The sequence below is a fragment of the Leopardus geoffroyi genome, chromosome B3 (assembly GCF_018350155.1).
Source record: "Leopardus geoffroyi isolate Oge1 chromosome B3, O.geoffroyi_Oge1_pat1.0, whole genome shotgun sequence".
Classification (NCBI taxonomy): domain Eukaryota; kingdom Metazoa; phylum Chordata; class Mammalia; order Carnivora; family Felidae; genus Leopardus; species Leopardus geoffroyi.
In genome coordinates this window covers 107,306,044-107,378,132 of record NC_059337.1, presented here as the reverse complement: position 1 = coordinate 107,378,132, position 72,089 = coordinate 107,306,044, and the positions used below count along the sequence as shown (strand labels likewise).

The following is a 72,089-nucleotide window of genomic DNA, read 5'->3' as shown; positions in this document are numbered from 1 at the left end:
TAGCTATCATTGCAGAGGATTAATGGCCATGATTCACAAGTCAAGCTTATGACTCTGACTGTAGCCCAGCGAACATCACACATTGAACATCAAACTTCTCTGAGTTCAGCCCATTGGCTGGTTTGATTGGTTCCTTTTTCCAGGCATCTATATACCAGTGGGAATTTCCCTTACTCTCTCTACAGGTTGCAGGTGTCATCACAAAAATAGGAGCAGGAGCATTTGGCAGATCTACATACTTTACAGGAGTTGGTAACACCTGCATTTATAGACAGTGTGCTGGAAAACAGGGTACTCTTCTGCAGCAAATAGGCATGCCACTTAGTCACAGTAGGAGTTTGAGGTATGGCAGAGGTGGGTCAGTTGACCATATTCTCCATCCACTGCTTGATAGGAAGGGAAGTTCTTACTATGTTATGCTGTTCCTTTGTGAGAGACTCTACCAGGAGGAGTACTGTGTATACTGCCAGGAGCTATTGTTCTTTGGGGGGGTATATTGGGTTTCTGCCCACTTCCAGAGCTGGGACCAAAATCCTAAAGGTATTCTCTTCTATTTTCTCTGCCACAGTGTCCAACCTATACCTTCTGGAGTCATAGACACATCTCCCTCAAATGGTACATCTGTGTGGGAGGTGCCCAGAACTTTAATCTGCTTCACTAGTATTTTTGCCTTTTTAAAGCTGGCTTGTTGTTCTGATACCCAGTCCTACATGTTCCCTTTTTTCACCAGATGGTATAAGACACAGAGATTCTGTACCAAGTGGGGAATAAAAGTCCTTCAAACCCCAAAATCCCTATAAAAGCTTGCACCTCTTTCATATTCTTAGGGGTTGGATAGGTTTGCACCTCATCAATCACAGCTTCTGGGATAACATGCATCTTACCTGACCAAACAACTCACAGAAACTTTACAGCAGTGTCTGGTCCTGGAATTTTCTGTGCGTTCACTGCCCATCCTCTCCCTCACAGATGTTCCAGCAAAGTCTGAAGAGTATCCTATAGCAGAAGCAAGGCTTTAATACATGTTAACATTGTATTCTCAATATAATGAGCCCACTTTAGTGATATGAGGAAGAAGAAAAAGGCTGGGTCTCAGGCTATCATCTCATAACATAATGTGGGGCTGTGCAGGTAGCTCTGGGAAGGTACTTGAAAGGTCTATTATTACCCTTCCCACATGAAAGTAAATTGATCTTAGTTATCAGAAACCTGTACTTGTCAGAGTCTCCTGTAAATCTCTTTGATGATGAAACACTTTTGCGTGGACACTTCTATTAATAATATGTATTTATATGGAATAACTTAAAGTTTAGCATCACTTCTTTTTATTTATTTATTTAATTTATTTTTTAAATTTACATCCAAATTAGTTAGCATATAGTGCAACAATGATTTCAGGAGTAGATTCCTTAATGCCCCTTACCCATTTAGCCCATCCCCCCTCCCACAACCCCTCCAGTAACCCTCTGTTTATTCTCCATATTTAAGAGTCTCTTATGTTTTGTCCCCCTCTCTGTTTTTATATTATTTTTGCTTCCCTTCCCTTGTGTTCATCTGTTCTGTGTCTTAAAGTCCTCATATGAGTGAAGTCATATGATAGTTGTCTTTCTCTGACTAATTTCGCTTAGCATAATACCTTCTAGTTCTATCCACGTAGTTGCAATAGCATCACTTCTTTTTTTTTTTTTTACAATGCTTTCCATGTAATTTAACATAACAAATAATCCTGATTAGTCTAATATCTCTTTTTTATAAGGAGAGAGAACACATCTTTTGAGATATTCTAGGGCCCCTTTGCAAAATCCCAAAGTTAGCTCAAGGTCAATAAAACTTTATTTAAAATTTGATTTGGGGGAAGTTTGTCAAAACTATGAAAAAGTTTAAAATTCTTTTTCTTTAAGCTTATTTATTTATTTTGAGAGAAACAGAGACAGCACAAGTGGGGGAGGGGCAGAGAGAGAGGGAAAAAGAGAATCCCAAGCAGGCTCCATATTGCTAGTGCAGAGCCCCATGGGGGCTTGAACTCACAAATCTGTGAGATCATGACCTGAGCCAAAACCAAGAGTCGGACACTCAACCAACTGAGCCACCAGGTGCCCCATCAAAAAGTTAAAAATTCTTGATTAAATAGGATCATAGGTCACTGTGATATAATACTTAGTTATCCATTTAACCAAAGTGACAACTAAAGACTTTAAAGGCAAATACTTAGGAATAAACTTAACCAAGGAGGTGAAAGACCTACACTATGAAAACTATAGAGAAACAAATAAAAGACAACGCAAACAAATTGAAATTTATTCCATGCTCGTGAATTAGAAGAATTAATATTGGTAAAATTTTCATGCTACCCAAAACAATCTACAGGTACAATACGTTCCCTATCAAAATACCAACAGAATTTTTCACAAAACTAGAAAAAATAGTTCTAAAATTTGTATGGAATTACAAAAGACCATAGATAGTCAAAGCAATCTTGAGAAAGAAGAACAAAGCTGGAGGTATCACAACCCCAGATTTCAAGATATACTACAAAGCCATAGTAATCAAAACAGTGTGGTACTGGCACAAAAATAGACACATAGATCAATGGAACAGGATAAAGAAATAATCTGTGACAAAGGAGACAAAAGTATACAATGGATAAAAAGTCTCTTCAATAAATGGTGTTGGGAAAACTGGACAACTACATGCAAAAGAATGGAATTGGGACACTTTCATACACACACAAAAAAATAAACTCAAAATGAATTAAAGATGTAAATGCAAGCCATGAAACCATAAAAGTCATAAAAGAAAACATAGGTAGTAATTTCTTTGACATGTCCATGGCACCATTTTTTTCTAGATATGTCTCATTTGGCAAGGGAAGCAAAAGCAAAAATAAACTGTTGGGACTACATAAAAATAAAAAGCTCATGTACAATGAAGGAAGGCATCAACAAAATGAAAAGGCAACCTACTGAATGGGAAAAGATATTTGTAAATGGCATATCTGGTAAGGGGTTATTATCTAAAATATATGGAGAGCTTATACAACTGAAGATTAAAAAAAGGCCAAAACCCACCTGATTAAAAAATGGGTAGAGCAACTGAATAGACATTTTTCTAAAGAAGACATACAGATGGCGGGGGGCACCTGGGTGGCTCAGACAGTTAAGCATCTGACTCTTGATTTTGGCTCAAGTCATGAGATAAAGCCCCACACTGGATTTTCTCTCTCCCTCTCCCTCTCCCTCTGCCCCTCCTCCAATTGCTCATGCTCTTTATCTGTCTCTCTCTCTTAATACATACATACATACATACATACATACATACATACATACATACGAAAGCCATACAGATGGTCAACAGATGTGAAAGGATGCTCAGCATCCCTAATCACCAGGGAAATGCAAACCAGAACCATAATGAGGTATCACCTTATACCTGTCAGAATGGTTAGTATCAAAAAGACAAAACATAACAAATGTTGGTAAGGATGTGGAGAAAAATGAACCCTTGTGCACTCACTGTTGGTGGGAATGTAAATTGGTGTAACAACTGTGGAAAACAATGTAGAGACACCTCAAAAAATTAAAAATAGAAATGCCATATGATTCAGTAATTCCACTACTGGGTATTTACCCAAATTAAATGAAAACACTAATTTAAAAGATATATACACCCTATTTATAACAGCATTATTTACAATAGCCAAGATATGGAAGAAACTCAAGTGTCCATCAATAGATGAATGGATAAAGAAGATATATATATATATATATATATATATATATATATATATATATATATTTCTAATGTATGGAAGAAGTGAAGATTGCTTTCTCTCTCTCTCTCTCTCTCCACACACACACACACACACACACACACATATACATACACACACACAATGGAATATTACTCAGCCGTAAAAAAGAAGATCTTGCTATTTGTAACAACATGGATAGACCTGTAGGGTGCTTATGTAAGTGGAATAACTCAGGCAAAGAAAGGCAAATATCATATGATTTCATTTACATGTAGAATCTAAAAAAACAAACAGAAGAAACAGACTGATAAATACAGAGAACAAACTAGTTGCCAGAGGGGAGTAGGGTGGGAGATGGGCAAAATGGGCAAAAGGGAGTGGGAGATACAGGCTTCTAGTTATGGAATGAATAAATCCCAGGGACAGAGCATAGAGAATATCGTGAATGGTATGTTGATAGCATTGTATGATGACAGGTGGTAGAGAGAATAATATATAGACTTAGATCACTGTGTTGTAGAGCTGAAGCTAATATTGTGTGTCAGCTATACTTCAATAAATAAAAGAGACTTCAATGACAAATGCAGAAAGTTATATAGGTGGAAAAATAACTTAGCTCTTTTAGTAGAGAAGACTAAGTTTTCTTAGGTATTCAAAGACCTAATAAAGACGACATGAAGTATAGGAAATTATTTTGATAAAACACAGAATCTTTGTTTTCTAAGCAGATTACTTAAAGGATAAAAACATTTCACAATTCCATCAAGAATAGATCAATAGTCCAAGAAAACATTGTCCTTTTAGCATATGAAAGAAGATTAAGTTTCAGTTTTATGTAAGTACAAAATTAATGTTAAAGCTTATTTTTCTTTAAGCCAATTAAATACAGCTCTTTTACAGGCTAATTTTGGCAATACCCTCTGGAGGCAGAAAATCATCACATATACATAACATATATCCACAGACATACATAAACATACAGACAAATTCAAACAGAGACCCTATAGCTTTCATTCCAAAACTTTATCCATGAGTTGGTACAACAATATAAAACTCAGTAGTTTATAGAACAGTTGAACCCAAATATGTCTCTGACTGACAGAGTAAGTTAAGGTTACCCACTCACATGGCTAAAGCTTTTTATTAATATTTGTGGAGAAAGTTTGTATCTGCCCTTTACCAGTAATCTTTTGGTGGACTAGATTCAGGGCAAGGGTGCTTCTACAGCACTCTGTATTTTCAAGAACTTCTTTCCCCCTTTTTTCTTCCTCACTCTCAGTCAATTGTGGGCAGCATTTTAGTTATCTGTTGGGCTGTTTATATTTCAAATATGATAAATTTACAATCTCAAGGGACAAAGAAGGAAAGCAAGTTTTCTCCTAGGGGTTTTGGGGCATATTTTTCTATTTTCAAAATTCTAGGGTAATTACTATTAAATTTTTTTATTAGGGGTCAGACAGCATAGGGCGCTCTGTCTGTATCATTGTCAATAACCACAACATCCTCCCCTTTGCTTTCCTCACTTTCCCAGTAATTCTACCTTTTGGCGCCCTAATCAGGCTCTGTCAAGAGCACTTGGATCTTAATCTGTGGCAGTTTGTGCTCTCCTTGCTTTGCAAAATGGCATGCTAAAGTCTCCAATTTATTATCCTGCTCTCCCACCTGGTCCAGCTCCAAAGCTAGCCGAGCAAAGACAACTGCACGTCCTTCTCTAACTTCAGTTTTTCTTCCAACTTTCTAACTTGAGTTTACAGTCTTTCCGTAGGCATCAGTGGCCAGCTGAACTACCCACAACAGAAACCAGTTCACTGTGGCAGCTGTTTATTTTCCTTGTTTCCTGCAGTTTGCTGTGCAGAATTTCTCAAATGCATGAAATCAGCTTGTGTTTTTGAGGTGTCTATGTACTTATGTGGGGATCCACAAGCATCTGACATATGGGCCACCCCTCCCCACTTAGAAGTCAATGGCCTACTTGGAATTTCCCCTGCAGATGCCTCTTTCCCAAGGCCCATTTCTTTGGTTTTTTGGCTGGCTCACCAACTGTTAGTTCAAGAGGGCAAGGAGAGACCAAACAAAGAGGCAGATCACTTCAGGCTGGTTGGTGGCAGGCTTAATAAACAAGGGAACTTACAAGACTCATCTAGGTGGCACAAGATGAGTAGATCTCTGCACCCACATGTCAAACCTTAAAAGTTTATAGAGGTCTTAACTGGTTTCAGTCAGGTTAAGTCCAGGTTGTCTCAAAAACACCTTACTCTCTCGGGGCGCCTGGGTGGCGCAGTCGGTTAAGCGTCCGACTTCAGCCAGGTCACGATCTCGCGGTCCGTGAGTTCGAGCCCCGCATCGGGCTCTGGGCTGATGGCTCAAAGCCTGGAGCCTGTTTCCAATTCTGTGTCTCCCTCTCTCTCTGCCCCTCCCCCGTTCATGCTCTGTCTCTCTCTGTCCCAAAAATAAAATAAAAAAACGTTGAAAAAAAAACAAAAAAAAAAACCACCTTACTCTCTCAAGGCTATGTCCTTGAAAATGACTCCCATTGTGGGAATGGTAGGCATCCCAAGGATGGGGTGGGGTTGAGGAGCCTTTGAGTGCCTGGGTCTAGCTCACAGGTCAACCAATGGTCATGTCCTCTTAATGACCTCCTCCAGCAAATTGCATTATATAAATAGATTAATTTGGGATAAAGCACATCCTTACGACGTTGAATATTCCCATTCAGGTACATGGAATGGCTGTCATTTTTTCAAATATTCTTTTATGTCATTCAATAAGATTTTATAGATTCCTCATATAGGAAAAGCAGATCATGAGAACTGAAAAAGTATCATGGTTTGAGGTTATTATTGCAAAGGTTTTAAGTCCTATACAATCCCATAGGTTTTGAAGGCATCATTGTATTCCAGCACTGTACAATAATTAACGTTTACTATTGTTTAAAATGAGTGAGGAAGTTTTTCCATTGAGTCTCACTGAGTTGGTAGATATAGATAATTAGAAGGGGGAAGAGGAGCAGAAAATGAGGTTATGGCTTGAAAAATTATCGAGAGCAAGGCCATGGTAATTGACCTGTCCTGTCGCCTCCTACTCCTGTGAATGAACTCAGACCAAAGCCTGAGAAATAGTCTGTAATGAAATTGACTGATTAGCCTGGGAAGGTATAGGTCTCTCAAAGCAGAGTGTTTGTGCTTACTCTGAACTTAGAAATTATGCTGGTGCATTTGACAATTAGTAAGGGGCCTGAGAGATTTAATGATAAAATGAGGAAGACATATGATGCTTTTCTATATGGGGACAGAGGTATGGAGGTGTGGGGGGAAAAGTGCAATTAGAAACTCCAGGGAAAACAAAATATGTATAAGAAATCATCGATCAAATATGAAACAAACTAAAACATGGCGTGATTATAATTAATTGATGGAGACTAAACAAAGAAAATTTGATTAACTTTGATGCTTGGAAATTTGATGCAATCAATTTTCTTTTTTTTTTTTTAATTTTTTTTAACGTTTTATTTATTTTTGAGACAGGGAGAGACAGAGCATGAACAAGGGAGGGTCAGAGAGAGGGAGACACAGAATCTGAAACAGGCTCCAGGCTCTGAGCTGTCAGCGCAGAGCCCGATGCGGGGCTCAAACCCATGGACTGCGAGATCATGACCTGAGCCGAAGTCAGCCACTTAACCGACTGAGCCACCCAGGCGCCCCAATGCAATCAATTTTCAAATGACATGTTTGGTGACATGAAATTTTATCATCTCCACTTTTCTGCATTTAAAAGAACAAAAAGGGAATCTCTTGACTTATACAACTGAAAGTCCAGAAGTAGTTGACGTCTCTCTATCTTGCTTCTGCTTTTGTCTGTGTTGCCTTCATTATAGGGCAGGTTTTTTCCATATGGTGAGAAAGATGATTATCAGCAGCTCGAGCCTTAGACGATTTTTGGAGTCCATCAGCTTTGACATACATTTTCCTTCTACCAATATGCATATATATAAAGAAAGACTGTCCCAGAGATGGAGTGCTGTGATTGGCCAGGCCATTCTTGACCTGGTCACATGTCCATCCCTGAGATGACTAGGAGCTAGTGGGAGCTAGATACATAGTGTTATTGGTTTCTATTAAGAAAGAGGAGCCCTGTTGTCTAAGAAGGACTCCTGAATATCCTGAGACTGTTTCTCTAAAACTGATGTAATCTGTTTTGTGATCTTGTACCCTACTGGAAACCAGAAGTGGGGTGGGTGCAGGGTTGGTATGCAGGGGACAACTTTAAACTTCTAAGAAATATCTTAGTTGTGGCTAGTTTAAAAGTTTCTTTTAGATAACTCAGTCTTTTTCTTTTAAAAAAAATGTTTACTTATTTTTGAGAGAAAGAGAGAGCATGCAGCCAAGCAGGGGAGGGGCAAAGAGAGGGAGATGGTGACTTCTGAAACAGGGTCTCTGCTGACAGCAGACAGCATGATGCAGGTTCCAACTCACGAACAGTGAGATGGTGACTTGAGCCAAAGTCAGATGCTTAACTGATTCAGCCACCCAAGTGTCTGATAACTCAGTCTTTTTCAGATAAATACTAAATCTTTTAGATTTCCTCTGTCTCTCTAAAATGGCATTTTTTAATCTGTGGGGGATGGGGCAAATGTGATTTTATGGTGAGATAAATGGGAGCTTTGGGATACATTTGGTGTCCTTTGGACCTTTTGTGGTCTTTGCTGTGGATTGGTCCCCCTATAACCTTTTGGAGTGTTGCACAGGCACGCATTGCTGGAATTTAGGCTTCCAGACATCATTTACCTTCAGGACCAGGAATGAAACACCATACACTTTGTTTTCTGCCCATACCTGTATAAGTAGTGTCTTCATTAAAGTCTTATCACTTAAGTCATCTGAGATGATCTTTTAAAGTTTGTTTATTTATTTTGGGGAGGGGAGGAAGGGCAGAGAGAGAGGGTGGGGGAGGAAGGGCAGAGAGAGAGGGAGAGGAAAAATCCCAAGCAAGCTCCATGCTGTCAGTACAGAATCTGATGGGGACTTGATCCCATGAACCATGAGATCATGACCTGAACTGAAATCAAGATTCAGACACTTAACTGACTGAGTCATGCAGGCGCCCCAATCTGGGGTTATTTTTTAAATGTTTGTTTGTTTAATAATTTATTTTTGAGAGAGAGAGGGTGAGTGCATGTTTATGCCTGTGTGTGGATGTATGCCAGTGCCAGGGAGGGACAGAGAAAGAGGAAGAGAGAATCCCAAGCAGGTTCCATCTTGTCAGCACAGAGCCCCATGTGGGGCTCAATCTCATGAACCACGAGATTATGAACTGAGCCAAAATCAAGAGTCGGTCACTGACTGAGCCATCCAGGTGCCCCTGGGGTGATTTTATTTCCTATGGGGATGGTGACTGATATAGAGTTGCTGACTGACTGAATTAAAAGTTACTGAGGTCACTACTTCAACAAAAGTTACTGAGGCCACTGTCATACCAATCACATATGTATATCTCTATTATAGTATTCATAGCCATTAGTATCGGTCTCCACTGTCAGTTGTGAGGCTTTTAAGAGCAATAACTTTTTCAGCTTTATAATCCCAGTATTTAACATACTGCATAATTAAGTACTATATAAAATGCCATAGACTTTAGAGAAATAGCCATAGACTTCAGAGAAAAGGATATTTATAATAGTCAGGTCAGGCTTTATGAGGAGGTTGGGACCTGAACTCTGAAGAATGGATAGATCTAGATTGAGTCAAGAAGAAGATATTTTCCAGCTGACAGAACAATGAACACAAATCCATGGAGGCTTAAACAATTATAGTATCTTCATGGATCAGTGAGGGAATTGGGCTGCTAAAAATAGAGAGATTTTGTTGGGAAATAAAGTTGAGGTCAAATTATAGACAGTCCTAAAATAGTGCAGACATTCCAATTTAAAGCAGAGTAAAATTTAATCATTAATTTCTTTCAAATTAGGCAGGTACCATAATGACACAGATGTAAGAAAAGTCAGTATTGTTGTAGGATAGAATAGAAAGAATATAGGATAGATCAAAGGAACAGGTTGTCCCCAGTCTGTTACAGTAATCCAGATGTGAAATATTATAACCATTTTTGACCACTTCCCATTCTTTCATTTATTAATTAAGTATCTGTTCAGTGTCTATCTTTTGTCCGGCACTGGCTAGCTATTGGGCATACAATGGTGAGTAAAAAAAGGAATAAAATTAAAGCATTATGTGACAAACGATAAAATAGGGAAAGTAAATTAATATTTAAGATCCCGCTTAATAGGACTTTAGAAGTAGGTATACTTGAAGGAAACAGGATTGCACCAAAAACAGAATCAAAGATACGTGAACAATAAAACAATGAATGGGTCAAATTGACATTAAATGATGCCTATAAGATCTACAAGAACAAAAAAGGCTATTTGTGTGTTTGTTTGCATTTGCCTAATATGGTTTGCACACACTTAGAAGGAAACCTACTAGCATTAGGATTATCGTCAAGAAAATAGAGCAGAGTTGTCAAATAACTACTCATATTTTTTTGACTTGGTAATTCAAGGAAGTGATGAAAGTACAAACCTAATGTGGCCAGGGGATCAAATGAGGAAACAAAGGAAAGGGGTTTGTTTTAATTGATATTAATATGTATATTTAATATAAAAATGTAAATTTCATCATGCATATTTGAAAACCATCTTTTAAACTTGTTTTTTTTCATTAATCTAATTGCCATTCATGTAAATAAATTTGTGTTAGCAGATTCACATTGCTTCACTTCCTCTTCTATGAGTGTTTTCCCTGTAAAGATTGTTCTTAGAATGAGGTGGCATTTATTACTTTATAATTGTGTGTCAATTGAATTGGAATTATTCATTGTGACTGTCAAGGTGTTTGTGTGTGTTGGGGGTTGTGGGTCAGATAAGGTTGGGCCTGTTCTCATGAAGCCTACAGTATAAAGGATGAGATAGATATTTACACAATAATTGCACAAATAATGTAGAATTATAACCATGTTAAAGACTATGAAGGATAAATACATGAACTCTGAGGGTTTATAAAGAACATTATTGAGGCTATGATACTTGAGTTGAGATTTGAAGGATTAAGAGTTTATTAAATGGAGGATAGAGCATTCCAGGCTGAGCAGCCAGCAAGTGCAATGTCTGGAAAGAAACATGTTAAGAACTGAAAGAAGGCCTGTAAGCCTGGTTTGCAGGGAAGAGACTAGGGGTGGTATAATATGAAGCAGAGATAAATAGGGACAAGACCATAAAGGATCTTATAAACCATGATAAGAATTTTGTCCTTAGAACAGTAAGTAGTCATTGCCATGGAAGTGTTTTAAGGTGTGTGTGTGTGTGTGTGTGTGTGTGTGTGTGTGTGTGTGTGAGAGAGAGAGAGAGAGAGAGAGAGAGAGAGAGAGAAAGAGAGAGACAGAGACAGAGAGAGAGAGAGAGAGAGAGAGAGAGACCGACAGACACAGAGAAAGAGAGAGTAATATATTTGCATTTAAGAATCACTCCATCAAAGGATAGATGAAGAATGGGCTAGAGGGCCAGGGTAGATATGCAGCAAAACTAGTCCAGAAGCTATTATAATAATCCAGGTGAGAGATTGATGGTAACCTGGACTAAAATGGTGGCAATTGAGATGGAGAGAAATGTATGGATTCGAAAGATATTTAAGAGGTAAAATTGGTAGGGCTTGTGATAGATTAGATATGGGGGATGATATGAGAGGAAGACTGTCAAGGATGATGCCTAGATTCATGGCATGTACAAATTGATGCTGATCACATTTATGAAGAGATAATGAAAAAGGCCAGGCATTTGTGGAGGGAAAAACATGAGTTGTTTGGATTTATAATGTAGGCAATTAAGATACTTGCAACTGGAACTCAGAGGATAGGTATCACACAAAGTTTGTTTTTTTTTTTTTTTTTTTTTTACTTCCCAGAATTTAAATCCACTTTTGTTTGGAGAATTTTTACCTTCAGTCTGAGGGAAACAAGAGATGGAACATGTGGCCTAGGCTTCTCCAAGTCAAATGTACCCACCCCAAATTTTGAATTGGGAGTTAAGTGACACAAAGAAGTGTGCCCTAGGAAGAATTCCCTCTGGCAGTGGTGGCAGTTGAAATAAGATCAAGTTTGTAGGGTAGTTGTGGTAGTAGAGGTAATAGAAGCATCTTGTGCTGGTGGTAGTGGTGTGAACTGCTGTCCTTAGTGTTTGTTAGTGGTTGTGTTTTCTTTGCCTGCAGTTACATGGGACGGTTTTGGACATTGATCCTTGCTAGGTTGCCTCTGAGTCTAAATCTCCTATTCTGGGGATTTTGTGATAGGCACTATAATTTGACCAAATTCTGTTTTTACTTAAATCAGCCAGGATCACCTTCAGTTGTTTGCCACTAAGGATGTGGATTGATACTAGAGGTCTGGGCTAGAAATATACATTTGTGATTCATCTCTATAGTGGTTGTGGTGGAAGCTGTGTACAGGGATGAATTACTAAAATATAGAGTACAGAATGAGCAGGACTAGGATTGAACCCAAGGAATTTATAACATTTAATGATTAAGTAGAAGAGGATGAGTCTGGAAGAAGAGACCAATTATTAGAAATAGTAGAAAAATCAGGCAAATACTGTATCTTAGAAGCCAAGGTGTTGGAGTTCTTAAAAAAATAATCTCTACACTCAACATGGGGCTCAAATTTATGACTCCGAGATTAAGAGATGCATGCTGTACTGACTGAGCCAATGATGCACCCCAAGATGTTGAAGTTATTGATTTTCACTCTACATGTGAGGAAACTAATGTTGGGTTAGAAACCTGCCAGTAGTATGATTGAACCAGAAGTTGAGTCCATATCTGCCTGCCTACAAAAATCATTTATACAGGAGTGCTGATGTGTAGGGGGCACTTGTACCCCAATGTTTATAGCAGCACTTTCAACAATAGCCAAATTATGGAAAGAGCCTAAATGTCCATCAACTGATGAATAGATAAAGAAATTGTGATTTATATACACAATGGAATACTACTTGGCAATGAGAAAGAATGAAATATGGTCTTTTGTAGCAATGTGGATGGAACTGGAGAGTGTTATGCTAAGTGAAATAAGTCATACAGAGAAAGACAGATACCATATGTTTTCACTCTTATGTGGATCATGAGAAACTTAACAGAAGACCATGGGGGAGGGGAAGGAAAAAAAAAGTTAGAGAGGGAGAGAGCCAAACCATAAGAGACTCTTAAAAACTGAGAATAAACTGAGGGTTGATGGGGGGTAGGAGGGAAGGGAGGGTGGGTGATGGGCATTGAGGAGGGCACCTGTTGGGATGAGCACTGGGAGTTGTATGGAAACCAATTTGACAATAAATTTCATATTAAAAAATCATTTATAGAGTTGATTGGATATATATGAGGGATACATCAAAGACTGTGAATATAAGAGATGAAGGGAGTAATGAGTTGGTATAACATACCAACTTTCCATGTCTTGATTTTGGGGAGACTTACTGTGCTACTGAGACAGGGATATTAGAGGGAAAGGAAGAGATGACTCTGGATTTGGATCAGACTGAACCAAGACTGATGGAAAAGCATGTAAATATAAATATTTATATAACTCTCAGATAATAGGATAGGACTGGAAATATAGGTTTGGGAGTTTTAAGCATAGAAATGATAACTAAAGACATTAGCATGAATGATCCAAAGAAAAGAATATAGAGAAGGGTAGAGTTAAAGAAAAGGAGAGGTAGAGAACTATAAGAGAGTAGTGTCTTGGAATTTGGGGTTGCAGAGAATTTTAATAGGACTAAATATAAAACAGAGTTCAAAAAATAGATGGAGGGGAAAGACTGAGAAAAGACCATTAGATTTGGAATAAAAACATTTTATTGATTATCTGAGAAGCAGTTAAATGTGATGGGGATAGCTGTTGAGTTTAAAAACTCAATAGGGAAAGGAGTGGAAAGCAATAGTAAATAGGAGACATGCTTTCTATTGGATAGATTTAGCAGTAAAAGGAAGGAAAGGAATACAGTACAATTAGAATGGGGACCAAGTTTAAATACAGAATTTCCTCAGATTCTGATTTGCATGTTTGGAGCAAAGGGGAAGACACTAATAATAGGTGGGGAGAGATTTTTACAGGAGTACTTTCCCAGAAAATGATTTGTTAGGATAAATGTTTACCTGAGTCAACTGTCTGTAATTTTTCAAATGGTGTTCAGTATTTCATTGGGGGGATATAGAAGGAAGAATAAAATTTGTTATTTAAAAGTCTCCAGTAACTGGAACTTCTTCATCTTTATTGCTGTCCAGAAGGGATTTTTTGGAATGGGATCTGTGGTAGTGATTTTAGTAGAACTCAGTTGTATTTTCGTGAGAGTAATTAGGATATATATAGATGTGAATTTAAATGCAAATAAATTGATTTTCAGGTGTCAGTAAGGTGGTGTTTCTAGGTTTCCACAAATTTTCATAAGAAAATCTACTGTTAAGTTGAATTCAATCAACTTTTCTGACCTATCAAATTTTCTTGACCATCATAGCAAGCAAGACTAAATAACTGTAGCCTTCCTATTTATGCTCTTATGACTTCCTAAAAAGGTAGCAAATAAATATATCATAAGCAAGTATAAGAATAAAGCTGCTAAATCTCTTACATCATCAGACTTACATTAGTTTTGATGGGTTAATATCATTAATACTAATGAGTAACATTACATCACAGAATAATAAAATCAGTTATGCGCATATAATCTGAGGCACTTAAGCGAAAAAAAGCTCTGAAAATTTCTGTTTCATTTTAATAATCTGTGAATTTAGGCTTTGGTAAATTGAGACAATTATTTAGAACATTGGGTATTAAAAATATCTTTACCAGAAATATACCAATAATTAAAGCAGTTTGGGGGCTTATTCGCTTAAATTAGTTTTACTCCACTCTTTTTCACTTTGGATATGCTGACAAAGTCTAGGAGCATAAATTACCTAAACACAGCATTTGGACAAAAAAACGTTAATGTTCATTTTATTTGAAACTAAAGAAATGAGTCACTCAAAATGTTTGTTGAATGAAAATGCATTCGAACTCTTATACTTGCTTTTAAAGAAGTTTTGAAAATGCTGAATGCAAAAATATATTTTGATGATTGATTCTAGCGGTTTTTACTTTCACGTTACGATAATATCGATGTTCCTGCTGTTCTGCAAAATACTTTTTTAAACTGCTAGGTTACAAGAGGAATGGATAGTCTTCCTGACGTGTTCCCTGTTGTTTCAAGGGCTTCTCTGTAACTCCAGCACCACTCCCGGGGGTTTAGGGTGTTGGGTTCTCTCCTCGCCCCAGGGGAAGGGGTGATGGCCGCAGCACTGGTCTCGCGGGGAGTTTAATCTCGCTCTTCAGCGCGATCTGCGGCTCCCGTTCTCGGCTTCGCGGGGTCTCGCGGGGCTGGGTGGGGCCGAGGCGGGACTGCCGTCGGCTTTTCAGTGTCCGGGTACGCGTCGAGTACCCCGCGCTGCGGACCCAGAATAAAGTGTTGGACCCGGAGAAGGAAGGGCGTGGATGTTCGGGTCCCGGAGGGAACCTTGAGGTGGGCGGGAAAGGGAACTGTCTGTATGTGGCGGTTATTCCTTGGGCGAGCGGCTCTGAGGGATTTGGGGGGCTGGCGGGCCCTGTCCCCAGAGTTCGACCAGAGGTTGCGTGGGGGTTTGATGGCGCGTGGGTTGGGGGTTTGGGGGCGGCCCCGGGTGAGGGGAGGCTGGATGGCTGTGAGGGTGTTGGTCCCGAGCCAACCTCCCGCTTCAAAACGCGCGGGAAGAGTGGCTCCTTGAATCTGCGAGTTAGGAGTGAAGCGACGCCCTGCCTCAGGCGTATTTTGTAATGCGAATTGGCAGTCCTGTGAAAACCTCCGCTTTTTGGAGTCCTGGTGGTAAATTCCTAAGTGTAAAATTGCACTCTTCCTGGGTTTTACCTTGCTGTTGGTAAAGGACTTTGTTTAGGACTCTTGCTACGCGTAGTAGTACACACGCCAAGAAAGGACATATTCAGATACTAGTTATTTTCAAAGGCGTATCGTTTTGGGAAGTCTTGGTGTCTGTGGACTCCAGAAGATTCAATGACTTATTGCAATCCCACATATAAACAATTATGAAGGCTCTCCCCGCCCCCCAGGTATTTCAGTCGTGCAGCGACATTCAGCAAGTATTAAGTGCCCAGTACTGGACTGAAGGTGTTCCTCCCCTTCCCAGTACTTGCCCCCCACCCCATATTTTTCTGTAATAATGTCTGATTAGAAAGTTTGCTACCGAATGAATATATGCTGTTTTGCATATGACTTCAGAAAATCCTTCTTATAAATATTTTTGTGTTTTTTAGTGTAGCATCCAAGATGAATGACAGCCTATTTGTCAGTTTGGACAGGCTTTTGCTAGAATTTGGTAGGTATAAAATGAAAATAAAGAAATGGGTAACTATTTGTATTATTATTTAACATTTAACAACGAAGTGAAGTCACAAATTTATTTATTTTAGTTTTCCAGTATGAGCAAGATATAAGTACTAAAGAAGATATGATTCAACGGATTAACAGTAAGTCATTTGGCATGATAAAGGTATTTTAGTTTTTAAATTTTTTATGGCATATAAGATAATAATGCAGTTGCCAACTTACAGTTGGCATTATAACTTTTGTGCCAGTTCTATCTAGTGACTAATGCTATTTGCCTGAACTACAGATTCTCAATAATAAATTTCTGTATTCAGCATTTAATTATTCTGTGTTGAAGAATTTTGCTTTAAGCAGAAATAACCCCTTTGGCCCAGGTCATGATCTTGCACTTCATGAGTTTGAGCCCTGCTTGGGCCTCTGTGCTGACAGCTCAGAGCCTGGAGAATTCTGTGTCTCTCTCTCTCTCTGCCCCTTCCCCACTCAACACTCTTTCTCTCTCAAAAATAAAAATTAAGAGGGGCGCCTGGGTGGCGCAGTCGGTTAAGCGTCCGACTTCAGCCAGGTCACGATCTCACAGTCAGTGAGTTCGAGCCCCGCGTCTGGCTCTGGGCTGATGGCTCAGAGCCTGGAGCCTGTTTCCGATTCTGTGTCTCCCTCTCTCTCTGCCCCTCCCCCGTTCATGCTCTGTCTCTCTCTGTCCCAAAAATAAATAAACGTTGAAAAAAAATTAAAAAAAAATTAAAAAAAATTAAAAAAAATAAATAAAAATTAAGAAATAACCCCTTAATTCAGTGCAGTTAAAAATATGTTATTTTTCTCAGACAACACCAGTTACTTCAAACATTTTATTGAAAAATTTTTGGTTTTATTTTTAAATTTATGTTCTTTTTTGTAGTTTCAAGTTTGTATTTATTTTTAATCTATTTTATTTGAGAGAGAGAGTGTGAGTGCAAGTGGGGGAGAGCAGCAGAGGGAGAGAGAGAATTTTAAGCATGGGGAGCCTGATGCCGGGCTTCCTCCCCACCTTGGGCTCATGAGCTGAGCAGAAGTCCAGAGTTGGACGCATAACCTACTGAGCCACTCAGGTACCCCTCAGGTTTTTATTTAAATTCCAGTTAGTTAACATACAGTGTAGTATTAGTTTTAGGTGTAGGATTTAGTGATTCATCACTTAGGTACAACACTCAGTGCTCATCACAAGTGCAGTCCTTAATACCCATCACTCATTTAACCCATCCCCCTGCCTCCTCCCCTCCAGCCACCCTCAGTTTATTCTCTATAGTTAAGAATCTGTCTTACGGTTTTTCCCCCCGCTCTATTTTCCCTGTGTTCGTTTTGTGTCTTAAATTCCACATATGAGTGAAATCCCATGGTATTTGTCTTTCTCTGACTCACTTATTTTGTTCAGCATAATACTGTCTAGCTCCATCCATGTCATTGCAAATGGCAAGATTTCATTCTTTTTTGTGGCTGAATATTCCGTTATATATATATGCCACATATTCTTTATCCATTCATCAGTTGTTGGACATTTGGGGTCTTTCCAGAATTTGACTATTGTTGATAGTGCTACTATAAACATCAATGTGCATGAGCCCCTTTGAATCAATATTTTTGAATCCTTTGGGTAAATACCTAGTAGTGCAATTGCTGGATTGTAGGGTAGTTCCATTTTTAACTTTTTGAGGAACCTCCATACTGTTTTCCAGAGTGGCTGTACCAGTTTGCATTCCCACCAACAATGCAGAAGGGTTCCCCTTTTTCCACCTCTTTGCCAACATCTGTTGTTTCCTGTGTTGTTAATTTCAGCCATTCTGACAGGTGTGAGGTGATAGCTCATTGTAGTTTTGATTTGTATTTCCCTGATGATGAGTGATGTTGAGCATCTTTTCATGTGTCTGTTAGCCAGCTGTATGTCTTCTTTGGAAAAATGTCTCTTCATGTCTTCTGTCCATTTTTTAACTGGATTATTTGTTTTTTGGGTATTGAGTGTTCTAAGTTCTTTATATATTTTGGATCCTTTGAGTGAATTTTTAAAAATCTTTTTAGACGTGACCAGAAGTCAGGGGTCAGGATTGATGCATGCCACATTTTCAGGAATAATTCTGAAAAATGGTATTATGAGTGAAATGGCAAAGCAAATTACATACATACAGTATTTTAAGATCCAACATAAAAGCTGTTATAAAATAGAACCATTAATTTCTTGATTTCTGAAAAGGTAGAATTTGGTTACCTTTCTGTGACAAAAAAGAATACGGAGTATGAGTGCTAATAATTTATTTTAATGTTTAAGAAATTCTATTTTTATCTTGTATTTTTTCACTAGTAACAAAGAAGTGAGTTGAAGGTGTATTTAATAATTAATTGACATGGAATCAGTGAAGGGAAATTTTACATTTGTCAAAACCGAAACAAGTTAGTATCACATATGACTAAATGTTTACATGAACTCATACAATCATAAGATGCCACTGATTGTAAATATCACTTGATCTAGCCTTCTTATGTTAAAGATGAGGAACAGGGTCTTTTTTTTTTTAATTTAAAGTTTTTATTTAAATTCCAGTTAGTTAACATACAGTTTCATATTAGTTTCAAGTGTACTTCTCTTCAGTCCAAACACAAATCCTTTGCTTCTGGATCTATGAGCAAGCCTGGTTCTGGTTCTGTGCTTTTTAGTATAGGGCCCTTCCCACTTCAAACCTCTCTTCTCCATTCTCTAACTCCTCTCCTTTTAGCTAAGTTGCCATACCCCTTTTTCCTTTGTGTTTGTTAATTTTGAATTTATGACTTCTACCTTAAGAAAATAAACATTTCTCCTTTTCAGAATGCTTTGAAGATATTAAAGAAAACAAGGCAGCTATTTGTAAGATACATGAAACTATAAATATGACAGATGAGGAAATTGGTCATTACTGTAAACATAGTGAGGAGATCAAAGACAACTGTAGTAAGTGAGTATTTGAAAGAAATGAACTTTCAGTAATTGTCACTGGATTCTTTATTTAAGGTTTCTGTTATTTATAATTTATAGTTTTTATACTTGGAGACACTGTTGCTTTAAAGTAGTATTTTGTATTAGCAAAATAATGAATCAGGTCTTAAATTTGCTACATGCTTCTGTAAAAAGGGCTCATAGGAGGATCAAAAGAAAAATAGAAGCACTGTAAGATCTAATTCAGATCCAAATAGTTTGCAGAATTTTGAATAATATAGGCTCAGTATATAAAATTCCTATTGGATAAAGTTGAAACAATTTCCGTATTTGAATTTTTAAGATTTATTTTTATGTAGGAGAATCTAGCCTAAAATAAGTTGATTTTCAAAGTGAAAGTACTTACTATGTTAAGAATTCTTTCAACATGGCTTCAGGTTCTGGATTCTAATGGTTAAATTTACTATAAGACATAAACATTTTGAAGCAAAGGCTTACTAATAGAACTTTATTATATATTACAAAAATAAAATGTGTCAGGGTGTCTGGGTGGCTCAGTCGGTTAAGCATCTGACTTCAGCTCAAGTTATGATCTCGCAGTTCATGAATTCAGGCCCCGTGTTGGGCTCTCTGCTGACGGCTCAGAGCCTGGAGCCTGCTTCAGATTCAGTGTTTCCTCCTCTCTCTGCCCCTCCCATGCTTATGCTGTGTCTCTCTCTGTCTCTCAATAATAAATAAACGTTAAAAAATTTTTTATAAATAAATAAAATGTGTCAGTTTTCTGTACTTAATATAGACCATTGTCTTTGTAGTAACTACTATATTTCAGAATCCTATTTGTTTAAAAATATATTGTTATTCAAAAAATTTTTAAATATTTTATTTTATTATTTCTTTTGAGGGCAGGGGAGGGGCAGAGGGAGAAGGACAGAGAGAATTGTAAGCAGGCTCCACACCCAATGCAGAGCCCAATGTGGGGCTTGATTCCATGATCATGAGATCATGACCTGGCTGAAATAAGGAGTCAGGTGCTTAATCAACTGAGCCACCCGTTATTCAGAATTTTAATAAATCTTTTTTATTTTTCCCCTTTATAAAAGTAGCACATACCTAGTATAGAAATTCAAAAAGTATACAAATGTGTGGAATAAAAAGTTACTCTGTCTGCAGTTCCCACCTCAACCCTGTCCTCTTCCTTAAAGGAAATCATTTTTAATCGTTCTGAGAATCTTTTCAGGCATTTTTCAATAAAAATTCAATATCATTATTACATAGACATATATATATGTATGTCTACTTTTTCTTTTTATAATATGGGATCATACTGTACTTATTTTTAAATTTAACAGTATGTTATGTAAATTGTGCTATACATGTAATGATTATGTATAGATTTAATTCTTTAACAGCTCCATAGGATTTTATAGTATTGATGTATCTTATATCATTTAACCATTCCCCTATTAATAGACATTTAGGTTTCCAGTTTTTCCCTAATATGAGCAACATGTACTGGTATCCTTCCATATTAATGGACCTGTTGCTGTAGAATGAGCTTCTAGACATGCAGTTGTTAGATCAAAGAGTATGCACATTTAACTGTTTGATAGATAATGCTGAACTGCTCTCCAAAAAGATTATATGAATTCATACTTCCACCAACAGTGTATGAGAGTTCTTGCTTCCTCATACCCTTGCCAACACCGAAATTATGCTTAAATTTTTGTTTAAATTTTTTGGCAATCTGATCAACAACAAAAAACCATATATTATTGAACTTTTTCTTTTATTTTGATTTAAGTTTTATTGTAGGAAGTTTTACCAGTGGTTTCCTTCAACTAGATGCAGTGGGTGCTGGAAAAGTAGTTTCCTGTTAGAATCTGCTGTTCTAAGAACCAGTTGTAGAACCAGTACAAGATGTACTGTACTTCAGACAAGCTTAATCTCTTGCTGGGTTCCAAGGACAGTTAGTAGAGATCTTAATATCATGATATACCTCTAATTCATGATTTCACCATACTGGTTAAGAGATTGAAATGTGGAATATGAATTCATGAAAGTACTAGAAGAAATGTAAGTGACTATATAATCTTTGAGAGTAGAAGACCTTTCTAAGTGTGTCACCAAAAGTAGAAACTACAGAGGAGACAATGGATAAATGTGACTACACACAAATTAAAATGAAAAATGCCCCCAAATGGTATAAAAGGCAAAAGAATAAGGTTGGAAAAGTGTCAAGTAATGGTTATTTTTAAAAATGTAAAGTACTTGTGGAAACTAATAAGCAAAAGCCCTGTTAGAAAAATGGGCAAAGAAAATAAATAGGAATAGGTAAATACCAAAATGAAGAAATGTATGTTTAAGAAACATGTGAATAAATGCCCAATATTACTAGTAATCTAAGACATCCAAATTCAAGCAATAATAAAATGATACTTTTTGCCTTTAAGTTTTACAGAAATTTAAAGAAAGATAATATCCTGTGTTAGCCAGGGATTAAGAAAATCATTTACCTTGTACACTATAGTAATGTATGCTGGTATAAACCTTTTGGATGATATGTCACTATTTTTTTAAAAAGCTTTAAAAATAAACATGACTTTTGTTGTACCTGGGTGGCTCAGTGGGTTAAGTGTCCAACTTTGGCTCAGGTCATGATCTCTTGATTTGTGAGTTTAAGCCCTACATCAGGCTCTGCATTGACCGTGCAGAGCCTGATTGGGATTCAGTCTCACCCCCTCTGTCTGTGTCCCTCCTCAACTCTCTCAAAATAAATAAATAAGCTTAAAAAATTAAAAAATAAATAAACACGACTTTTGATTAAAAGTGTCCATTTCTGAGAATTTTTCGTAAGGGAATAATTAGGCATTCTCTCAAAGATGTAATGTATAACAAGGTGATTTATTTCAACCTTTTTTAATGATAGGAAAACATTGGAAGCAACTCTAGCGTACAACATTAGGTGATGGGTTAAATGGATTTTGGTATGTGCATATGAACAGTAGGCAAGCCAATAAAATTATGAATGTATATTTATTGACATGGAAAGAGGTTAACTTTCTATTGACACGAAAAGATGTATATTGCAAATTGAATGAAGCAATAAAACAACATTCATAGTATGAACCCAGCTTAGTAATTGTGTATATATATATATATATATATATATATATATATATATAATTAGAAATAAACTGGGAATATGTACATCAATATGTACATGCTTACAGAGAATATCTTTTCAGTGAACATGTATTTCTTACAGAATTTTTTTTTTTTTAAATTTTTTTTTTCAACATTTATTTATTTTTGGGACAGAGAGAGACAGAGTATGAACGGGGGAGGGGCAGAGAGAGAGGGAGACACAGAATCGGAAACAGGCTCCAGGCTCTGAGCCATCAGCCCAGAGCCCGACGCGGGGCTCGAACTCACGGACCGCGAGATCGTGACCTGGCTGAAGTCGGACGCTTAACCGACTGCGCCACCCAGGCGCCCCTCTTACAGAATTTTTAAAACACTCAGAATATGTGTATGTATAACCTTTGACCTTATAATTCCATTTTTGGGAATGTTTTCTGAGGAAATTGTTAGAAATTCAGACAAATATTTAAGTAAAAATTCTATTTACAATGGAAAAACTTAGATTAAGCAAAAATGGCCAACAATATGGGAATGGTTAGATAAAGTTATGGAATATGATGTATTTATTAAAACCTTTACAATGAATTCTAAGTGACAAGGAAAATGTGTATAATTTAAAAGGTGATAAAGGAGGATACACATATATATGAATATAATCTCAAAGATGTTAAATTATGTACTTATAAAATCTGGAAATAGTTTATTAAAACAGTAGTAGTAGATATTATTCTGTATTTGAGAATATGGATAATAGCTATTTCCTTATATACTTCTCTGTGCTTCCAGTGTGAACTTTTTGACTCTGAAAAAATATTAAAAGATTAGAAAAAAGAGCTGGAGGAAATAGTTGAACAACACTTAAAATGGAAGCTGTCATGGTATATGCAAATTTTAGATTTGTCACATTGATAACATTTTTCAAGTCTTAAAAAGTGTGTAAGATAGCTATTCATTTTATTCTTACTATCTGATTTTATAATTCATTTTGGCCTAGTTTCTTTCTTTCTAGTTCAGGAGGGTATAACAATCTGAGTTTCTAAGTTTCAAGGGAGAAAAAGCCTCTCTTTAGCCCTTATAATTCTTTGAATCCTTATTCCAAAAGAATTTCTTAGCCAAGATATGAGAAATAGGAGAAGGAAAGCCTGATGTTGGAGTGTTGCAGAGTATATTCTAGAAATGCCGTAGCAATACACAGTCCAACCACGTAACATTTGCTTCTACCTTAGTCATGGTTCCACAATGGGTTTTACATAAAAATTGATCAATGTTGATATTTGAGTGTATGTATAATTGTCTGAGTGGTGGTAGTGGTGGTGATGAGAGGTGGGAATATTTTCTTGTTATAAACTTGTTTTCTCCAGGAAGATATTCATTATCTTTAAATGGTTAAATTCATTTTTATTATCTCTTACAATTTGTCATTCTGAGATGCTAATTACAATTTTTTTTTCTATAGCTGGAAGCCAACATGTGATGTTTTTCATAAACATGAAGACTATATGCAGGACCAATTTGCTGTTTATCAAGAAACTAGTGAAAAAGACAAGTACATATATTAATTTAAGCTTATCAATTCTATAATTTATTAATAGGATATGTGTAGCAAAGACGTTACTTGAAAAATGCAGAAACTTTGTACGTTGAGAGGTTTTTTTTGTTTTGTTTTTAAAGTAAATCCAGTGCTTTGTACTCTTTCGGTACCATTGGAGGTCTACCTATTCGTTATAAAGCTCTACCGAATCCTTAGGTAGAAACAATTTGTCAGTAGCAATTGTTATAGCAGAGTGCTTCAATTAATGGTCTTTATAACTGAATTGTTACAGGTAAACATCTGAGGGAATAGTTAGCTATAGAATTAGCTTATGAAAAATTTGGAGTATTGACTTTTGAAGGGGATTTTATTTATTTTTATTTTTTAGAAACTGTTTTCCATCAACCTTATTTCCATTTTGTTTGCCTCTGTAAAAGAGCAGCTTAAGACCACTCAGTGGTTGTCCCTATCCATTCAGTGGCCTGAGCAGTGGGAGCTGCAGATCAGTCTTCAGTGGCAGGCTAAGCACTCCAGTCTTCAGTAGGGAACTGCTGAATAGGCACAGAGGGCACCTGCATACCTTGAAGGGGATTTGATATTAGACTTCTCTTTTTCAGAAAGCTAATGTTAGTGGGGTATTATATTCTGATGGAGAAACCCCAATATTTGTATGGGTTTATTTTATTATGTATAAAATAACCTGGTCTTGAGTACTAAATGTGATTAGTGAATATAATAAAACAAGTTGAAAGACTTTGAATATATTATATAGCATTATAATTTCACTTAATTTTTTTCCAAAGGTCAATTTTTTTTAAATATAATTTTTTGTCAAGTTAGCTAACATACAGAATATACAGATTGCTCTTGGCTTTGGGAGTAGATTCCCATGATTCATCATTTATATACAACACCCAGTACTCATCCTAAGTGCCTTCCTCAATGCCAGTCACCTATTTTCCCCTTCCCCCTGCCCTCCATCAATCTAATTCTTCATCAAAGACCAAGTTTAAAATATTCAAATTGATGGAATATTTTGGCCTTCACAATTCCACTTCTTCATGTAACCTTCCTTGATTTTTAATCCAGTGCTAGTTATTTATTTATTTATTTATTTATTTATTTACTTATTTATTTTTATTTTTTAAATATAATTTATTGTCAAATTGGCTAACCTACAGTGTGTCACTTAATTTTTATAAAATGTTTATTTTTGAGACAGAGCATGAGTGGGGGAAGGGCAAAGAGAGGGAACAGAGTATCCAAAGCAAGCTCTGCCCTGACAGCAGTGACCCTGATGCGGGGCTTGAACTCAGGAATCATGAGATCATGACCTAAGCTGAAGTCAGATACTCTGAGGCATCCAGGCACCCTAATTTCACTTAATTAAAAAAATTGAAATATTTTCACAAATATTTTTTTCATAAATATTGAAATACTTCATAAATATTTTCATCATTTTTTATATTTTATGTCCTCTTTTATACTTTATTTTGTTGTTGTTTTTTTTACTTTTCTTCCGGATTTATTGATATATAATTGACATATAACATTGTTTAAGTTTGAGGTGTACAAACATGATGGCTTGATACATGATTGTATTTTAAAGTGTCTGCCACAGTAAGGCTAGGTAGGTAGCACATCTGTCACCTCATATAACTACTGGGGTTTTTTGTAGTAAGAACATTTAAGATTTACTCTCTTAGCAATTTTTAAGGATATAATACAGTATTGTTGTATTTACCATGCTGCGTATTAAATCCCCAGAACTTATTTACCTTACAACTGGAAGTTTGTATCCTTTGGGCAACATCTCCTGGCCCCTGGCAGCCATCATTCTATTCTGTTTCGATGATCTGGCTTTTTTTAGATTTTTCATATAATTAAGATCATATCATATTTGTTTTTCTCTTAATCACTCGGCATAATACTCTCAAGGTCCTTCCACGGTGTCATAAATGGCAGCAGTTATTTATTATGACTGAATAAAAAATTCCATTGCATATATATACCACATTTAAAAACATTTTTTAAAGGGTTGGGATTTTTAGTTTTTGTTTTTAAACTCTCTGCTCAACATGGGGCTCCAGGGCTGAATTTTTTCCATTGAATGTATGTGTATATATATATATATATATATATATATATATATATATATGTGTGTGTGTGTGTGTGTGTGTATAGATAGATAGATACACGTGCGTGCACGCACGCGCGCACACACACACACACATACATACATACATATATATTACTTCTTTATCCATTCATCTGTAGATGGACACTTGGGTTGCTTGCATATTTGGTTATTGTAAATAATTCAGCTATAAACATAGGGGTTCATATATAATTTTGAATTAGTATTTTTGTTTTTTGGGGCTAAATACCCAGTAGTGGAATTACTGGATCATATGGTATTTCTGTTTTCTATTACCAAGTGTGTGGACTGGTATGACTCCCACTAGGTCCCTGGGAGGCCTCCTGGCTAGTCCCTAGGTAGATCTGTGGGTAGTCATGACTGGCCCTAAACTTTAGTAGCCAGAAGGGACTGGAACTGAGCCTTAGTGAGGTTTCAGGTTCCACAATCAAGATTGAGGTCTGTAGTCCTGGCTATGAAGGGACAGAAGGGCTTGTCTTCCACCAGGTCCCTGGGTGAGCTGGACCACTCCCTGACTATAGCAGGAGGGGTTGGAGCCAAGTATAGGGCCCTTTTAGAATTTCTAGGGATACATATAGGAGTACCTATTTGGGGGGCTCCAGGGCTAGCAGGTCTGCTGGTGGCCTTTGGCTGTGAGAGACCTAGAACTAAGTATATGGCTCTTGAGGATCTCCTTGGGTGCAGACAGGAGTGTCTCCCACTGGGAACTAGACCCTTAGTACTGCTGATAAACTGTAGCTGTGAGGGGGTTGGAACCAAGCATAAGGCCCATCAAGTATCAGGATCTTTAGGGGCACAGACAGGAGTGTCTCCTGCTGGATCCCTGTGCCAGCAGGACTCTTTGATGACTGTGGCTGGGATGGGCTCGAGCCCAGTTAATGGGGCCCTTCCAGAATCTATAGTCTGAATGAGTGTGGCAAGCTTGCCTCCAGGGGCTCCCAGACTGCGACCATAGGGACTAGAGCTGGTTCATGGGCCACTGCAGGGTCCACAGCTGGGACCAGGGGATGTATGCTTATTTCCTGACACAGGGGTGGGTATGACTCCTTCTGAGTCCTTTGGTGTATAGTGCTGGTAACAGACCCAAGGCCAAATGTGCTGTAGCTGAGGTCTCAGGAGTACAGAACTATTTCTGGGTCTGTAGTCAGGACCAGAGTGAGTTAACCACCAGGATGTGAGCCTGCCTTCTCAAAATAGCTCTTCTTAGTCTTGGACTACACCAGGGTTTCACAGTCTCCTACCTGGATCACAAAGCTCTCACAAATGCACTTTTGTCCATGGATATATGGTAATTACTATTTTTGAGGGGGCAATACACATGAGGGATGTTTTATTCTGTCCTCTTGCTGACATCACTCCAATTTTTATATTTTAATTAAAAACATACTAAATATAGACTGCAATACCCTTTATATTCAAAGATGGGTCTTAAGATAACAACTAAAGTAATAGATTTGGAATTTGTTGGCATTTGAAATCATGGAAATAGGTAAGATTGTCCATGGAAATTAATAGAGCAAAAAGGAAAGAAAGCTAAAGTATACAGTCATCCAAGGAATAGGTAAAGGGTGAAATTAGTGAAAGAGACTGTTACTTTGTCATTTTTAGACTCTGCTTCAATCTAAAAAGGATTTGAGATAATTTGTATAATGCCATAGTGTTAAAAGAAAACTAAATATAAAAATTAAGGCTATAGGAATATAAGGATAATGTAAGAAGATGAAGCATTTGATTAGAATAGAAATTCATATTACATGGCCTTGTACATTTGTTAAATATAGATACAGATTAAGTTCTGGAATTCCTAGTAGTCAGGCATTGTGGAAATGTGATCATTTTGGGATTCAGAGTATTCATTTAAAAAACAGTTCAATTGTTAAGGATAAGCAGAAGTTTTTCCTGGTAATGAGATTTGAGAGAAATTTCTCGCCTGAGTTCTCATTAAAGGATAATTATACAGTGTGGTAGTATCTTCAGCTGTAAAATAAACAAAATATATATTACTTCTTAGAACATCTCTCAATGCAAGTCATGGCTATAAAACATTATTTAAAAAGCTTCTTTGAGAGGCTAGAACAAAGCAGTTCAAAAGTGTACCTAGTTGATAGTGTTTGTTGTGGATGACTTCTCTTAGGTAGCCAGAGTAGTCACTTTAATAGTGGAAACAAGTATTTCTTTCTTAAACCAACCACATAGGTTGATTGAATTGATGACTCAATACCAGATGCTTATAAAGGAAATGACTCCATTTGTTGGTATCATGGATGCTGAAGGAAATAGAGGAACCAGCTTCTTGTTTCTCCTAATCTTCCATTCTAAACATTCATTAAGACTAGTATTGTCAGCAGATGAGGTATTCAGGGCTCTTCTTGAATCATGATTTTGCTATGCTGGTCTCTGCTAAAGTCCCTGTATGGAGTATATAAGAACAGTGGGCATGAATATACAACATGAATAGGGTAAATGTGGAATGCTAATTTCATCTGAAACTGGCCACTCCAATTCAGTTTTCTATAGGTATTTACCTCTTCCCTGGGCCATTTTCCCAAGAAGTGAGGGATTAGGGGTGCCTAGGTGGCTCAGCCTAGGTGACCTTCAGCTCAGGTCATGATCTTGCAGTTTGTGAGTTGGAGCCCCACATTGGGCTCTGTGCTGACAGCTCAGAGCCTGGAGCCTGCTTCGGACTCTGTGTCTCCCTCTCTCTCTGCCCCTCCTCCACTCGCACTCTATCTCTGTCTCTCAAAAACAAATTTTTTTAAAAAGAAGTGAGGGATTAATTAGCAAATAGGCATTTAGAGGAATAGGAGTTTTGGGGCTCAACTGCTTTATCTTGCTAAAGGGGACAGAGTTTAGTATATATATATATATTTTTTTTTCAATTTATTTTGATAGAGAACAAGTAGGGGAGGGGTAGAAAGAGAGGGGGACAGAGGATCTGAAGTGGGCTCCGTGCTGACAGCAGAGAGCCTGACATGGTGCTCAAACTCACAAACTGTGAGATCATGACCTGAACCAAAGTCAGATGCTTAACCGACTGAGCTACCCAGGTGCCCCCAGAGTTTATTTAGTATATTAAAAAATTAAAACATGAGGAGATTCAGATCTGCTGATCAGTACAATGCTGTTATCCTTAGTTTTTTTTCCTCAGTATACAAGCATTTATGAATACTGTTCTTTTCTCATCTGTTAAAATGAGATAATCATAGTATCTTTAAATAAATTTCCCCCATATAGAATGTTTTGATTTAGAAAATTTACAAAATTTTGAGGAACATAAGGACTATATATTTTTAGAAATTTTTCAATGCATGTTCTTTCTTGAAACTTAAAAATTGGGTAGAAAGAATCTAAAGAATATATTTCCTATGATAAACCTGGATTGAACATTTTCATTGTTGTAGATTAGGATTAGCAAATTTTTTTTTTAATTTTTTTTTAAGTTTATTTTTGAGACAGAGAGAGACAGAGCATGAACGGGGAAGGGTCAGAGAGAGAGGGAGACACAGAATCGGAAGCAGGCTCCAGGTTCCGAGCCATCAGCCCAGAGCCCGACGCGGGGCTCGAACTCACGGACCGCGAGATCGTGACCTGAGCTGAAGTCGGACGCTCAACCGACTGAGCCACCCAGGCGCCCCAGCAAACTTTTTTTTTTATAAAGAGCCAGATAGTAAATATTTTAGGCTTTGTGGGTTATACTAAGTCTCTGTTGATACTCAACGTTACTGTTGTGATGCAAGAACAACTTTAGACAATACAAAATGAATGACTGTGTTCTAATAAAACTTTATCTATGGACATTACAGCTTGAATTTCATATAATTTTAATGTGTCATGAAATACTATTATTTTGTTTTTCAGTAATTTTAAAATTCAGAAATTATTCTTAGCTCACAGGCCATACAAAAACAAGTGACAGGTTAGATTTGGCCCATAGGTCATAGTAACTGACCCCTATCGTAGATCAAGCAAAAGTCAAATGAGAAGGAAGAGTTAATATCCTTTTGCAAGAATTAACTGTCCCACTTAAAACTTGTGTCTACATAGATGACCGATCCACCTCTACCTGATTTAGCCTGGAGGAGCTCCTCCAAACAGTGCTGAAATTTCCTTCATAAAACAGATATGGAGTATATAAGAATGATTGTGAACCTAGAGTTCTAACACATAAGACATGACTTCCTTTATAATGTTAGCTTAGAGAGTTGAGGATTTAGAACACATAGTTTTAGAGGTAGATGGACTGGGGACAATAAAAACTGAAAACTCAGGGAGGATAGAGATCAGGAAGTCATCAGAAGAACCAGGTTCTCATTGTAGTTTTGATTTGCATTTCCCTGATGATGAGTGTTGTTGAGCACTTTTTCCTGTGTCTGTTGGCCATCTGTTTATCTGCTTTGCAAAAATGTTTATTCATGTCTTCTGCCAATTTTTAATTGGATCACTCATTTTGGGGTGTTGAGTTTTATAAGTTCTTTATATATTTTAGATACTAACCCTTTATCAGATATGTCATTTGTAAATATCTTCTGCCATTCCATAAATTGCCTTTTAGTTTTATTGATTGTTTCCTTCACTGAAGAAGGTTTTAATTTTGATGAAGTCTTGGGGCATCTGGGTGGCTCAGTCCGTTGGGCGTCCGACTTCGTCTCAGGTCATGATCTCACAGTTCGTGGGTTTGAGCCCCATGTCGGGCTCTGTGCTGACAGCTCAGAGCCTGGAGCCTGTTTCAGATTCTGTGTTTCCCTCTCTCTCTGCCCCTCCCCTGTTCACGCTCTGTCTCTGTCTCAAGAATAAATAAACATTAAAAAAAATTTTTTTAATTTTGATGAAGTCTCAAATATCTTTTGATGAAATCCCAAATACCAACAACACAAGAAACAACAGGTATTGGCAAGGATGTGGAGAAAGGGAAACGCTCCTGCCCTGGTTGGTGGAAATGCAAACTGGTACAGCTACTCTGGAAAACAGTATGGAGGTTCCTCATAAAGTTAAAAATAGAACTGTCTTATGAGCCAGCAGTTGTACTACTAGGTAATTACCAAGAGAATACAAAAACACTAAATTGAAGGGATACATGCACCCCAATGTTTATAGCAAACGTTACCTACAATAGCCAAATTATGGAAACAGCCCAAGTGTTCACTGACTGATGAATGGATAAAGAAGATGTGGTATACTCACACACACACACACACACACAGAGTGGAACATTAGGCATAAAAATGAATGAAATCTTACCATTTGCAATGACATGGATGAAACTAGAGAGTATCATGCTAAGCAAAGTAAGTCAGAGAAAAGCAAATGCCATATGATTTCACTCCTATGTGGAATTTAAGAAACAAAACAAATGACCATAGGGAGAAAAAAGAGGCAAATAAGAAACAGACTCTTAACTGTAGAGAACAAACTAATGTTTACCAGAGGAGAGATGGGTGGGGGATGGGTTAAATAGGTGATGGAGATTAAGGAGTGCACTTGTGATAAGCAACAGGTGTTGTATATAAGTGTTGAATCACTAAATTGTACACCTGAAACTAATATTAGACTGTATGTTAACTAACTAGAATTTAAATAAAAACTAAAAAACAAACAAACAAAGAAACAGGTTCTGCATTGTCTTAGGATGAGTTGGACAGTTAGATCATTGGTGACCTTGTGAAGGGTAGTTTCTTTGGAATGGTGAGAGTAAAAGTTCAATGGAAGAGGATTAAGGAATGAATGCACTCAGGTAGTGGGAAAGTAAAGAGTTGAAAAGTGTGATGGAGTTAAGGAAAGTTTGAAGGGCAGACAATATTGAGGGAAATGGATAAGTAGGTATTTGACTTGCCATTTATACTTAGTTTAGTAGACTTTAACAAGTGATACTTGGAAAGTTTTTAGATACACTGTTTTTATATTGACATCATTTTTTTAAAATTTTAACAGAAAAATGTATCATGATTATGTATGTCAGTATAAAGATGTTTTGAAGCAATATCAACTAAAATACTCAGAAACACCTCTTTCACATGTATATTATGAGAAGAAAAAAGAACATGAAGAAATTCAAAATAGAGTGTTGGCGTGTACTGAACAACTAAAAATGAATGAAGCTATCTTTATGGAACTTCTAGGTATTAACATTTTTTATATATTGTTTAATAATTGTATCTTTGTAATGAATAATGAATTAGACTAAAATATGATTTTGTTTTTCAGTACCTGCTCCTTTTCCATCACTTACTAAATGGACATTACATATGTATCCATGAAAGTACTTCTGCCTAGAATTTTTGTTAGATAAGTGTTTTTTTCTGTATTTTGTCATTGTGATTCCTTGGTAAGTATCACATGGATTTGGAGTTTTTTGCTTGTTTAATTAAAAAAATAGAGAAGTTACTTTACAGGTCAGCTGGGGTTAGTTTTCATATTTATATACATGTGATCAGAAGCAAGCAGTTTTAATGAGAATAAAGTGATGACTGCTTTAAGTGGTGTATCTTAGCAACCAAACCAATGAAGAAGTCTTCTGGCTTTGTCTTACCAAAGAAAGAATTCCAATTAAATCAATTGGTTATTACTTGTTAGAATGGAAGGTGGTAATCACAATTATTTACTCATCTATAGAAATTCATTGGGGACTACCTTGTGCCAGGCAATCCTCAAGAAGATACAGAGCTTTCTTGCAGGGAGCTCACAGTTTAGTAAGGGAGACAGACATGTAAACAAATAATTCTAATACAGTGGCATTGTATTAGATGATTAAGTAATTCTTAATTGGTCTAAGTCTCATCTGTTTGTCAAGGTGATCTTCCCTGATGATGAACTTAGAACTTTAATCCTCTTCCAACCTCTGCAATCCTTCATATGCTTTCCTATTAGATTATAACTCCACTGTTTGTACTAAGTCTTCTTTATCCCTGCATTCTACCTTGCTTCATTCTGCTTCATCCTAAATCATCTTTTAACTCCTTTGCTGCTTGCTGTCTTCATGTTTAGGTTTTAGCTTATAAACAACTGTAAACAGCATAGTTGTTCATTTGTTGCCTGTGTTGTAACTTCTCAATGTGAAGAGGCAGAGGTTCATTGATACATGAGGTATAGCGGGGATTAGGGGGTTGGATGTAGGAAGGGATGAGTTACAAGATTATATGAGAAACAAGAACAGGTGATGAAGGTAGGGAGAATTGAAGATTAGGATTTAAATGTCTATATTTAAAATTTAATTGATACTTTTTATAACAATATAGCATAAATAATATTCATGTGAAATTTTATGTTCCAGCATATAAATTATATATTTTAGGGCAGAGTAGGAGATATTCTATCTTAAATAGATTTTCTCTGGAGTTCGTGTTCACTATCACTATTTTATTTTTAAATTCCCCTAAATGGATTATAGAGTAACTTAGGAAGTTGTAGTGATTAATAACTGTGCAGGATGTCTGTTAACAGCTGAGAAATTCTCTACTTGAAATTGGTGTAACTTCAGTTCAAGCAGAAAGTCCAGATGGAAGATCTTGCTGTTTTCTGAGTCCTGCAGGCTGCACTGATGAACCTTACAGAACAAGAAAAGGGAAATTGGGTAGATTTTTAAATATTGATTTTGGAACAAATAAATAATGGAAACACAAGAAGTTAAATTTGGACCTGAATTGATTACGTATTTTTAGTTATACCAAATAATTTGATGAACTTAGGTAAAAAAACAAAAGCAAAAAAACCCCATGTGAAATATTTAAGTGAAAAAAAATTCTAACATATTTTAGGTGAAATGTTTTTAAGTTCATTATATAATATAGGTAAGCAACAAGTTATCTTTGTCAGTTTGCCAAATGTTCATGTTAGCATTACCTGTTTTCAGGCACTGTTATTAATATTGCTTATTGCTTATATGGAACATTTTATAAATAATGTGACATAATGTTAACTATTTCTGATATGGTACATATGTTATAAATGTCAATTTTACTTGCATAACATCGTTCCTTAATATAAAAGGGTTAATGTGAGATGTAAAACACAAAATATTCTTAAACATGCCAGAAGTTTTTCCAAAAGTTCATCTGAATTGAAGAAAGAAGTAGATGAAGTGGAAATAGAAATTAATTATTTAAACCAGGTATATATTTTGTAATATATTTCTAATATATTTAAGGTATATGTGTAATAGTGTATTTAGTCTTAGAAGAGCTATTTCCAAAAAGCCTAAATATGGAGAATGGCTTACGATAATTTATTTGCCTCAGATTATCTTTGGATCCAAAAATATGTTTTAGGTAGTAAGTATATTTAATTTTAAGTTTCAGGGAATGGTTTAATTTTCTTTGGCAGCTGAAAAAAGATGAGTAAAGAGCAAGATGTAGCTTAATAACAGGAATTTAAAGGCACTCACTACAACAGTATTGTCAGCAAAGAAAACAAGACAAATGGTTTTAAGAACTTAATCTTGAAAATTTATGACTATAATCTTTATAGAGCTAGGCTAGAACTAGTTTAGACTTAAAGATTGATGGTGCATAATTTCTTGAATACATTTTTAATGTCATCTATTGAAATGGCTTTCATCAACTGAGAACCCATCAAAGTTACTTCCAGATTCTGAGAAAAAAATAGAATAGCTAATTTTCTGAATTTTTTGAAAATTGTGTTAAAGAAGATACATTTACCATTCATAGGTATTAGGTCCCAAATAACAGTAAAGTCATTTTAGTAGTAAGAACAAAGTAGATGCTACTTCCTTTAAAATGTATGATAACTAGGTCTATTTACGGGGAATTGATGTCTGCTTTGCTTCTGACCATAGTCTTTAAAAAAGAAGATGGAAGTTCATTGAATCTAGGTTGGCCAATGAAATTGTAAGGAAAAATTAAAGGAGTATGATTTATTGTTAATTTTGACCTGGTTTTAGCAACTTTTACTAAAAGATAGCTAATACTACAAAAACATAAATCCTGTAATTATATAGAAAAAATTATATTTATTAGTTAAGATAAAGCATGTGTTCCTTGGTACTTACTTCGTTCTGCTTTGTCATTTTTCTTTTTAGCAGATTGCAAGACTTCATGAAACTAAGAATCTTGCAGAAACTCTGGAAGAAAAAAATAAAAATAAGGAAAAGAGAAAGGAATTGAAAGAAAGGTATAGGTAAACCTTAAAATGGGATTTTATGTGAATGGTTATTCTGCATCTAAACATTTGATTCCATATTCTATCCCAAGCCACTAATATTCACACAGTATCTATATACATTTTTGTGCAGGCTATTTTCGGCTTATTTATTATGAAAAATATTAATTTATACCCTTAAATATTGTAGACTAACATTAAAATATGCTTTTTATTTAGTAAGGCCAAGGATAATGTATAGAGAGAAATAAGGTAGCAGCACATTTGCTGTTTTACAAGCTACCTTTCATCCAGTTTTCCATGATGGGTCACCAGTAGGAGTAAAACAAAGGAATAATAGTGGGAGCAGCATTATATTTAACTTTTTAAAAAATGTTTATTTATTTACAGGGGCGCCTGGGTGGCTCATTCAGTTAAGTGTCTGACTTTAGCTCAGGTTATGATCTCCCAGTTCGTGTGAATTCGAGCCCCATGTGGGGCTCTGTGCTGACAACTCCGAGCCTAGAGCCTGCTTTGAATTCTGGGTCTCCCCCTCTCTATCTGCCTCTCTCTGCTTTGTGTGCTCTCTCTCTCTCTCCCTCCCCCCCCCCCAATAACAACCATTTAAAACTTTTTATTTATTAACCATAAAAAATGGTTATTTATTTATTATTCTGAGAGAGAACGAGTGAGCATGCGCGAGCCAGTGGGGGAGGGGTGGCGAGAGGACAGAGAGAATCCCAAGCAGGCTGTGTGTTATCAGTGCAGATCCCAACATGGGACTCTGTCCCTAGAACCATGAGATCATGACCTGAGCTGAAAACAAGAGCTGGATGCCCAACCAACTTAGCCACCCAGGCACCCCTGTATTTACCTTTTTTTCACTCTGTCACCAGCGTTCTTTTGCCACAGAGAGTGAAGATGAATCAAAATGCTACTGAATCTGTGGCATCATATGTTTCCTTGCTTTTCATCCTTATGGTGATAAAGCAGACATCAGTGATGGAGGCATTAAAAAAAAAAAGTTAGATTTTACCTGTTACTGTGTGACAGAAAAATAGATGTATTACTGTTGCTGTGTCTGATAAAATTTCTACCTTTTCTCTTTTTGCCTGAATGCTTTTTTATTCTTTTTAAATTCATCTCCTTAGTAGGCTCCATTACTCTTGTCCTGATGTTTCAACACATTTCCTCTCCAAAGTTAATTTCTCTGATCCCACTTCCTTGGATCTATTAATTTTCTTGATTCCCCCCTCCCACTTCTTACAAACATAATAATGTTGTCTTTAATTCTCCAAAGAAATTGAGTAGGAAATAAGTACATGTACAGAATTTCATTTCATTGACTTTTTAGTACTGTAAAAATCCTCTATATTGAGAGGAATTTATGTAACTGTTTAGTCATTTTTACTCAATATCTATTTCATAGTTATTATAAATAACATCATTTGAATTATTTAACTAAAACTAATTAAAATTATTTCTTTAGGAAAAATTCAATGAGTAAAAAACTTAAGTAAAATTTTAAGTAAAAAACTAAAAAGACCCATTTATGATTTGCGTTATTGCTTTAGTGGTTTCTGGATTCATGTAGCTGAATTGTTTCTGAATAATTATTTTTAAAGTTTGAAGTACTCTGAAATCTGTAGCATGTTATTTGTGGATAAAGTTTTGTTTAGAAATTTTTTAACATGTTTAGAAATTCTCCTAAAATTATTATATTTTATTTTTTTAATATGAAATTTATTGTCAAATTGGTTTCCATACAACACCCAGTGCTCATCCCAAAAGGTGTCCTCCTCAATGCCCTTCACCCACTTTTCCCTCCCTCCCATCCCCCATCAACCCTCAGTTTATTCTCAGTTTTTAAGAGTCTCTTATGGTTTGGCTCTCTCCCTCTAACTTTTTTTTTTCCTTCTCCTCCCCCATGGCCTTCTGTTAAGTTTCTCATGATCCACATAAGAGTGAAAACATATGGTATCTGTCTTTGTCTGTATGACTTATTTCACTTAGCATAACACTCTCCAGTTCTATCTACGTTGCTACAAAAGGCCATATTTCATTCTTTCTCATTGCCAAGTAGTATTCCATTGTGTATATAAACTACAATTTCTTTATCCATTCATCAGTTGATGGACATTTAGGCTCTTTCCATAATTTGGCTATTGTTGAAAGTGCTGCTATAAACATTGGGGTACAAGTGCCCCTATGCATCAGCACTCCTGTATCCCTTGAGTAAATTGATTATGTTTTAAAATGAGAGTGTGGTATACTGAGAAGAGCACTGGACTTAATCTGGAAAAGTGTGTTTTAGCTGTGACACCAGTAAATAATTTTATTGGGCAGATATTTTAAATTTTCTGAAACTCAGTTTTACTATCTGCAAAATGAATTTATATAGTATATAAGTCTCTTCTAGATTTAAAATATGTTAATTTTTTACTTACTAAATATTTAATGTAATTTACCCTTCAGAATTTTTGAAAAAGATGAACAACATGTACTTATATTGAATAAAGCCCCTCAAAACAGTCGATTATTTCTTCCATATGAATCTGAGAAAGTCAGACCAATGAAAATGCATTCTTCAGAGGCAAGAGTTGTAGGTACAGTATCTGTTAATTATTTAAAAACTTAGTTTTCTTTGTAAACACATAGAAGAAAAGGCAGAAGCAAATTTTGTTATCATTTGGTGTAAGCAAGAACAAACAATACTAGAGACCAATAGACTCAGAAAGTATCACTTTGATTCTTTCTGAGAGTGAACAATATGCCTTCTATCCCTAACTTTTTTCTCTTTGAGAGAGAAATCATCCGCATAACATTAAAACAAGTGTTCTGGTTGGGTCACACAGCTGCCAGAGGAGGATGAATAATAATTTTTCATTTGAGGAGTTGTGTTATTAGTGTATGTAATTAAAGTGGGTAGCCGACTTGTATTAATGATATTTGTGACCTAGTCACTGAGATATTTGAATCGTGTTTCATTCAGTGGATCTGCAGATTAGATTAACTACATTGTATTAGATTAACTGCACTAGCTGTTCTTTTTACCTCAGTCTTATTTGGTTCCTCATTATAAAGATGTAGTTTTGTAAGCTGGTTTTCATTTTACAGTCATGCTTGTTATGATAGTTTATATAGTGAGAAATTAAAAGGTTTGCAGGAATTCCACACACTTCTATAATTTAAATTAAATCTTCTTGTAACTTGATTTTTTTAATTACAAGTTTATGTTGAATTTTGGGCATAATATTTGATTCTATCTCTGAAATTCATTTGAGGTTGTACAATTTAATAACCTAGATAAAAAAGAAGAAAGTTCTGTGAAACAGTCAAAGCTTGCCAATATTGACTTTAGGCAGAAAGGAAACAACATGCAGGTAGGTATTTCCTTTTTAATAGTACAAATTAAATATTTGCTTGCATTAAATGAGATAATGATTGTATTGCATTTAGAACATGGGTGTGTGTGTGTGTGTGTGTGTGTGTTTGTGTGTGTTATAAATATATTAAATCAGCCATTACTACAACCTCAGTGTCTAAAAATCTTAAAAGAATTTCAATATGGCAGCCTGAACATATACTGTAGCCTTCTCACTTACTCTTAAAAAATAGAAAAGATATTTAAAAATGCCAAGCCCTGTACCTAGTCAAACCCAGATATTTCTGAAGGAGGAAAACAGGATTAGATTGAAGGGGGAAATTGTGACCCAGGACTTGCATAGAACACTATTATAGAAGGTATAGGTCTGGGGACAATGAATAGGGAAATTGGTTGGGTTACTTCAGTGGGAGTTAATTAGCTAACACCTGTTCAACTCATATCTACTCTGCCTTTGGCTAGGCATCAGCAATGGATCACTGTCTGTAGGTGGAAGCAGTAAGTATAGGAGCTTTGGTTAGAGAGGTAGATGGTAACTCTAGGGAGTTCTTCTTTTCTTAAGTTTGTTTATTTTGAGAGAGAGCACATGCAGAGGAGGGGTGGAGAGAGAGAGGGAGAGAGAGAATCCCAAGCAGGCTCTGCACCATCAACACGGAGCCCAACACAGATTTGAATTCAGAAACCATGAGATCATGACCTGAGACAAAGTCAAGAGTCAGATGCTTAACCAACTTAGTCACCCAGTCGCCCTTCTAGGGGGTTCTTCATGCTTAAGAAAAATAAGGAGCATACCACTCAGAAAGCTAGCTTCTGGTGTGGCACATCTCTGTCTTCCCCCATTCTTCCTGAAAATAGTCCAGGGGGGAATTCTCAATGGAAAATATAATTGCCTTTCATTAATTTGTAATTAATACATACAGATAGAGGGGTAGTGGTAACCAAATTAATTAGTGAAACTTATCGTAAATATGTATTAATTACAAAAATGTTTAAATCTGGTACTAAAATTTCAGATGAGATCAATATGGGATGAAGGTAGGAAGATAAATAAGGGAAACAAAAGTTTTCCCAAGTTCTTTTCTTGGGGTGGGGGGATGGAAGTAGAGAGAAGATACAAATACTGATTCACTTGTATATTGTTGGGAAAATGTGAATTTATGCGTGTATGTTAAACATGTAAGAGTAACCAAAATAAGAGAAATGACGTGCACTAGTTTTAAAACAGTAGAAGAAAAATGATGGAACAACTTAATCAGTCCAACAAAAGGCAGGGATGGAAGAGTAGATAAAATAACTAGAATGCATTATAAATAGAAAATAAGATGCCATAAATAGTTCTGAACAAATCAGTATTCAGAAATGTGACAGAGATGCTTCTATGGGATATATAAACAAAATACAGACATATACTTTTATTTTTTTCCAAGTTTTATTTAAATTCCAGATAGTTAACATACAGCGTAATATTAGTTTCAGGTGTAGGATTTAGTGATTCATCACTCCCATACAACACCCAGTGCTTATCAGACAAATGCACTTCTTAATCCCCATCATCCATCTAGCCCATACACTGCCCACCTCCCTTCCAGCAACCCTCAGTTAGTTCTCTGTAGTTAAGAGTCTGTTTTATGGTTTGTTTGCCTCTCTCCTGCCCCTATGTTCATCTGTTTTCTTAAATTCCACCTAGGAGTGAAATCGTATGGGATTTGTCTTTCTCTGGCTGATTTATTTTGTTTAGAATAATACTCACTAGCTCCATCCACATCATTGCAAATGGCAAGATTTCAATCTTTTTGATGGCTGAGTAATATTCCATTATATATGTGTATATAACACACACACATATATACACATATATACATATATATATAATACACACATGTATATAATATACATATACATATACATATATATCACATTTTCTTTATACATTCATCAGTCGATGGACTTTTGGGCTCTTTCCATAATTTGGCTATTGTTGATAATGCTGCTCTAACATCAGTGTGCATGTATCCCTTTGAATTGGTATTTTTATATCCTTTGGGTAAATACCCAGTAGTGCAGTTGTTGGATTGTAGGCTGGTTCTATTTTTAACTTCTTAAGGAAACTCCATACTGTTTTCTAGAGTGGTACAGCCATATACATACTTTTAAAATAGAAGAGCTGAAAAAACTTGACAAATGAAGGGTAAAGGTAGAACAATGGGACAAAAACATTGTTATTACAATGCCATATAAAATAGGGAAACAAACCACAAAGGACTCTTAATGATAGAAAACAAACTGAAGGTTGATGGAGGGAGGTGGGTGAGGGATGGGCTAGATGGGTGATGGATGTTAAAGAGGGCACTTGTGATGAGCACTGGGTGTTGTATGTAAGTGATGAATCACTGAATTCTACTCCTGAAGCCAGTATTGGAGTGTATGTTAACTAAAATTTAAAAATTAAAAAACAGAGTTCAAGACAAAAAGCATTAATAGGGAAAAATATATTTCATGTTTTTAAAAAGAATAACTCACCAAGTCATAAGAACCACGATAAACCAAATTATACATTTTCAAAATAAATAAAATAAAAATTAATGGAATTCCAAGAAAGTATTTAATCCATAATTTTAAAAAGGATAGCTTTCTCAAAAAAAGTAGTATCTTGAGTTTAGGGTTTAGTTTGGTTACACATTTAACAATACAAAACCAATGAAATGAAATAACAGCATCTTAAACAAGATAAACATTTTTCTCTTACCTGCAGTGAAATTCTAAAGTAGGTGACTCAGGTTCACTAATCAGGGATGATAGGACCATTTCTACAGTGTCATTTCTCAGGCTCCCTTTATACTTTCTTTTCCTGATACTTGCAGTATTCACCAAAATTAACTGTTTACTAGAACCAAAAGAATACCTCAATCAATTCTAAAACGTTGTTCTCTTCACTTACCACTACCTATAAAAAATATAAGTTAAACAAAAATATAGCCCTCCTCTCAAAAAAAAAGTACTTAGCAGAGGGAAAGGAGATTTACACTTTCAAATTATTTGGGGGTTATAGAAGAAATAAAAAGAAAACTTAAAAACTATTTAAAAGAATACTATAAACCAAAACCTGTGGAATATAGCCAAATTGCTTCTCAGAGAGAAATTTATATTTGAAAACAAATATAGAAAATAAAGATTAAAAGTAGCTGAACTTTAAGTAGGAAAAGTTTAATTCCAAGCATGAAAAGTTCAACTCAAAATAGGAAAATAACAATTAATGCAAAGAAAGTAGGGATTAATATAGAGAAAAACATAAATTAATGAAATTAAAAGGTTGGGTTAATCAGTATAGCCAAAAATTAATAACTTTTAAATATCAATAAAATAAATTTTATTATATTTAATAAAATAGAGAGGGAAGAGTACGTATCATTGAATATATGGAAGAAATCTTTTCAAAGTCTTAAGAGAATACTATGTAAGACTTTATATCAGTAAATTTGAAAATGTAGGTGAGGGGGACAATTTTATAGCACAATATAAGTTATTAAATAGCCTGAAAAAGAAAAACATGAATAGATCAATTAACTAGAAATGGAAATGTAGGTGAAACTGAAATGTAAGCAGTTCTCTGTTTTCCTCTTTTCTTCTTTATGTGCCTCCCTTCTCCCTCTGCCACACACACACACACACACACACCCACCCCTTTCAAAACACGTGGGAATGAGTTTTTCAGGTAAATTTTACCAAACCTTTAGGAATAAAGTGAGTTTCTAAACCATGACACTATATACATTTTGGGCCAGATAATTCTTTGTTGTAGGGTCACCTTGTGAGCTAGAGGCCAATACCACTTCATCCCTAAGAAAAGACAGTGAAGAAAATCTTCAGGGGCGCCTCCGTGGCTTGGTTGGTTAAGCTTCTGACTCTTTTCTTTTTTTTTTTTTTAATATATGAAATTTATTGTCAAATTGGTTTCCATACAACACCCAGTGCTCATCCCAAAAGGTGCCCTCCTCAATACCCATCACCCACCCCCCCCTCCCTCCCACCCCCCATCAACCCTCAGTTTGTTCTCAGTTTTTAAGAGTCTCTTATGCTTTGGCTCTCTTCCACTCTAACCTCTTTTTTTTTTTTTTTTTCCTTCCCCTCCCCCATGGGTTTCTGTTAAGTTTCTCAGGATCCACATAAGAGTGAAACCATATGGTATCTGTCTTTCTCTGTATGGCTTATTTCACTTAGCATCACACTTTCCAGTTCCATCCACGTTGCTACAAAAGGCCATATTTCATTTTTTCTCATTGCCACGTAGTATTCTATTGTGTATATAAACCACAATTTCTTTATCCATTCATCAGTTGATGGACATTTAGGCTCTTTCCATAATTTGGCTATTGTTGAGAGTGCTGCTATAAACATTGGGGTACAAGTGCCCCATGCATCAGTACTCCTGTATCCCTTGGGTAAATTCCTAGCAGTGCTATTGCTGGGTCATAGGGTAGGTCTATTTTTAATTTTCTGAGGAACCTCCACACTGCTTTCCAGAGCGGCTGCACCAATTTGCATTCCCACCAACAGTGCAAGAGGGTTCCCGTTTCTCCACATCCTCTCCAGCATCTATAGTCTCCTGATTTGTTCATTTTGGCCACTCTGACTGGCGTGAGGTGATATCTGAGTGTGGTTTTGATTTGTATTTCCCTGATAAGGAGCGACGTTGAACATCTTTTCATGTGCCTCTTGGCCATCCGGATGTCTTCTTTAGAGAAGTGTCTATTCATGTTTTCTGCCCATTTCTTCACTGGGTTATTTGTTTTTCGGGTGTGGAGTTTGGTGAGCTCTTTATAGATTTTGGATACTAGCCCTTTGTCTGATATGTCATTTGCAAATATCTTTTCCCATTCCGTTGGTTGCCTTTTAGTTTTGTTGGTTGTTTCCTTTGCTGTGCAGAAGCTTCTGACTCTTGATCTCTGCTCAGGTCGTGACCTCACCGTTCATGAGATTGAGCCCCACATGGGACTCTGCATGGATGGTGCAGAGCCTGCTTGGGATTCTCTCTCCCTCTCTCTTTCTGCCCCTCCCCTGCTCTCACTCTCTCAAAATAAATAAATAAACTTAAAATACCTCCAGACATTGTTAGATATTCCCTGAGAGGCAAAATTGCCAGTTGAGGGCAATCTTTTTATTTAAGCAATTCCAGAGCATAGAAGTTGGAAGCTATGCAACAAATTATACATAGTTAATTTATTAGGGAGCAAGGACAGAGATAGTGAATGAAAAAAATTTGTACGTTAGTCTCAAGAATGAACATACATGTAGAAACCCAAATAAATGATCAGCAAACCTAATTTGGCAGTGTAACATTAAAAGAATAATATATTATGACCAAAACATGGTTTTCCCAAGGAATGCAATAATAGCATTGGAAAAGTCTATCAATATGATTCACTACATTAACATATTAATAAATGAGTTCAAATAAAGATTTAAAATATAAGATCTTTTTAAACAACATAAGGGAGACTCATACTATTAGATGCCTAAAAGTTTATCATAACATTCACCATTTTAAAGTGTCCATTTTAGTGGTTTTTAGTGTATTCAAAAGGTAGTGTAACTGTCACCACTGTCTTAATTCCAGAACTTTTCATCATCCCAGAACAGTTTTAAATATTATCAAAATGTGGTAATTACAACAGTGTGGTATAAGAAAAACTAGTCAATGGAATACATTAAAATAAAAAACTTAATGTGTGACAAAAGACACCAACAAAGTTGAAGAGAATGACAGAATGGACAGGAGATTGGTATGCATAACATACAAAGAAATACTAATACAAATTAACTTTTTAAATGGGCAAAAGATAAGCAATTTACAGAAAAAGAAAGACAGAGTGTCACTAGACATAATAAGATGCTTGAGCTCGGGGGCGAAGGGAAAAACATATTAAACCAATGATATATATGGTTTCACCTATCAGATTTGCGTACACTACAACATTTGATAATATCTACTGAAGTCAATAGTGGAATGTTATTTGGTATAATTACTTCAGAGGACTGGTTCATAGTATTTATTACACATAAAAATGCACATACTCAACAATTTTAATTCTTAGCATCTACTCTAAACAACTACTTAACTTGTATAAATACTTTTACCAAGAGACCAATAGAAACATGTATATTGTTTAAAACATAAAGCAGTAACAACACTTGTTCTTTAAGGGACAAATGCCCTTTAAAGGACAAGGTCTTATATAAAGCACAGTAAGATGACAGAATTAAGACCAGTGGCTGTTATAACAAAAACAAATGGGATAAACTTTCCTATTAAGGATATTTTTATTTTGGGTCAAATAAAAATCAGAAACTCTTCAGAATGAGTCACTTACAGAGAATGAATGACTTGAAATAGACAACACAAAAATAAATAAAGCAGTGGCTTAGATATTGATATTAAATTTAGTTAAAGTTAAAAATGAAATATTACCTTTTCCACACATATATAAAAAATAAAATTTCAGCCTTTAATCCTTTAATCTGCTGTTTTGCTTTTTTATGTTGAATTTAAGAGGTTACAGAGAATAGACACAGAAATCAGTTGAGAAAATGGTAAGATTGACTTGATTAATCATAAATATGGGATAAAAATTTTAAGTTTACCTTAAATGTCAAAGTGCTACCAAGCATAGTTGTTATACTTGTCCAAAATATCAAATTCCTTGAGAGTTTTAACCTTTGTTTCCCAGTATTTGACTTAATATTTTGTATATAGTGGTTTCATTTGATGTTTGTAGTGGTTGTTCATATTGATAATGATGATGAGGAAGAGGATGACAATGTTCTTGGAGAGCCTTCAGTAGCCATGACAAGAAAAAAATTTTTGTTGTTTATGTAGCCAATTCTAATGCTTCATTTCTTTTGTTCAGGTACTTAATGACTCTACTGTGAGTAAACATTCAAAATGCTCAAATGCCGTGGCTATTAAAAATTCACAAAATACGATGCATTTCAGGTAACTTTTAAAAATAGGAAAATGCTGGGTGCCTGGGTGACTCAGTTGGTTAAGCATCTGTCTCTTGATCTTGGCTCAGGTCATTATCCTGGGGTAATGGGATTGAGCCCCACAGTGGGCTCTGCACTGTCAGTGCAGAGCCTGCTTGGGATTCTCTCTCTTTCTCTCTTTCTGTCCTTTCCTCTCTGTCTCTCAAAATAGATAAACTTTAAAAAACAAAATATTTAAAAATAGGAAAATGTTTTAATTTCTAAAATAATTTATCAACTGAGCAAATAATACCTAAATTTTATTTATTTTACTTTAGATTGTTAACCCCACAGAAACAATCAAATTGCAATCAATGGTTTGAAAAAGGAGATACAGGTATTTGCTGTTTATATTTTTCCTAAGAAGTGGGAATAACATTATATCTGGTTTTTATACTATTTAAATACATTATTTGGATTGTTTGCATCTCTGGTTAACTGACCATGCATGCCTAGTTTTAAAAACACTTTTTCACTAAATATAAAACATATCATTTCATTGTAAAAGAGTTGGAAAACAGAGAAAAATACAAAAGAAACAAAGATACCATCACCCAGATATAACTGACACCATCCATACTGGTATATATTTCTGTCTTATTTTTTTTCCTATGTATGTGTGTGTCTTTTTCTTTTATTTTTTTCCCCAAATTTGAAACATGCTTGTGTATATCATTTTGTATCCTTTTCTTTCCACTTGATATACTGTTGAGGGTATTTTTTAATGCCATTAAATAGATTTTATTTTGGGGCGCCTGGGTGGCACAGTCAGTTAAGCGTCCGACTTCAGCCAGGTCACGATCTCGCGGTCCGTGAGTTTGAGCCCCGCGTCGGGCTCTGGGCTGATGGCTCAGAGCCTGGAGCCTGTTTCCGATTCTGTGTCTCCCTCTCTCTCTGCCCCTCCCCCGTTCATGCTCTGTCTCTCTCTGTCCCAAAAATAAATAAACGTTGAAAAAAAAAAATTAAAAAAAAAAATAGATTTTATTTTTAATGACTGTATCATATACCATTGTAAGGATATGCTATTATTTATTTAGCTTTTCTCTCAAAATATTAAGTATTTTAGGGAGCATTTGGGTGACTCAGACTCAGTTGGTTAAGTGTCCTACTGTTGGTTTCTGCTCAGATCATGATCTCATGGTTGTGAGATTGAGCCATATATCAGGCTTTGTGCTGGACGTGAAGCCTGCTGAAGATTTTCTCTCCTCCTGTCCCTCTGCCCTTCCCATGTGCACACTTGTGTGCATGCACTCTCCCTTCTCTCTCTCTCAAAAATTTTTTTTTGTTTCCAGTTTGAGTTTTCTTGCTATTATGAGTAATGCTACTATATTCTTTTACATAAATCTTTTACTATCTTGGATTATTTTCTTTAAATAAAATCGTAGAAAGGTTACAAGAGATATATATATATGTATATATATGTGTGTGTGTGTATAAATATATGTATGTATATGAGTTTATTATCCTAGAATCAACTAGCTGTTGGAAATTTTCAAGGGTATCACATAAATAAATAAATAAATAAATAAATAAATAAATAAATAAATAAACAAAGTATAATATAATGCGTAACATAATTTATCTCATGTGTACATATATACATATTTTGGTAATCCAGTATGGATAACAATTATTCCACTCATTAGGCTGTATGAAAGTTTTCATTTCTTCTTGTCTGTAGCATGTGGGCTACTGACTTTTATTTTGAAGTTTTAAAAACGGCTCATTCTGTTGAATCAGTAAAAAATCAGCGAACTAAAGTATAGGGCCACATGGCTTCACAGGAGAATTTTACCAAACATTTATTTATTTATTTTTAATGTCTATTTATTTTATTTTTGAGAGAGAGAGAGAGAGAGTGCAAGTGCACACACAAGCGCGGGGGAGGGGTAAGGGGGGAGAGAGAGAGAGAGAGAGCGCGCGCGGGCACATCATCAGCACAGAGCCTGACACGGGGCTTGATCCCACTGTGAGATCATGACCTGAGCTGAAATCAAGAGCTGGATGCTTAACTGACTGAGCCACCCAGTTGCCCTGAATTTTACCAAACATTTAAAGAGTTAATACCTATTCTTCTTTTAACTATTCCCAAATATAGAAATGGAAGGAAAACTTTCAAACTCATTTTATGAGGCCAGCATTACCCTGATTCCAAAACCAAAGACTCCACTAAAAAAGAGATCTGCAGGCCAATATCCCTGATGAAATGGATGCAAAAACTCTCAACAAGATACTAGCAAATCTAATCCAACAGTACATTACAAGAATCATTCACCACGATCAAGTGGGATTTAATCCTGGGATGTAAGGGTGGTTCAATATTTGCAAATCAATCAATGTGATATGCCACTTTAATAAAAAAGGATAAGAATCATATGATTGTTTCAGTAGATGCAGAAAAGCATTTGACAAAGTACAACATCCATTCTTGATTTAAAAACTCTCAACAAAGTAGGTTTAGAGGGAATATACCTCAACATAGTGAAGTCCATATACAAAAAACCCACAGCTATTATTATTCTTAATGGGGGAAAACTAAGAGCTTTTCCTCTATGATCAGGAACAAGACAGGGATGTCCAGTCTCACCACCATTATTTAGCATATTATTGGAAATCCTAGACACAGCAGTCAGCCAATAAAAAGAAATAAAAGACATCCAAATCAGCAAGGAAGAAGTCAGTCTCATTATATGCAGATGACATGATACTCTATATAGAAAACCCAAAAGACTCCACCAAAAAAAATTCTAGAATTGATACATAAATTCAGTAAAGTTGTAGGATACAAAATCAGTGTGCAGAAATCTGTTACATGTCTGTACACCAAAAATGAAGCAACAGAAAGAGAAATCAAGGAATCAGTTCCATTTACAATTGGACCAAAAACCGTAAGATACCTAGGAATAAACCTAACCAAAGAGGTAAAAAGATCTATACTCTGAAAACTATAAAACACTGATGAAATAAAATAAAGGTGACACAATGACACAAAGAAATGGAAAAACATTCTATGCTCATGAATTGAAAGAACAAATATTGTTAAAATGTCTGTATTACCCAAAGCAATCTACACATAGAAGTGCAACCCCCATCAAAATACCACCAGCATTTTTCACAGAGCTAGAACAAACAATCCTAAAATTTGTATGGAACCACAAAAGACCCTGAATAGCCAAAGCAACCTTGAAAAAGAAAAGCAAAGCCAGAGTATCACAATTCCAGATTTTAAGTTATATTACAAAGCTGTAGTGGTCAAGACAGTATGGTATTGGCACAAAAACAGACGCATAGATCAATGAGACAGAATAGAAAGCCCAGAAATGGACCCACAATTATATGGTCCCCTAATCTTTGGCAAAGCTGGAACGAATATCCAATTTGGAAAAAAGTCTCTTCAACAAATGGTGTCGAGAAAACTGCACACAACATGCAAAAAAATGAAACTAGATCACTTTCTTACACCATACATAAAAGTAAATTCAAAATGGATGAAAGACCTAAATGTGAGACAGGAAGCCATTAAGATCCGAGAGAAGAACACAGGCAGTAACCTTTTTGACATTAGTCATAGCAACTTCTTTCAAGATAATGTCACTTGAGGCAAGGGAAACAAAAGTAAAAATAAACTGTTAAGACTTCATAAAAAAAAAATGCTTCTGCACAGTGAAGGAAACAACAAAACTAAAAGGTAACCTATGGAATGGGAGAAGATATTTACAAATGACATATCTGATAAAGTGTTAGTATCTAAAATCTATAAAGAACTAAGAAACTCAACACCCAGAAAGCAATTACTCCATGGGCAGAAGGCATGAATAGACACTTTTCCAAAGAAGACATCCAGATGTCTAACATGAAAAGATACTCAACATCACTCATCATCAGGGAAATACAAATCAAAACTACAATGAGCTATCACCTCACACCTGTCAGAATGGCTGAAGTTAACAACACAGGAAACAACAGATGTTGGCAAAGAGGTGGAAAAAGGGGAACCCTTCTGCACTGTTAGTGGGAATGCAAACTGGTGCAGCCACTGGAAAACAGTATGGAATTTCCTCATAAAATTAAAAATAGAACTACCCTACAATCCAGCAATTGCACTACTAGATATTTACCCAAAGAATATAAAAATACTAACTGAAAGGGATACATGCCCCTTAATGTTTGTAGCAACATTAGCAACAATAAGTAAATTAGGGAAGGAGCCCAGCCTGTGTCCATCAACTGATGAATGGATAAAGAAGATGTGGTGTATAGATATACTCAGCCATAAAAAGAATGAAATCTTGCCATTTTCAATAATGTGGATGGAGCTAGAGTGTATCCTACTAAGCAAAATAAGTCAGAGAAAGACAAATACCATATGATTTCACCCCAATATGGAATTTAAGAAACTGACACATGATCATAGAGGGAAAAAGAGGCAAACTAAGAAACAGACTCTTAACTGTAGAGAACAAACTGATAGTTACCAGAAGAGAGGGGGGTGGAGGGATGGGTTAAATAGGTGGGGATTAAAGAATGCACTTGTGATGAGCACCGGGTGTTGTATGTAAGTGATGAATCACTAAATACACTTTAAACTAATATTACACTGGATGTTAACTAACTGGAATTCAAATAAAAACTTAAAAATACTGGCTCGTTTTTGCAGTAGAAAAATTCTGTAAATATATGTACATTCACAATGGTCTCATAATGTAAATCTGTTTCTCCCACTCTCAAAATAGGGTTCAGCCAACATAATATGCTGATTCCACGTGATGGATTTTCTTCCTGCTTTCTTCTGGAAGAAAGAACCCTATCTTATCTTCACATATGATTTGTTCCACCTGTTTATAATCCTGTATATATAACAAGCTGACAGAGCATTAGACAGGGAGGAATAGTTGATCTCTAGGAACAATGCACCCCTAATACAAATATGTGGGAAAATGCACATATCTGTCATATTCCTAGCTACCATTGAGCATATATGGTAAGGCTTCATACCCAAAAAGGCACGCAGTTATCTTAGGGAAAAAAAAGATTCTTTTCAGCAGTCTCTCAGCCTGTCTTTTGAGGAAATTAATCTGTGGTGAAAATCATGGTTGTGACTGTTAAATGCAAAAGGCAAAACTATAAAGCTTTCAGATGGTCAAATAGAAAAACATATTAGAGGTAGGAAAGAATTTCTTAAATAATTAAAAAGCCCAATAATAAAACAAAGATTGATAAATTTGGCTATATTAAACTTAAGAGTTTCCATTCATCAAAAGATGTTATAAAAAGAAGACAAGAGAATATATTTGCAATACATAAAACTGTCAAAGGACTGGTTTCCAAAAATGTGTAAAGAAGTTCTACAAACCAAGAAGAAAAAGACAGACAACCCAATTAGAAATACGTGCGAAATACGCAAATAGGCACTTCAAATAGAGAAACTTTTGGCTCAAATAAACATATGAAAAGATGCTTAGCAAATTAGGAAACTGAAAAATAAAACCACAGTGAGATACTACACATCCGACAGATTAGCAAATTCAGAAAGTCTGGTAATACTAAGTGTTGATGAGAATATAGGACGATAAGAACTCATAACTATTTGGGAGAAACTCATTTATAAATGAGTATTGAGACCATATCTAAATTATAACTAGAAACTGAATGGGCTCCTAAGGTAACTTGGGATGGCTAGGTGCCACAAAAATATTGATAGTTTGGAAACTAAACTTTGGAAAAATTTAAAATTTGGTAAAATGGAAGATATAAATACCCTATATCTTGTAATTCCACTCCTACATATATACTTAGAGAAATACAAGTACATACATACAAGTATATATATACAAAAGAATGTATGTGTCATCAGTGTTTGTAATAGTCTTGAAGTAGAAACACCCTGAATGCCCATTTGTTAGTAGAATAGGTAGATATATTGTGTTGTACTTATACAATGAAATCCTTTACATCAATACAAGTAAGCAAGTTATGTCTATAAGAAGCAATACAGATGAATTTCACAAGCATATGCTGGAACAAAAAAAACAAGACAACACATACATTACCATTTCATCATATAACTTTTTAAAACAGGAAAAATAGACTATATTACTCAGGTGATAAAACTATATAAAACAAATCCAGGAAATAATTATCACACAAGGCAGGAGAGTGATTATCTGTGAGGAGGAGGATATGAGGAATATGGGGCCTTATGGAGTGTGCATGATCTATTTCTTTACCTGGGTGGTGGTAACATGAGTATTCTCTATAATTTTCTTTGTTAAACTGTTCATGTGGGTTTTATTCTCTTATTTCTGTGTTAGGTAGAACTATATGAAATTGCAATTTTTGTGGGTCAAAAACAGTTAAATTTCTTATTGTTTGTTTTATTTGCAATTGTAAAAAAACCCAGTTTTTTCTCCCATAACAAATAGATGCTGAGTGTGAAGATAAAGGGACGGTAAGACCATTGAGAGAATTAAAATGTACTTCACAAGTAAGTCTAATGTTTGGTTTCTAATTTCTAAGCAAAATATTCCAATTTAAAGTATTGTTTCCACTTTAATTTCTGATTATGTTTAATGAAGATTATTTATGTGAGGTCTAGATGTTATTTGGTTAGTAATTGAGTTGCTGTGGTGTTAAAGCTTCTATCCCTTAGAAGAGATTTAGATTAAAAAAATGAAGCCACAAAAAGTTTACATGACATGAAAATATACAAAAAAGAGTTGTCATTAATATATGACTATATATATATATATATATATATATATATACACACACACACACACATACTGACACTGCAACTAAATTACAACTGAGGAAGACAGTTTTGTTTGGTAGAATTGAATGATTTGCTAATCAAAACCAGTGGTTATCACAAAAATCTCTTCAAAATATATTTTAACAGTGGACAACTTTAATGATAGATGTAGGCAATGTATATTGACTTTACTAAGTACTAAGGGTTAAAACAAGGCAAATGACATAGTAGAATACTGCTCAAGAAACACAGATAAAAAGCACATTTTAATTTTTTTGGTAGAGGGACCCAAATTGTTTCTTTCTTTTTTTTTTTTTTTTCAACGTTTTATTTATTTTTGGGACAGAGAGAGACAGAGCATGAACGGGGGAGGGGCAGAGAGAGAGGGAGACACAGAATCGGGAACAGGCTCCAGGCTCTGAGCCATCAGCCCAGAGCCCGACGCGGGGCTCGAACTCACGGACCGCGAGATCGTGACCTGGCTGAAGTCGGACGCTTAACCGACTGCGCCACCCAGGCGCCCCCCAAATTGTTTCTGAAATGATATTTGGTATAGCAAACATATTTGAGAAATCATATTCCTACCTTACAAAAGTCAATTTCTGTTGAATTTCTCAACCTTTGCAGAGAAAATGGTATAATGAATTTATAAGGGCAAAAAAGTATAAAGAACATAACTGATGAGAGTAAGATTGCTTAGAATTAAATTACTTTTTCCTTTTAAAGAGCTATCATATACAATTCTTGAGTCAGAGCATGATGTGGAAATTTAAAAAAGTCATTCCTAACCATTTTTCTTCATCAGTTTCAGTATGTTTTGGTTATCTTTTCCTTTTTCAGGTAGAGGTAGGGGAGGTGGATCAGGGAAGAAAAGAAAAATTAGAAAATTAAAAATAGTTATTTTTCCGTATTTTGCAGTTATATTTTGATACCACTTTCATCAATTAATATTTTAGTTCTTTTGTCTATGAAATGACAACATAATAGATTAATATGGTGTTTTCTACCTCATACACTTTTATATATATGTGAGTTTGTTAATGTAATAGCATTCATTTTTATAGTTTTCTGTTATTTTGAATTTGTAGGTTATATGCGCAGAACGTTTTGGGAAGCCAATAGAAGATAATAGTGATGAAGTAGAAGAAAGGACTGAGAATTTTCCACGAACTCCTGAAATTCCTTTATTTTTAAGAACTCCTGAAGCTGTGAAAACACCTGAACCTTTGGAGAAATCATTGTTTCCTAAAACCCCCTCTTTTGAAATGTAGGATTTTAATCAATAATTATAATTAAAGAATCTATATACTGGGCCAATATTATGTAAATAATTGATGGGAATAGTAAAATGTCTAGTACCTATAACTTTAAAAAGGTTTTTATATGGAATATTTCAAATACATAAAGGAGAGACTAGCATAACGAACCTCCATGTACCTATTATCCTGTTCAAATAATTATTAGCATTCTGCCATTCTTGTTCCATAGAACCTCTTCCCCATTTTTCCTACAACACTTAGATGAAGATGGCATAGATTCTGAGTACTTACCCAGTGCAATAGTATATAGATTTTAGATTTTTCCAAAGGATAAAAACTGTATGGAAAAATGTTAAATGTCAAGCTAAAAAGCAACTGTCACGTACGGTATAGCTTGTGGACATCACTGAATAATGTTCCAGCTGTAATTTTCCTTTATGTTGTCTAAAGCAAGAATTGCCATCTGTCAAGTAACCTAGGTAGGCAGAAATATCTCTAACATGATTATTTAACTTTGGAAACCACAGATTTGTAGCTTGCAGCCAAGAGAATAGTGCTGTATTTAACCTTTTTGTGTAGTTTAATCCCTTTTAAAACTACAAACCTTAAGATTCTTTTTTTTTTTTTTTACCTTAAGATTTTTAAAAAACATATGTCAAACAAATTTCACTTCAGGAATCTCTCACCCATTTTCTACTTCTGTAGTTTGAATTGTTAATAAACGTTTTATATGTGAAAGTCATGCTGTTGACTCACAGTATCTTCAAACTAGAACTCATAATCAAATCTGAGAACTGTAAAAAGAATGGCAGCCATATACTAAAACCTCTGTTTATGGATGAGAAAACTAATCTGTAAAGTTAAGTGATTCATTGATGGTCATGGAGACAGTTATGGAAGTATCTTCAGATATCTATTATATTTAACAATAGCATTAACTGTGTCTAAACATTTTATAAACTTTATGAGATGTAAATACACTATTATAGTTAGAGGAAGAGGAAACAGAATCACAGGTGATACAACTCATTAGTGATAGAGTTGTGATTCAAATCCAGGCATTTCTGCCTCCAGAATTCATGCATTTGACTACTGTGTTGTATACTGTCTTCTCTAATTATTTTTCCCAAATCATTTTCTAGTTTAACTTCCTTATGCAACAGTATGTAATGACTGACTTCTCATTAAGACTAAAATCTTGTAATTGGCTTTCAACGTGTTGGGGACAGTATAGCTTCAAAGTTAAAAGCTTGGACTTTGAATCTGGATTGCTGAATTTAAGTTGGCATTTACATTTCTTGGAGAAAGTCATTTAACCTTTCTATGCTTCAAAATTTTCTTCTGTAAAATGGAGGTGGTAATATCTATTTCATAGAGATACTGTGAGGAATATGTAAGTTAATGCCAATGGAAATACCTAGAATAGACCCTGAATGCAGTTTAGGGTTTATTCTCAGTTGAACTTCATTGTTATCATCATCCCATACTTGATTGTTCTACTTTATTTAACATTTTTCACTTCAAACTATCTTTTTCTCAAGAGGTTGTCACCTCTTGAGAGGTGTCACCTCAATAACTATTCCTTCCCTTTCCCTACTTGTGCTAATTCTTACTTCTATGGTATTTCTTATGGTGTTTACCAGTCTGCATACTTAGTAATATATTTTTTTAACATTTTTATTATTTCTTATTTCTCTGTAACAGAAATAGAAATATAATGCCTGAAGGTCAAACACAAAAGGAATCCCCTGGATTTTCTTTTCTTATGAATTATACTTCTAGATCTCCTGGATTGAATCTATTTGATTCTACATTTGATTCAGAAATCTCATCAGATCAGGTAATAGGTGGGAGCTAAAGTTTTATTTCTAAAAAATTGCACTGGAGGTGGCTCAGTCGGTTAAGCATCCAACTTTTGCTCAGGTTATGATCTCATGGCTCGTCAGTTTAAGCCCTGCATCAGGCTCTGCTGTCAGCACAGATCCCACTTTGGATCTTCTGTCCCCCTCTCTCTCTGCCCTTCCCTGCTTGCACTCTCTCTCATAAAAATAAATAAAACATTAAAAGATGAAAATAAGAAAAATAAAAAACTGTACACTATAACCTCAAGTAATTTTAATTCTTTACTGTCAAACTGTCTTGGGGCAGAATACGAAGCACAGGCAATTTTTTAGAATATTCTGAGTATTGATAGAATAGCACAGTTTTCCCATTATGTTTTTGTTTTCAATTTCAGGTACCTTCAGTTGATATCTATTTATAAAAAAAAAAGGATCTCAGTATAGGGTTGATTTACATTGCAGTTAAAGGCACTTTAAAATAAATTTGGCTTTATAGTTCATGTGTCTACTAACCAAACTTCACATATTCTCAGTGTGAAAAATTCTCCAGGTTATTAATTGGTATTTTTATCTACATATGTGTACATAGTAACATCATCAGTTAATTTTTTAGAAGACGTAATTTTCTTCTAATAGTGATAGTGATTCTACTATTCAGTGATAGGATAGTAAAGTGCTTATTTCTGTATTTGACAATTGAAACTGAAAATTAAGATGTACTTTATTTGATCAGTAGAGACAGCACAGTGTAGTGGTTAAGACTACACTCTGATGCGACACTAGTTGACTTTTTTCCACTGTGGAAAACTGTATGAAGTTTCCTCAGAAAGTTAAAAGTAGAACTGCCCTGGGGTGCCGGGGTAGTTAAGTCAGTTAAGTGTCTGACTTCGACTTAGGTCATGATCTCACGGTTCGTGAGTTCGAGCCCCGCATCAGGCTCTCTGCTGTCAGCATGGAGCTTGCTTTGGATCCTCTGTCTCCCTCTGTCTTTCCCTCCCCTGCTTGCTCTCTCTTTTTTAAAAAATAGAACTGCCCTACATCCAGGAATTTTCCTATTTTATTTTGGCTCATCTTCTACTGTTTTAATGCTCAGAGAATCCTTCCTCTTGTTAAGATCTAATGAATATTTAAAATTCCATGACTTTTAATTCTGATTTGAAGGGATACATGCACCCTGATGTTATAGCAGCATTATCAACAATAGCCAAATTGGGGTGCCTGGGTGGCTCAGTTGGTTAAGCATCTGACTCTTTTTTTTTTTTTTTAATTTTTTTTTTTTTTCAACGTTTATTTATTTTTGGGACAGAGAGAGACAGAGCATGAACGGGGGAGGGGCAGACAGAGAGGGAGACACAGAATCGGAAACAGGCTCCAGGCTCTGAGCCATCAGCCCAGAGCCCGACGCGGGGCTCAAACTCACGGACCATGAGATCGTGACCTGGCTGAAGTCGGACGCTTAACCGACTGCGCCACCCAGGCGCCCCAAGCATCTGACTCTTGATTTCAGCTTAGGTTGTGATCTATCGGTTTGTGGGACAAAGCCCCACAATGGGCTCTGCGCTGGCAGTGTAGAACCTGCTTGGGATTCTTTCTCCCTCTTTCTGTGCACCTCCCTTGCTTGTGTGTGAGTGTGCTCTCTCTCTCTCTCTCTCTCTCTCTCTCTCTTAAAATAAATAAACATTTTTTGAAAACTAAAAAAATAAAACAAAATAGCCAAATTATGGAAGGAACCCCAAATGTCCATCGATTGATGAATGGGTAAAGAGGATGTGGTGTGTACACACACACACACACACACACACACACACACAGGAGTATTACTCAGTCATCAAAAAGAGTAAAATCTTGCCATCTGTAATGACTGAATGGAGCTAGAGCATATCATGCTAAGTGAAATAAGTCAGTCAGAGAAACACAAATTCCATATGATTTCACTCATATGTGGAATTTAAGAAACAAAACAAATGAACAGGGGAGCCTGGGTGGCTTAGTCTGTTGGGTGTCCAACTTCGGCTCAGGTCATGATCTCACAGTCTGGTCCGTGGGTTTGAGCCCTGCGTCGGGCTCTGTGCTGACAGCTCAGAGCCTGGAGGCTGCTTCGGATTCTGTCTTCCTCTCTCTCTCTGGTTCTCCCATGCTCACGCTCTCTCAAAAATGAATAAACGTTAAAAAAAAAACCACAGATGAACATAGAGGAAAAAAAGAGGGAAACCAGAAAATAGACTCTTAATTAGAGATAAATGGGTAATGGAAATATACTTTAAATATAAAGATAAAAACTGGTTGAAAGTAAATGAATGGAAAAAGATATATCATAAAAACTAAGTGAGAGAAGGTCACAATGGCTATACTTACATCATTTTAGATAATCTTCAAGACAGAGAATATTGCTAGAGATCATGAAGGGCATTTCTTAAGGACAAAAGGGCCAGTTCTCTAGGAAGATACAACAATGACAAATGTGTGCCTAATGACAACTTCAAAATACAGAAACAAAAGCAGAGCATAAGGAAGTCAATGTTATTGTAATAGCAATGTAATGGGACAGATAATAGCTGTAAATGTGATGAACATAGCATAATGTATAAACTTGTCAATTCACTAAGTTGTACACCCAAAACTAATATAACATTGTATATTAACTATAAAAAATATTAAAAAACAAAATTGACTTAATTAAATGGAGAAATAGAAAAAAACACAAACTTAGTTGGAGATTTTTAATAAAAAACCCCCTCTAAGCAATTGATTGAATTAGACAACATAATCAATAAAGATCTATAAAATCTGAACAACACCATCAACCTCTTGACCTGACATTTATAGAACAACACATCCAGCAACTGCAGCTTATGCAGGCATACCTTGTTTTAATGTACTTTGCAGATACTGCTTTCTTGTAAAGGTTTGTGGTAACCCTGTGTCAGGCAAGTCTGCTAGCATCATTTTTCCAAAAGCATTTGCTCACTTTTTTCTCTGTGTCACATTTTGGTAATTCTGACAATATTTCAAACTTTTTCATTATTATTTGTTATGGTGGTCTATGATCAGTAATTACAACTCACTGAAAGCTCAGATGAAGGTTAGCATTTTTTTAGCAATAAAGTATGGTATTTTAAAATTTATGTGCATTTTTAGACATAATGTTATTGCACACTTACTAGATTACAGTATAGTGTAAACACAACTTTTATATGCATTGGGAAACCAAAAAATTCTTTCGGCTTGCTTTATTGTGATACATTTTTGTGATGGTCTGGAACTAAACTCATAATATTTCTGAGGTGTGCCTCTATATTCTTTTCAAGTGCTAATGGTACATTCACCAAGACCATGTTCTGAACCATAAAATAAGTCTTAATAATTTAAAAGGATTGAAATCATACAGAGTACATTGTCTGCTCACAATATAATTAAATTAGAAATCAATAATAAGGTAGAAGGAAAAACCTGAATAATTAGGTCGTAGGCCAAAGAAGAAATCATGAGAGAAATTAGAAAAGATTTTGAAATGATTACGAAAAATTCAGCGTATCAAAATTGTAGGATGTTGCCCAAACCAGAACAAAACCATAGCTTTAAATAATTTAGTTTATATTTAAATAATTCAATTAATGGAAAAGAAAGGTCTAAAATCAGTGATGTAAGTTTTCACCTTGAAAATCTAGAAAAGGAAGAACAAAATAAGCCCAAAGTAAATAGAATGGCAAAATAAGGGGGATAAGAGACATTAATGAAATAGAAAACAAGCAATAGAGAGAATTGACAAAGCCAATTGGTTGGTTCCTTGAAAAAAAATTGAGAGTTTATAAAATCATCATTAGACTGATAAAAAGATAAGACAATTTATACATTTTATGAATGAAATAGTATTACAGATTTACAGACATTAATAATAAGATAATATTGTGGAAAATAAGACTGGTGAAGGGAAACCTAGAGCAAGCAAAGTGTGGTAATGGTACAAGGATTGATAAATTGATCAGTGATATGGGCTAAAAGTCTTGGAACTTTAAATATTCATCAGATCTTAAGAAGAGGAAGGATTCTCTGAGCATTAAAACAGTGGAAGATGAGCCAAAAGAAAATAGAAGGGTTTGGTTCCATATAAAATTGTTATATTTTAATTTCTTTTTATTTTTAAGAGAGAGGAAGCATGGGGGAGAGAGATGGAGAGAGAGAGGGAGAGAGAAGCTTAAGGAGGCTCCACACTCAGCGCTGAGCCCAATGTGGGGCTTGATCCCCCAATCCTGGGATCATGAGCTGAGTTGAAATCAGGAGTCGGACACTCAACCAACTGAGCCACCCATGTGCCCCTGTTAAAAAAAATTTTTAAAGGCAAAATGATAATGTGATATGCAATATTTGCAATAGAAGAGATTAATATCTTTAATATATGAAGAGCTTATAGAGATTAATAAGATATATACAAGTTCTTTAGGTGAATAAATCATGGAAAAATAATTCAAGTGACTTATAAAATCTCCAGGAAAAACAGTTTTCCTTATTGTCAAAAAATATAGGGGCGCCTGGGTGGCGCAGTCGGTTAAGCGTCTGACTTCAGCCAGGTCACGATCTCGCGGTCCATGAGTTCGAGCCCCGCGTCAGGCTCTGGGCTGATGGCTCAGAGCCTGGAGCCTGTTTCCGATTCTGTGTCTCCCTCTCTCTCTGCCCCTCCCCCGTTCGTGCTCTGTCTCTCTCTGTCCCAAAAATAAATAAACGTTGAAAAAAAAAATTAAAAAAAAAATATAAATCTGTGCATAACAGTATTTATTCAAGTGTAATTTGTATTAGAAAAAAAAAAAAAACAGAGGTAACCTAAATGTCTAAATTGAAAGAATGATTGCAAACCAAGAAACAGACCCTTAACTGTTAGTTACCACAGGAGAGATGGATGGGGGGATGAGTTAAATAGGTGATGGGGATTATGCAGGATGATGAACACCAGGTGTTGTATGTAAGTGTTGAATCACTAAATTGTACACCTGAAATTTATATTATACTGTATGTTAACTAACTAGAATTTAAGTAAAAATTAAAAAAAAAACTGTATGGTATGTCCATATAGAAGAATATTAAAATGCCATGAAAAGAATCTGGTTTTGGAAGAATAATGAAATGGGGAAATGCTCATAATGCAACATTAAGAGAAAAAAATGGGTCAGAAAACTATGTTGTCATATCTATGTCATGATCCCATTTAAAAAAAAAATTTTACAGAGAAAACAGACTCTTTTGGCAGCAAAACTTGATATTTCCTATTATCCTCATATTTCCTATTTTATAGGCAAGAAAACAATACCAAGAACCTGATTTGTAAAAGGCCTTCAGAGTAAAGCAAAAATTAATTAGAATTTTAGGTTATATAAGGGCGCCTGGGTGGCTCAGTTGGTTAAACATCTGACTTCAGCTGAGGTCATGATCTCACACTTCGTGGGTTTGACCCCCCACATCGGGCTCTGTGCTGACAGCTCAGAGCCTGGAGCCTGCTTCAGATTCTGTGTCTCCCTCTCTCTGTCCCTCCCCCCCTCACACTCTGTCTCTCTCTCTCAAAAAAAAAATAAACATTAAAAAAATTTTAGGTTATATTAATATTCCAAAGTAGGAACTATTTTTAGCACAATATATACACCTTTTAAGATTTTATCCATTGCCAGAATGAAATCAATAAGCCTTATTTTAGGCTAAATGATAGGTTTTAAAGATAGATTTCTTTTTTAAAGTACAGTAGTATGGGGGCGCCTGGGTGGCTCAGTCGGTTAAGCGTCCGACTTCAGCTCAGGTCATGATCTCACGGTCGCTGAGTTCGAGCCCCGCGTCGGGGTCTGGGCTGATGGCTCAAAGCCTGGAACCTGCTTCCGATTCTGTGTCTCCCTCTCTATCTGCCCCTCCCCCGTTCATGCTCTGTCTCTGTCTCAAAAATAAATAAACGTTAAAAAAAATAATAATAAAGTACAGTAGTACGCTATATAGAATGTTGCCATTAAAAAAAAGAATGTTGCCATTTTTGTCTACTCTAATTATGCTTATTAGAAAAATTAGGGTTTATATTCAAATACAAATGTCATATTTGCTGTTCTACTGACTTCATGAGTAATATTGAATGGAAATTATTTTTCAGTTTAATGAACATTATTCTGCGGGAAATTTAAATCCTCTTTCATCACAACAAGAAATTGGTAAGTGATTTGAAGTTTGCTACATATAAAAACACGTTACTTTCTCCACTTTGTATTTAGTTTGTCTCTGATTTTTCTCAGCTTATTCTTTTAAAATTCTATTACTTCTGCATCACTCACTAATCATTTTTTGTAGTAATTTAGCTTCTTCTGTCACTACTCTACCAAATTCTCTAATATTACTGGTGAGTTAGCAATTGTCAAACATTATGGGTATTTTGTATTTATTACCATACTCCGTATCTTTGCAGCATGTGATATAGTTGACTTTTCTCATCCTTCTGAAGTTTTTGGGTTTCATCCTCTCTCTCTGGTGCTTATTTTTTATTGGATCTTCTTTCTTCTTTTATCCTATGATTAATGGATTCATTCAACATATAAATATAAACATATATGTGTGTACATATAGTATATTTCATATGCAGTACTGCTTTGGCTCTGATGATAGGATAGTGGACAAGAATGCAAAGTTCTCATAGGGTTTTTGTTCTAGTGGGAGAAACTGAAAGTAGACAAACGATTATATGTCAGGTAGTGCACTAAACAACAGTAGATATTGGTAGACTCACACGTTACAACTTTTAATCTTAGATTTACTTAGCTTTGTAGAAAGATACAGGATAGGAAATAACAGCATGTACAGTGTCTTTATCTCATTGAGAGGCCCACCAGCTACCCAAATAATAAGGTTTCATTTGCCACATCACTCACACAAGACATGTAAAGCTACTATGGACAAAAGGCATGGTGCATAACAGAAAATCTGCAACCTCAGTTTCCTACCAGTCTTTTAATACCATTCTAATCATAAGGTCCAAGGACTGCATCCTAACTCACAGCTCACCTAATTCAGGTGCAGTCTCACACTAAACAAGGAAGACACAGCATTTACTTTAATTCCATATTTTTTAAGAAAATAGACCTATGAGAATTCCAACTTCAAGGTCATTCTTCCAGGTGGGCTTGGATCAATGCAGGCTTGATGTTTGCTTTTTACTTACTGTGGATGATCAGTATTATGAAGAAAAGTAAACGGAATAAGGGAAATAGGGAGTATTTGGATTGGGCGGTTGGTTACTCTGTTACAAGGGAGTCAGGGAAGGCATCACTAAAAGGCAGCCATTGAGCAAAAACCTGAAGGAGGTGCCAGGTACCAGCTATGTGGTTAAGTGTTCTAGGCAGAGGGTGCAAAGGTCTTGAGATGAGAGCATACTCAGCATGTGTGTTGAATAGTGGGTAAATTGGTATGATTGGAATCAAATAAGGAGTGAGAAACTGGTAGGAAATTAAATCAGAGAGGTTGGAGGGAGAGCAAACCATATGGGGCCCTAAGACAATTAAGGACTTTGGGTTTTTTTCCTAAGTGAAATGAGCAGTTTATTGGAAAGTTTTTAGCAAAGGACTGAAATGATTTAATAGGTTTTAAGAGCATTATTTGGCTACTGTATGGAGAATGGACTATATGGAAACAAGGGTGAAACCAGGGAGATTTATTAGGAAGTAATTAAAATACTACAGGTGAAAATTAATGGTGGCAAGGATAGTGGTAGTGGAAGTGGTGAGAAGAGGTTGGATTTGGTCATTAAGCTTTCTGAAGGTAGAGTTGTAAGGATTTGCTAATGGACAGGACGTAAGGATTAAGAGATAGAAATAAGGGTGATACGAAGAAGATTTTGATGAATAAGAATGGAACTGCTACCTATTGAAATATGGAAGGCCGTATGTTAGAGACCAACAGGAGCTGGGAGTTTAGTTTTGGAAGTGTTATCAACTGAAAAGCCTCTGTTAGATAGCTAAGTAAAAGTAAAGTAAGAAATTGTATATATGAATTTGGAATTCAGCAAGGTGAAGACATAAATTTTGAAATTGTCATAAATGACATTTAATGCTATGAGACCAGAATGAATATACCAATTGTAGGCATTCTTTTAATTAAACCTTATTTAATAAAATTAGAATGTTAATATTCTCTCCTTTGACATTCTTATTCATTTGACACTCATTCACTTCAGCACTTTCAAATATTATAATACAGGTGATGACCAAGTTCCTATGTTCCCTCCCTGACTTCTCCTAAACTTTAGGACCTTATGTTTTTAGTCTTTTTTTCCCCCAGTTTGTTAGTATAATTGACATACATCACTGTACAAATTTAAGATGTACTGCATAATGGTTTGACTTACAGACGTTTTAAAATTATTACTATAATAAGTTTAGTGAGTATCCAGCATCCCATATAGATATAATAAAAATAAAAAGCAAAAAATTTTTTTCTTTGTGATGAGAACTCTTAGGATTTACTCTCTTAATATCTTTCCTATATATCATACAGCAGTGTTAACTATAGTCATCATGTTTTAGTTACTTCCATAGTACTTATTTATCTTAGAACTGAAAGTTTGTATCTTTTGACCACCTTCCTCCAAATTCCCCTCCCCCTCCTCCCACCTCTGGTAATCACAAATCTGAATTTTTTTTCTATGGGTTTCCCTTCCCTTTCCTTCAGTTCCACATGTAAGTGAAATCATACATCATTTGTCTTTCTCTGTCTGACTTACTTCAATTAGTATAATGCCCTTAAGGTCCATCAGTGTTGTTTTAAATGGCAAGATGTCCTTGTTTTTTTATGGCTTAATATTCCATTGTGTGTGTGTGTGTGTGTGTGTGTGTGTGTATCTGTCTATCTATCTATCTATCTATACATAGATAGATATACACCTCACAACTGTTTTATCCATTCATTAGCTGATGGACACTTAAGTTGTTTCTATGTCTTAGCTATTATAAATTATGCTGCCATGAACATGGAGGTACACTAATCTTTTTGAGTCAATGTTTTCATTTCCTCTGGATATATTCCCAGAGTAGAATTGCTGGGTCATATGGTTGTTCTATTTTTAACTTTTTAAGAATCCTCCATACTGTTTTCCATAGTGGCTATACCAGTTTACAATCCTACCAATGGTGTACAAGTGTTCCCTTTTCTGTACATCCTTGCCAGCATTTGTTATCTCTTGTCTTTTTGATGATGAGCATTCTAACAGGTATGAGATGAATTCTCATTGTGGTTTTGATTTGCATTTCACTAATGACTAGTGATGTTGAGCATCCTTTCATATGCCCGTTGGCCACCATAGTACCTGTTGGCCTTTTGGAAAAATGTCTATCCAGGTCATTTGCCTATTTTTAATTGGATTATTTGTTTTTTTGCTACTGATTTGTATGGGGTCTTTATGTATTTTGGATATTAATCCCCCTTATCACATACATGATTTGCAAATATTTTTCCTATTCCATAGGTTGTCTTTTAACTTTCACTTTGTTGTTTCTTTTGCTGTGCAGAAGCTTTTTAATTTGATGTAGTTACACTTGTCTGTTTTTTATTTTATTGGTTATGCTGTAGGTATCATACCCAAAAAGTCAAGACAGTGGCAAGGAGCTTTGTTCCTATGTTTTCTTTTAGGACATTCATGGTTTTAGGTCTTACATTTAAGTCTTTAATCCATTTCACGTTAATTTTTGTGAGTGGTATAGGGATCTAGTTTCATCCTTTTTACATGTTAGTATCCCAATTTTCTCAGCACTATTTATTGAAGAGACTGTCTTTTCTCTGTCCTTAACTCCCTTGTCAAATATTAGTTGACTGTATATGCAAGCCCTGTTCTGTTGATCTGCTTGTTTTTGTGCCAGAGCCATATTGTTTTGATTAATATTAGCTTTGTAGTTTAATTGAAACTGGGAAGTATAATGCCTCTCATTTTGTTCTTCTTTTGCAGGATTGTTTGGCTTTTGGGAGTTTTTTGTGGTTGTGTATAAATTTGGGGAGGGTTTTTTCTAATTCTATAAAAAATGCCATTGGAATCTTGGTAGGGATTGCATTGAATCTATAGATGGCTTTCAGTGGTATTGATATTTTAACAATATTAATTCTTCCAATCTATGAACACAGGGTACTTTTCCGTATATTTGTATCTTCTATAATTTCTTTCATCAGTGTCTTGTAGTTTTCAGAGTAGAGATCTTTCACCATTCTTGGTTAAGTTTATTCCTAAATATTTTATTCTGTACAATATTTGCAATATTACTCTATTGTAAAGAGGATTATTTTTTAAAATTTCTTTTTCAGATTATTGTTAGCGTATAGAAATGTTACTGATTTTTGTGTATTAATTTTGTATCCTGCAACTTTGCTGAATTCATTGATTAGATCTAACAGTTTTTTTGGTAGAATCTCCAGGATTTTCTACATATAAAATCACATTATTTGCCCTAGTTAATATCTTTAGTGGCTCCCCATGTAGTATCAAATTATGCTTCTGTTTTTCTAACCTTGCTCCAACATACCTTTTAAGCCTTTTCTCTTATAAGAATAATGTATGCTTTTGGCCAAACTAAAGAATTCACTGCATCCCAAATATGCCTGTACTTTCTTACCCATTTTTTTCTTCCTGAAATCCTCAACTTCTAATTCTTTCTAACTATCTGTTAAAAACCAAGTTCCATAAATCCTTTTGTCTTCAGCCTTTCATTCCAAAAATGTCTCCTTCGCTTTTCTGAATGTTTCTTTTTTATTTACTTTTTGAATATTCTACTCTCTGCTATTATTTATGAATATATATAAAATCTCTCCTAATCACAGGTCTTTGAGGACAGGGGTTCTGTTTTACTCACCTTTGAATTGTTCACAGCACCTTGCACAGTAATCTATTTTATTTATAATGAACATGGGAGTTTTATGAAGACTTCATATGAACTTCTTTTCTTCTGAAATTAAATGTAAACATCAAATTCATTTATTCAAAGGCAGATTTAACCTTTTAGTTCTTTCTGAATCTATAGCTATATTAGAGCTACTTTCCTTTATTTTAGTATTATGGATGTACACTGAAGTCAGTGGAAAAATGGAGAGAGGAAGAACTCAAGTATATGGTAATCAGTCAGTCCATCTGTCTATCTAACCATCCCTCCATCTATCTCTTCTACTTCGGGTTGGTTCACCTTTATTTAGAATGAAATAATTGAGATGTTTAAAGATACATGAAACTTCAAAGTGCCACAAAATAAATTATTTTGCTTAATGTACTAATTGAATTGTTTCTCTATGGAAGAAATACAGGTGCTTTAAAAGACTTGCTTCAAATAAGGTTTTAGATTACTGTGCATTTTAGGTTGTTTAGTAATAATTAAGAATTCTAATTAAGATATTTAAAATATTTTTATATTTATAGTATTACATAATATAATGAATGAAAAACAATATTTTTCCTTAGGGGCAATTCTTAGAGTTGTTAAAATTATTTATGTAAAGTTGATTTCAAAAATTCCTTTTGAAGTGCTTGCTTCGGCAGCACATATACAAAAATTCCTTTTGAAACTATAGAAGCTTTTTCACTGTTCTGTCCATTTCACTGTTCTGTCTATTTCCTTCGGTACTACAAACAATACATTGTAGTAACTCATCAATAATAGTTGAGTAAATTTGACTTCTGCAGTTATCTCTCAGACCCAGCATTTCTTTCCCCATTCCCTTTGCTATGACTGTAAGACCAAGCTTTCATCATCCCTTTCCTGTTATTCTGACTTCTAAATGCTCTACTATTTCAACCTTTCTACACATTCTTTCCTTAGTAATCCTTATAAAGCAGTTCAAATCCTGTCATAGCTCCACTTGAAAACTTTTAATGGCTTCCTCTTACATATCAAATAAAGTCCAGATTCTGTAGTTGGACATTCAGCAGTCTTTCCAAGCTCATCTTCATTAATACCCTTTTAATGACTATTATTTCTTAGTTCTCCTGATGAGCTGAATTGATTTCTGTTATCCTTATACTTCTTATGCATGCCTGTTTCTGTGCCTTTGTGGTATTCTCTCCATTTGAGGTGCTTTACCCTTTTTTCTACCATATATACTGGCCGTTTATATACTTGTGTTCAAATTACTCGAAAATAGAGTTTAAGTTTGAATCTATTTGTTTTTTCATAGTACAAAGGACAATTCTTTGCCCATAGGAGGAATATAGTTAAGTATCTGCTTAATAAGCAATAAGATGTTACCCTACGCATTGTTTGCAGCATACTGTAACTTAGTAGGTTATGCAAATTATGTAGCATGAATAGAATGATATTATAATATTTACCTTTCTCAGGAAACTTATTTGGGAAACCAGAAGGAGAAGATGCCTTTACATTTTCTTTTTCATCAGACTCTTCAACTCATACATTTGGAACTGGAAAAGATGATTTTAGTTTTCCATTTTCATTTGAACAGGATCAAAACTCAACACCTTCTTCTGTAAAAGGTTTTTCATCTTCCTCACAAAATACAACACAATTTACCTTTTTTTGAACTAATTACTAATTTCTTGAATTATTTAACTGCTCTGTAACCATCTAGGGCATAAATTTACATTATTACTTTAAAAATGAAGACTACTTTATTTTGTTGGTTAAAGCAATAATAGGTTAGCATAGTTAAATTATTTGATTATATATTTAAATATTGATGGAAATTAAGCCTATGTCATCTAATTTTATTTTATTTGCAGCATTTGCTATCATTATTTTCGTTTTGATTTTGCAAGCCATATTTAGGCAGAATTAATAGAATTTGATACTTTTCCATTAATATTTACTATAAATATTAAACCTGCTTCTCCCCAGAACCTAAGTTTCATTCTTGTAGTAATTTAGGTGCTTTGATAAGAATGAAAACTTCAGGCCATCAGAAGATGGCAGTAACTATGCAGAATTAATGCTGAGGTATACTTTGTACCTTAGCTACTAAAAAATGCTCTTAAAATTACTGTGCTTCACTATAAAGAGTGGTGGTACTTCAAAAAAAAAGGGTGGTACTTCAAAAAAAAGTGTGGTACATCAGTGATAATCTCACATAATTTATTTTATTGATAGTGAATTAAATGTTATTTTTTGAATACAACAAATAATAAAATTCTAATTTTATCAGTTATTCTAATATCTTTAATGGAAAGAAATTAATGTGAAGGGCTAGAGTAATTTCTGAGAATTAGATTGTTGTATTAATGATGATACTGTTATATTTTTTGCTTAAACTTTTTTGAAAAACATTTAAAATTTTGTTTGCTGTCTCTAACAAAAAAACTCACCTTTATGTTTTATATGCAGTATTTGCTTGTCAATTATATAGATAAATGAAGATATTTAAAATTTGATGAAATTATATAAGCATAATGTTCAATGTCTTTGTATTTTGTAAATTAGTTATATAGAGTTATTGAGTAATAAAAAGTCTGACTCCATATTTTGGTGTGTGAATGCTCACAAGCTTTAAGCTTCACCGCACTTTCTTCCCCTTCTGCCCCATATCTGATCAATCTGGTAAGAAAGCCCAGGTTCCCACCTTTGGCACTAGTGGGAAGTTCAAACCATGTGTAGGAACTCTTGTTTTGGCCCCATCCCACACCACCTTAAAAACCCACAGTCAGTGTCTGATCTCTCTGATGTCTCTGATCTCTCAAGCCATTTTCAGAGAACTAGATAGGCCTGGCCTGCTTTCTCCAGAAAACATCATTATGTGAGTAATAAACCTTTTCATACCCTACTGGGGTGTGTGTGATATCATCAGTCTCAATATACAAAGCATATTTGGAGTGAGAGTCTTTCTTGTTTCTTCAGGGTGTCCACAACACATGACAATTGTATGAAATTAAGCTTTCCCAAAGACTTTTTAGAAGTCAGAGAAATGATTTAGCTAATGACAGAAAGAATTTAAGAAAACTTTGGACTGTGTGTTTTTAAAATTTATTTATTTATTTATTTAAAGTATGATAATAGGTCAGTGGTACATTTATTTTTTTAAAGGTTTTGATATTATTTATTTATTTATTTATATTTTTTATTTTTTCAATATATGAAATTTATTGTCAAATTGGTTCCCATACAACACCCAGTGCTCATCCCGAAAGGTGCCCTCAATACCCAGTGACCCACCCTCCCCTCCCTCCCACCCCCCATCAACCCTCAGTTTGTTCTCAGTTTTTAAGAGTCTCTTATGCTTTGGCTCTCTCCCACTCTAACCTCTTTTTTTTTTTTTCCTTCCATTGTGTATAGTACTCCATTGTGTATATAAACCACAATTTCTTTATCCATTCATCAGTTGATGGACATTTAGGCTCTTTCCATAATTTGGCTATTGTTGAAAGTGCTGTATGGAATACTACGTGGCAATGAGAAAGAATGAAATATGTCCACTTGTAGCAACATGGATGGAACTGGAGAGTGTTATGCTAAGTGAAATAAGTCATACAGAGAAAGACAGATACCATATGTTTTCACTCTTATGTAGATCCTGAGAAACTTAACAGAAGACCATGGGGGAGGGGACGGAAAAAAAAGTTAAGAGAGGGAGGGAGCCCAATCATAAGAGACTCTTAAAAACTGAGAATAAACAGGGTTGACGGGGGGTGGGAGGGAGGGGAAAGTGATGGGCATTGAGGAGGGCACAAGCTTTAAGTGATGGGCATTGAGGAGGGCACCTGTTGGGATGAGCATTGGGTGTTGTATGGAAACCAATTTGACAATAAATTTAATAATTAAAAAAAAAGAGTGCGAGCGGGTGCACACACATGAGGGGCAGAGAGAGAGGGAGACTGAAGATCTGAAGTGGGCTCTGCACTGACAGTAGAGAGCCCATTGCAGGGCTGGAACTCATGAACCAAGAGATCATGACCTGAGCTGAAGTCATACGTTGAACCAACTGAGACACCCAGGTGTCCCCAAAATTACAATTTTTTAAATAAAGTTTTTCTGATCTTTTGAAGGAATGAATGAACAAGCAATGTATAAACCTGGCTGGCATGTTGATGCTTTCCCTTTGAATTTCAATTGCTCCATATAACTTGCCTTAGAGGCTGAATGGCTCATTTAGAAACATTCCCATTGCTTGCTTTTATAGTTTGCTCTTGATTTCTCCAAAGCTGACACAAGTCACATATAATCAAATCTACATCCCTGGTGGACAGGCCTGTCCTAATATTCTCTGACTCACACCCAGGTTGTTTGCAGCTCAGCAGTTCTGCTTCTAAATACATCACTTTGTATTCTAATACTAACATCTTCCTGAGAATTTGTCTCTCAAAACATCATTTCTTTAATAGTATACCTTTTTTGATTTGAGGTGAATATGATATTCTTTTTAGAACTTTAAACTACCCTACTTTTTAGAAAGTAATTTTTCCAAAGTATCAGCTCACCTTATAATTTTTTTTTTTTTGGTGTGTTTTAGGACATATTTTTTTTCATGAGTATTTGTAGCTCCAGATTGATGAGTCACAAGAGAGTGTAACAGCAGAAGGATGATGGATAGAGTATTGAATAGCAAAGAGTGTGGGCCCTGGTGTTACTGTCTGGGTTTAAACATTGAAAGATTGATGCTGAAGTTTGACTCTTGCCAGTTATTTATCCTCTTTGCTTCAGTTTCCTCATTTTAAAATTGGGGTTGATCATCCTACCTATTAAAGAGGATCTTTGGGAGTATTAAAGTGTTTGACCTGGCACTTAGCTCATGGTGAGTGCTTGATGAATGGTGGTCTTACTTGTTTTAGATACAGATGATAGAGATTTTCATGCAAAGCATAAGGTAATTTAATGTTCATATTTTTAAAAATTTATTAAGATATGTTAAATATATCAAATGATAGGGACAGAAGTTTTTTTAATCTTTGTTTATTTTTGAGACAGAGCGTGAGCAGGAGAGGGGCAGAGAGAGAGACACACGCACACAATCTGAAGCAGGCTCCAGGCTCCGAGCTGCCAGTACAGAGCCCGATGCTGGGCTTGTACTCACAAACTGCGAGATCATGACCTGAACCGAAGTCAGATGCTCAACCAACTGAGCCACCCATGTGCCCTGAGACAAAAGATATTTTAAAGTAACTTTTAAAGTCTTTTCAATGGTAAAGCAAGTATTCAGTAGGAAGGCATTTTATATTAATTCAGTTATACCATGGTTCAAATTGGTCTGAAAAATAACTACTTGCAAAAGTTATGCCTGTTTTTTCTAGCCAAGGAAGAAATAATTTTGTCTTCCAATGCGTCTTGAAGGGGAAACATTAAAATATGTTAAAATATTACTCATTAGTCTCATTTTTATTCTTTTGCCCAACTTTATGATTAATTGATGCCTTCTGATCATATAAAAATATTTGAATTATACATTGAGGTTTTTTTATAACTAGTAATATTCCACATCTGTTGAATTAGTCTTTCACTTTCTTACCTTCTGTACTTAATGGGTATAAAAATAAAAAGATCTCAAAAGTAAAGATGTGCCTAACCTAATAATAATTAAGAAATACTTGTTAAGGCCTACCAAGTGGGAATGATAGGCAGTATACAAAACTTGCATAAATATTTAAAATGTTCTCAGGGCACCTGGGTGGCTCTGTCAGTTAAGCCTCTGACTGTTGATTTCGGCTCAGGTCATGATCTCATGGTTTGTGGGATTGAGCCCTCTGTCATGACCCGATCATGACCTGAGCCCAAGTGGGACACTTAATGGACTGAGCCACCCAGGCGCCCCTATTACTTTTTCTTTAGAGAATGGACA

The 72,089-nt window shown here is 35.4% G+C and overlaps 1 protein-coding gene across 6 annotated transcripts; it reads left to right on the top strand.

The window, feature by feature from the left end:
* The first annotated feature begins 15,189 nt into the window (after positions 1-15,189).
* Positions 15,190-68,781, top strand: CB3H14orf39 (chromosome B3 C14orf39 homolog). 6 transcript variants are annotated; one of them, XM_045451153.1, is made up of 19 exons: positions 15,190-15,353; positions 16,144-16,200; positions 16,295-16,351; positions 19,042-19,168; positions 23,747-23,836; positions 31,908-32,095; positions 32,181-32,223; positions 33,963-34,083; positions 35,011-35,102; positions 37,545-37,675; positions 38,376-38,452; positions 45,360-45,445; positions 45,753-45,811; positions 51,897-51,958; positions 53,314-53,492; positions 55,189-55,324; positions 61,447-61,504; positions 66,374-66,433; positions 67,651-68,781. In XM_045451153.1, exons 2-19 carry the CDS (start codon positions 16,152-16,154, stop codon positions 67,848-67,850), a joined length of 1,815 nt encoding a protein of 604 aa, XP_045307109.1. In that variant the 5' UTR covers positions 15,190-15,353; positions 16,144-16,151; the 3' UTR covers positions 67,851-68,781. The 6 variants fall into 6 exon arrangements, with proteins under 6 accessions (XP_045307109.1, XP_045307111.1, XP_045307110.1 ...); XM_045451155.1 differs by having other exon boundaries at positions 16,139-16,200; positions 33,975-34,083; XM_045451154.1 differs by having other exon boundaries at positions 16,139-16,200; positions 35,014-35,102.
* Positions 68,782-72,089: the final 3,308 nt, after the last annotated feature.

Bases quoted from the DNA above. Each gene is read 5' to 3' on its own strand.
- CB3H14orf39 (XM_045451153.1), top strand. From the start codon at position 16,152: ATGAATGACAGCCTATTTGTCAGTTTGGACAGGCTTTTGCTAGAATTT. The intron at 16,201-16,294 runs GTAGGTATAAAA...TATTTATTTTAG, and splicing joins CAGGCTTTTGCTAGAATTTG to TTTTCCAGTATGAGCAAGAT. The intron at 61,505-66,373 runs GTAAGTGATTTG...CCTTTATTTTAG, and splicing joins TTCATCACAACAAGAAATTG to TATTATGGATGTACACTGAA.